We start from the raw sequence: 72,089 nt of genomic DNA on the forward strand, positions 1-72,089 counted from the left end.
AAATTTAAAAAGGGAAAAAGAAAGCAAGTAAGAAAGAAGAGAGCAAATAAGGAAAAAGAAAGCAAGTAAGAAAAAGAGAGGAAAAAGAAAAAAATAAGTTGTTTAGCTGAAAAACCGACATGCTTTTGAAAAGAGATGACTTCCAACTTTTCTTTGAAAAAAATTCATTGATCATAACTAGTTTTTGAAAAAAATGTGTCTACACCTGAAGGGTGAATACTGTGAAATTTCCCCGGACGACCGAAATGGACTCGGATGAATGCACAAATTGATAAAAGAACATATTTTGGAAACATTGGGTTGATTTAAAATAGAGGAAATGAATCCTGAGCCCTAGCATCACATGACCATAAAAATTTGACACTTGAGTGTCCGCATAGGTGCATGCATGACCAGTTTTGCATAAAATTTCCAAATCATCATTTTTGCATTTGTGTCATGGAAATAATGTGGGGCACCCCTTCTATCCTTGAACCAAACCAAACCCCGCCATGTATCATGCCCAGTCATTCTACAAATCTTGAGCCAAAATCCTAACTCACCATAAACCTTGACCCAGGGTGAGAATGTCAATCCTTACTCTCGGAGACAAAAAAAGAAGAAGAAAGGAAATTTCCAATCAAAGAGAAAGAAAAGAAGAAGAAAGGAAATTTCCAATCAAAGAGAAAGAAAAGAAGAGGAAAGGAAATTCCCAATCAAAGAGTGGGAGAAAGAAAAAAAGAAAAGAAAGAAAATTCCCAACCAAGAATGGGAGAAAGTAAAAAAGAAGAAAGCTCCTGGTCAAAGAAACCAGAAGAAATGTGCAGAGAGGTCCTTGGACCAGACAATATCTGAGCATATACAGAATTGTCACCAAATGAACAAAAAAGAAGGAAAGGAAACCATGACCTAAAGTGGTCTTCTCCCTCTGATTACCAACCAAAATCCTGTGCGTCGGGGACTTGTTCGCCTCGCGCAAAACCAAAACAGAAAAGGAAAAAGCCAACAAAAAAATCAAAAGCCAAAAACACACAAAAGCCGAAAAACCCATCAAGAAAACCCATTCCCAAGGGAAGTCCTATTGATCCATGATCATGCATGTAATTTTTGATTTGATAGGAAATAATTTGCAAAGTCAAGTCATGACATATCTATGGTTCGGAATTAGGATAAAACACTTACCTGTGCGAGATTGATACACTTTGAGTGGATTTCTTCTATTTTTTTTCGAACCCAGTGTTTCCTCTAAATGGTCATTTAGAAACGAAATGCTAATATCCAAAATCTGATTTATGGCTATGGGGGATTTCATCAGCAGACTCTCCTTCCCTGGTAGACGCATTGTTTGTCACTCAAAAAAGCATATGCTGCTCTAATCAGTTGGAATATTTGTCTCTTTGCTAAAGCATGTTTGCATTTTTAGTGGAGAAAACACCGAGACTTTTTCAAGTCTCACAAGTTATCCAGAACTACGTAGGTCTGAGTTCCTCATTGGAGGATACGTAGGAGCAAAAGCCTCGCTTTTGTCGACCACACTGCTTTCTGTTACCATGACCCAAGAGCTGGTAGCCCGCGGAGACACCTTACGATTATCCGCACCTCGAGTGTGATTGATAAGCGGAGGCCAATATGGTCATCTGCGCCCTTTCCGGAGATGTAGGCATCTTCTGGTGGAGACTTTTTCAAGTCTCACAAGTTATCCAGAACTACGTAGGTCTGAGTTCCTCATTGGAGGATACGTAGGAGCAAGAGCCTTGCTTTTGTCGGCCGCCCCATAATCTTTGTCATACTGACCCTGAGGTCATGTGACATGCACCCTTGTGTCATCCAGAGGCGGCGGGCCCGATGACACGCAGAGACAAAATTTGGTCATTTTGCACCCTTGTGTCATCCAGAGGCGGCGGGCCCGATGACACGCGGAGATACCTTACGGTTATCCGCACCCTTTTGTCATCCAGAGGCGGCGGGCCCGATGACACGCGGAGATACCTTACGGTTATCCGCACCCTTTTTGTCATCCAGAGGCGGCGGGCCCGATGACACGCAGAGACAAAATTTGGTCATTCTGCACCCTTGTGTCATCCAGAGGCGGCGGGCCCGATGACACGCGGAGATACCTTACGGTTATCCGCACCCTTTTGTCATCTAGAGGCGGCGGGCCCGATGACACGCAGAGACAAAATTTGGTCATTCTGCACCCTTGTGTCATCCAGAGGCGGCGGGCCCTATGACACGCGGAGATACCTTACGGTTATCCGCACCCTTTTGTCATCCAGAGGCGGCAGGCCCGATGACACGCAGAGACAAAATTTGGTCATTCTGCACCCTTGTGTCATCCAAAGGCGGCGGGTCCGATGACACGCGGAGATACCTTACGGTTATCCGCACCCTTTTGTCATCCAGAGGCGGCGGGCCCGATGACACGCAGAGACAAAATTTGGTCATTCTGCACCCTTGTGTCATCCAGAGGCGGCGGGCCCGATGACACGTGGAGATACCTTACGGTTATCCGCACCCTTTTGTCATCCAGAGGCGGCGGGCCCGATGACACGCAGAGACAAAATTTGGTCATTTTGCACCCTTGTGTCATCCAGAGGCGGCGGGCCCGATGACACGCGGGGATATCTTACGGTTATCCGCACCCTTTTGTCATCCAGAGGCGGCGGGCCCGATGACATGCAGAGACTGACATAGTCTTCTGCACCTTTTGTTCCTCCGGGAACAACAAGTCATTTACATGCGGAAATTTTATGGTCACCCGCGACTCTCGTCAACCGAGAGGAAGGAAATTAGTGTCATACCCTAATTTCGTCCGGGGACCTTTGCTTGATGACATGCGACCTTTCTTTGGTCCTTGTGAGGTGCTTGGCACCCATCATTAGGCAATTTGTGAAATTCTGGGAACAACAAGTCATTTGCATGTGGAGATTTTATGGTCACCCGCGACTCTCGTCAAATCGAGAGGAACGAAATTAGTGTCTTATCTTTACTTTCCTTTTATCTCTAATAAAAGACAAGTAAAGAGGGGCAACTGTCATACCCTAATTTCGTCCGGGGACCTTTGCTTGATGACATGCGACCTTTCTTTGGTCCTTGTGAGGTGCTTGGCACCCATCATTAGGCAATTTGTGAAATTCCAGGACATGCCGGAAAACCAAAAAAATATTGATGCACAATCCGTAAGTTTCCGTGACACACCGGAAATCAAATGGAAGCATCGTTGCATAATTAAGTGAGATTTCGTAACATTCCGTAAGTCAAAAAGGGGATGATTATGTAATCCGCAAGGTTCCGTAACATTACGGAAAGAAAACAAGTATCGTTACGAAATTCATAAGTTTCCGTAACTTTACGAAAAAAGAATCACCAAAAAAAAGTAGAGGGGGTGTAATTAGTAAAAATGGGGGTGCAAATAGCACCCAGGCCCACTTGGGCCCTCCAGAATATTCCTCTAGAAGGCTGTTGCTTCTGGAGGAAGCAACCTGGCTCGCCTGGGCGAGCTGGGCGGCAAGCACCTCCCCTATTTTGCTATAAATAGGGGAGGAAGTGAAGAAGAAAAGGGTTCAGCCCCTTTGGCACTTCTCTCTCATTCGAATTTGCTTGGAAAAATTGTTTCCGTGAAGAAAATCTAAGCCGAGGCGCTTCCGAAACGTTTCCGTAACGTTTTCCGTGAAGAATTTCGCAAAGGTTTCAACCGTTCTTCGACGTTCTTCATTCGTTCTTCATCGTTCTTCGATCTTCAACGGGTAAGTACCTCGAACCAAGCTTTTCGATTCATTCTATGTACCCGTAGTGGTCCACATTGTGTTTTGTGTATTTTTATTCCCGTTTCATTTACTTTTTATACCCCCCTGTTGACGTGCTTAAGCCATTTTACTTAAGTCATTTCTCGCTTAACTTAAAAATAAAATAAATTTCCACCGAACGTTTGAATTGTATTATCCGTTAACTTCGGTTAAAATAAATTCCGACCGTTCGGTCGTGCCGTAACCACGTTGGAAATCAAAAAAAGAGGTAAAAAAATAATATAATAATCAAAAAAACATCTTTTAGCAAAATAAAGCGGAAAATCAATCGGACGTTTTCTCTTTGGGATTTCTCATTCTTAATCGAATTGATTAATAACTAAAGTGAAACTAAGGCTAAAATCAACTCGCCTAGTCAAGCTCGTCCATAAAAATAGGCTTTTGAAGTATGTCATTTCAATTTCTCACTAAGTAAAATGGATCATTTTTAAGGTCCAACGCCTTAAAATGATCACCACTTAAGTAAAAAAGAATCACTTGATAAGAAAGAACTACGTAGGTCTGATTTCCTCATCGCAAATTGAGGAATACGTAGGAGCAAAGGGAAACACCCTTGTCGACCACAAAAAAGGAAAAATATAAAAAGGGTATAAAGGATATAAGGACATAAAAGGGAACGTAAAAATCAAAGTCATGTTTGCACATTCGATTAAAGGCTGCCGTCCCTTGGGACGGACGTGTGGGGTGCTAATACCTTCCCCGTACGTAAATACAACTCCCGAACCTTTCACTTAAAAGTTCGTAGATCGCGTCTTTTCCGGTTTTTTCCGACGTTTTCCTCAAATAAACGTTGGTGGCGACTCCGCGCGTATTCCTTTCGTGGAACACGCATCCCGCGAGTCTCGCGTCGCCCTCCCGCCGAAGGGTAGGTTGCGACAAACTCATTGACATGTTCAGAGATTGAACATCAATATCTTCTTCAGATAAGCGAGATTTGAAGCTTCGAATGGGCAAAAGCAGAGGCTTCTCCCCACTCTAGTCATCAAAACTAGAATACTTTTGCAATCGTGGAGCAGCAACAACAACCACAGCTTCGTTCCTATAGTGTTGGCTGCTCCAAGTTTGGACTTTCGTTTCATCAGACTCGACGAGGCTCTCACCCTCGTCCTCGAAAAAAGAAGGAACCTTGACACAAGAGTTTGTGCAGTGTCAAACCTGAAGGAACCACAAACACACCCACACACACACATATACCCAACTACAATAATAAATCATAAGCACCTTTCAAACCCAGCATTTTAAATTATTTACATAATCAACTGTTGATGTCTATATTTGTCTGTAATTGAATTTTACCTTTTGTATGTTCTTGTATGTGATCAGTGTAATTTGCTATATAAACAACTGTTGTTCATGCTGAGTGAACCTTAGATTCCCGTTTGAGACTGAATGCAATGACTCTTGCGGACAGTTTGCATTAGTCATTGTATTTAGTCTTGAATTGTTCGTTTGGACAGTTTAGGGAGACTGGTATTTTTATGTTAGATTCATTCGTGAAGGTTATTATTATTTTCATTAATTTGATTAAATTTCGGTTCAATGCATTTCATATTGTTCTCTGAGTGCATACTTGATTATCGAGAAATTCATTTCATCGATGTCATGTCATGTACTTGGAGACCAATGCGAAATGCTGCTGAAATTTAGTCAAATTTTTGTAAATAATGGTAACTCTGACGTTTGAAGCTAACATAAAAGACAGTTTTCCTAAATGGGATAGGGCCACACCTATAAATAAAAAAATGAGATTTTCATGCATGGAATTGCTTAGATGGATCGAAGTTGGATGAATGAAAGTCGCATGAGCCCAGAATATGAGGATGGCGTCGAACAGTTCTTGCAATTTGCTTCAGAAAGAGGTTGACCGAATGAAGAAGGAAAATATTATTGTCCTTGCATCAACTGTTTGAATGGAAGACGACAATTACTCGATGACATACGACACCATCTATTGTGTGATGGGATTAAGAAGAATTACACGACGTGGATATGGCATGGTGAAGTCACAGACATGCAGAGTGGGTCCCAATCTGATCCGTTTGATGCAGAAATGGGAGATCGGTTAGAGGACATGATTCGGGACCTTGGACAAGAGTCTTTCCAGCAAGCACACGCCCCTGTGTATGAAGGATTGCAGAGTGATTCTAAGAAGCCATTGTATGCAGGGTGCAAGAATTCCTTAACCCTGCTGTCTGCTGTGTTAAGTCTAGTTAATGTGAAGGCCAGGAATGGGTGGAGTGACAAAAGTTTCACCTCACTGCTTGAGGTAGTGCACAATCTGCTTCCAGAGGACAACACGTTGCCTAAAAGTTACTATAAGGCGAAAAAGATATTGTGTCCGATGGGTATGGAGTATCAGAAGATTCATGCTTGCCCCAATGATTACATACTGTACAGGCATGAATTCAAGGAAATGTCCAAATGCCCTATCTGTGGGACTTCATGGTACAAAGTGAAGGATGAAGAAGAAAGCAGTTCTGATGAAAACTCGAACAAGGGCCCCCCAGTGAAGGTTTTGTGGTATCTTCCAATCATTCCAAGGTTTAAGCGTCTTTTTTCTAATGAGGATGACGCAAAAGACCTTACATGGCATGCAAATGGAAGGATTTCTGATGGAATGGTTCGTCATCCGGCTGATTGCTCGCAGTGGAAGAAGATTGATGGTTTGTATCCGGATTTCAGGAAAGAGTCAAGAAATCTTAGACTTGGACTAGCCAGTGATGGAACGAATCCATATGGCACCTTAAGCACTCAACACAGTTCATGGCTAGTTCTGCTAGTAATTTACAATTTGCCTCCTTGGTTGTGCATGAAGCGAAAATACATGATGTTGTCTATGATGATATCAGGCCCAAGATAGCCAGGAAATGACATTGATGTTTATCTAAGTCCGTTGGTTGAAGATCTGAGAAAGTTGTGGGACGAGGGGGTTGTTGTGCTTCATGCGTTTCGCAAGGAGACCTTTGAAATGCATGCAATGCTTTTTTGTACCATTAATGACTTTCCAGCATATGGGAATCTCAGCGGTTATAGTGTTAAGGGTTGTCATGCATGCCCCATCTGTGAAGAAAACACAAGTTACATACAACTTAAACATGGGAGAAAAATTGTCTACAGTAGGCATCACCGCTTTCTAACACCCAATCATCCTTACAGATGACTGAAAAAAGCTTTTAGTGGAAGTCAAGAGCATGATATTGTGCCGATACCGTTGACTGGTGAGCAGGTATATCAGCGGGTTCAACACCTGAATACTATATCTGGGAAGACCCAAAAGAAGGATAAAAGTCAGAGTTGCATATGGAAGAAGAGATCCATTTTCTTTGATCTTTCGTACTGGTGTGATCTTGACGTTAGACATTGTATTGATTTTATGCATGTGGAGAAAAATTTTTGTGACAGTGTGATTAGGACGCTCCTTAACATTCAAGGCAAGACGAAGGATGGCTTGAATACCCATCAAGATCTAGCTGATATGGGTATACGATCACAATTGCATCCAAGGTCTGATGGGAAGAAAATTTACTTGCCCCCAGCCTGCCATACTTTGTCCAAGAAGGAGAAGATAAGTTTTTGTCAGTGTCTTCGTCGGGTGAAGGTTCCACAAGGATACTCTTCAAATATTAAGAGCCTTGTGCAGTTGAAGGAGCTTAAGCTTGTAGGGTTAAAGTCTCACGATTGTCACGTGCTCATGCAACCATTGTTAGCCGTGGCTATACGAGACATCTTGCCAAACAAAGTCAGGTTAGCGATAACTCGCCTGCGCTTTTTCTTCCATGCTATATGTAGCAAAGTCATTGATCCAGTCAAGTTTGATGAGTTGGAAAATGAGGCCGCAATTATACTGTGCCAGTTGGAGATGTATTTTCCCCCTGCTTTCTTTGACATCATGATTCACTTGATTGTGCATCTAGTCAGAGAAATCAAATGTTGTGGTCCTGTTTATCTACGGTGGATGTACCCGGTTGAGCTATACATGAAGATCTTAAAAGGGTATACAAAGAATCTATATCGTCCAGAAGCATCTATTGTTGAGAGGTACATTGCAGAAGAAGTCATTGAATTTGTTCAGAATATTTAGAGAAGGCTAAACCTGTTGGCCTTCTTGAGTCTTGGCATGATGACAGAGTGGGTGGTAAGGGTTCAAGAGGACTGCATGTGATCACTCCAAGTGTAGCAGATTTGTTACAAGCTCACTTATATGTCTTGAACAACAGTAATGAAGTTTTGCCATACATAGTTAAGCATGAAGCTTTAGTCAAACAGAATAATCCAAAAATGTCAAAGAATTGGGTGTTGAAAAAGCATAACAAGACTTTCTATGATTGGTTTAAAGATACAATCTTTGTAGATGAGAATGCTTCAGAAACATTAAGAAAGCTAGCAGATGGGCCTAAAAGAAATGTTATAACTTGGCAAGGATACGACATAAACAGGTATTCATTTTACACAAAAGCACAAGATGACAAACGTACAATGCAGAACAGCGGGGTCACCCTAAGGGCTGAATCTCAACACTGTGCAAGTGTCAATGACGCCAATCCCTGTGTAGCTTCCATCCCTTACTTTGGGTTCATTGATGAAATTTGGGAGCTTAACTATGTGAAATTTACGGTATGTGTTTTCAAATGTGAATGGTAGACCTAGAGAAACTTGGTTGCCACAATGACCCTTTCATCATGGCAGAACAAGCTAGACAAGTATTTTACGTGCAAGACCCTTGTGATGAAAGGTGGTGCGTGGTTCTGCAGGGCAAAACAATTAGTGTTAATGTAGAAGATGATGATTCATACATGGACACCTATGTTAGTCCTTTGACTTCTCAAATCACTCCTAACATTGTCGGAGAAGAAGAAGCTGACGACGTTCATGCTAATCGTAATGATCATGATGAAGGAGAATTGATTAACATCGTCTAATGTAATTTTCGGCAGAGACAGAGGTCACCAAAGCAAGTAAGTGACAACTACATTTTTCTCTAATTGAGGCATCGGTATTTTGTTTTAGATGGTATCCTTAGGACTTCATACAGCTCATGTTTGTCGCCAGTTTCATCATCCACCTCCCTTTTCTTCTCTGTCTTCTCACGTTTATTGTTGTTAAACCCATATTTATGCTTTCTTCCCTTCATGTCTTGTTTTATCACAACTTTAGCCGAATCTCCTATCTTCAGCACAGTTGAATCTCCTGTCTTATTCTCCAATGACACACTTTGATGGCCTGTATCTCTTTTCTTCGTATGTTCTAGTGCTTCAGCTTCAGTATGCATAAAGCAATCTGAATTTTCCAGTGATCACAAAAGGCTTCTGCATCAGCATTGACACTCTCCACCCTCTTTGGTTTATGCTTCTGTGCTGCATTCCGTGCTTCCTCCTTATAAATCTCAGATTTATTAGAGGTTGCACTAGAACGATCAGCACCAATCTGTGCTTCTTCCTCGTCTACCAGCTCAATATCTTTTCTTTCAACTTTTGTTTTGTAAATTATAGTGTAGTTTACAAAAGCAAAGGTGAAATGAAAGATATTGAGCTGGTAGAGGAGGAACAGGCACGGATTGGTGCTGATTCTTCTAGTGAGACCTCCAATAAATCTGAGAATTATAAGGAGGAAGCACGGAATGCATCACAGAAGCATAAACCAAAGAGGGTAGAGAGTGTCAATGCTGATGCAGAAGCCTTTGGTGATGACTGGAAAGTTCAGATTGTTGTATGCATTCTGAAGCTGAAGCACTAGAACATATGAAGAAAAAAGATACAGGCCATCAAAGTGTGTCATTGGAGAATAAGACAGGAGATTCAACTATGCTGAAGATAGGAAATTTGGCTAAAGTTGTGATAAAACAAGATATGAAGGGAATAAGGCATAAATATGGGTTTAACAACAATAAACGTGAGAAGGCAGAGAAGGTAAGGGTGGTGGATGATGAAACTGGCGACAAACATCAGCTGGATGAAGTCCTAAGAATGCCATGTACATGTGTATTTCTGAAGATATAGTATTTATATTCCATCAAGCATACATTGACTGTTGATAACATGTAATAGGCTTTTTATAACATGGTTTCCCCAAATCACAATTAAAAAGCACAACTAAATCACTTTCAGGGCACCCCTTTTGACCTTCCCAAAGTCATGGATGATGCTTTATTTCTTGCTTGGTCTTGGTTAAAAGCTAGTGAGAAAGGTTTCAATACTTTATTTAACCATTGGTCTACCAATCTTTCAGAGTCCTTTGGTTAATTTGTCTTGTCTCCTTCTGTGGTGAGGTTTTGTTAGGTTTTTTGTTTTTGGAAGGTGGCACCTTGGGTGTCTTGTATCTGATCTCCTCAGTACCTCTGGTACTGTTATGTTTTATTAATAATATTATACTTTTGCCTTTCAAAAAAAAACTTATGACTGATCCTCTTTTGATTAATCCTATTTTGTATGTTGTTGTATGTTATTGTATAAAAGATCATGGGTTCCCCACCTGCCTCTACTCCTCCTCCTCCTCCTCCTCCTCCTCCTCCTCCTTCTCCTCATTCTCCTCCTGCTCCTCCTCCTCCTTCGGATGCATCGGCTTCGCCGTCTGCCGTGAAGCGGACACGCAAAGCCTCACGTCTACGATCGTTGTCCACTAGACCACCTGGTGCTGAGAGACCAGTGGTGCATGTTGATCCTGCTACCGGGAAGGCCGACGGTCCCCATAGGAAGAAATGAAGAACATATTTGGGGATTGTGGCGTGTGATAAGGTGGACGTCACCTACGAGAACTGGAAGGAGGTCCCTACTGCTCAGAAGGACCTGATTTGGGAGGATATTCAGGTATTTTTCTTTTCTTATTTGATTTTGTTTAATTAATAGCCAAAAAATACATTATTGTAACAAATAAACTTTATTTGATGTTGTCAGGCAGAATTTGATATCCCAGAGGCTTCTGACAGTAGGACGAAAAGGAAGTTACTGCAGACCCTGGGGAGAGATGGAGGCAGTTTAAATCAGACCTCACAAGGAAATGGGCCCTTGCAGCCGATCAGGACGGTGTCGAGGACACTGTCTGTGAGAAATACGACATCAGTAAGGAAAAGTGGGCCTAGTTTTGCCAAACTCGCAGAGACCCTTCTTGGGAGGTATGTTCCTTGCCATTTAAGTTGTTTTTCAAAAAACATGATGTTGTTATACTTCATTCTACCAATTTCAAACATTATTGTTTAATTTTTTCAGGATGTGCGCAAGAAGGAACATGCCATCCAGAAGCAGAATACTGCCCCCCACGTTTTGTCTCGTGGGGGTTATGATTATTTGGAGCAGAAGCTCCTGGCTGAGAAGATGAAGAAGAAGCTTGAGGAAGCTGCACAATCAGGAAGCGTTGATGGCATCATCGACCCTCCATCCCCGGTCAGACGCCACATGAAGTGGAAGATGGCCCGCACGAAGAAAACAGGGGAGATGACGACTGAGGCCACAAAGGAAATCGCTGAGAAGATTGTAAGTCATTTTCAACTAACCATTACAATTATTTTTCAATATTTTGTGAATGCCATGTACCACTGTGTGTTTTCTGTGCAGGATTCCTTTGAGGAGCAGGCCACACAGGGATCCTTCGTCCCCCATGGACGTCAGGATGTTCTCGCCGCTGCTATTGGACGTCCAGAGCACCCTGGACGTGTCCGTACTGCTGGAGCCAGTGTCACCATCAAGCAATACTTTGGATCGGCTCCACGGACATCCCGCAGCACTTCGTCCCTGCCTCCTGACGAATTGCAGCAGCTGACCCAGCAAATCAGGGACCAGCTAGAGGATTCCATCACAAAGAAAGTGACGCAGTAGGTCATGGCATCCTTCAGTCACATGCAGTCCCAGCTTCAGTCGCAGATGCAATCTCAGGGACTTGCAGTGCCTCCTGAGCCTCTACTTGGTACCTTCGGTCCTCGAGTGAGCACAAAGGGGAGTTGTGTTGATCCCTCAAGAAATGATCCTGAGATGGGTGACTCTGACAGGTGCGGTTTGTACATAGAAGCAGATCCTGCCCGCCTGGTTGCCATGGGGAGAGTTTATGAGGGATCCGCTGTTGTTCATAACACTCCTTTGTTGCCTGGCCAAGTAAAGGTGAGTGTGGAGGAGGTTACAGATGCAGATGCTCCAGTTCCTGTACCCACTGATGAGGTTTCCTTAGCGGGGCAGGCACTTCACACCTTCCTTGCTTGGTCGACACATCTGGTCAAGTCTTTATCACAACAGGTACTTATTGTCCTTACTATATGTTTCTTCTTTTTAAATTAATTCATTAAGCGTGCCTCAAATTAGGCTATTTAACTTTGTTTCATGAACAGGTAGTTGTGTCTCCGGCAAAACCACCTCCAAAGCCCGATCCGGAGGTCGATGATCCGCTTTATCTGATGACATTGACCATCCCAGAGCTTTTCTTGAGGCCTTATCAGGTTAGATGGGATGCCACCGTGTTTGGGGTCTTTAATCCAGATTTCCCCCTCTACATAAAGCACGAAGACCTCTTTGAAATCGCACACGGTGGTCAATGTCTCAGCATATTAGTGTTACAGTTGTGGATTCTGTAAGTTATTTTATATTACTTTTAATTACCTAAGTTATTGCTTTCAATTCATAAATATTTAACTTTGACTCAACATAAACAGACATCTCACTGAAACATGTATACGAGTGGGGAATTCTGATATCTATGGATTCCTCGAGCCATAGTCCATTCAGAGGTCTGGGCAATCACAGTTTGAGTCTGAAAGTTACATAAAGAGTTGGATGCAGAATTCACAACGCGATGTCTATCTTGGAGCCTACCTAAATGGGTAAGTCACAAAGTAACTAAATTTAATTAATGTTTACTAATGTACTAACCCATTTTAGGTTCCACTGCTGTGGACACTGGCAGATGGTGGTCATCCTGCCCAAGGAACACCTAGTTGTCTGGTTTTGTTCATTGCATAACAGGCCAGACAACTACCTTAAGGGGATTATTAATAGGTTAGTGTTCTTTTCAATACATTTGCATTGTAATACCTCAACGTACAACACCAGTTTTTAATTGTTACTCATCTGGAACAGTGCTTTAAAAGGTCTTGATGATGCTCCACAACCTAAATCAAAGGCTTCTGCTAGGTGAATTGTCGTCAAGGTACGTCATTTACATAAAACTTCCACTTATATATATTTCTTTATGTGTCTGTACACTAGTTGTTTAATTAATATTCAAATTTCATTATGTATTTAGTGTAATAGACAAAAAATGAAGTACTGAGTGCAGCTACTATGTGATGCACTGGATGTCCACCATCATTTTAGGAACTTTTAGGAATAATTGGGAAGCGGTAAGTTTATTTCAAACAAAATTGATTTATTTATAATTTGTATTACATTATTAACTTATTATGATTTATTTCATCAAACAGTATTTTAACGATCCTAAACCATTGGAGCCAGAGAGATTAAAGGCATTGCGGATCCAGTGGGCACAGTTTTATCTCCAAGTTAGAGATCAGGCCTAGGATTTAGGGACATTATCTTTAGCTTTAGTTTACTTTGGTTTAACATTTTTGACATTTTCTATGTAATATTAACATTGAATTCATTTGATGATTGTTCTTTATGATAAATCAATTATTTGATGTTTATTATCATTAAAACTGCTTGAAAGCAGAATAAAATGTTTATTTGCTGTGAATTGGGCTTGAAATTGCATTTGACAGGTAAAATTTTGGGTTTACTGTAAAAACAGAAAGTATATATAAAAAAAATGCTTGAAAACAACATTGGTTATTAACAAAAACCAATGTTAATATGATAAACAACATCGGTTATTTACAAAAACCGATGTCGACATGAACCTTAACATCAGTTGTAATAGAAAACCGATGTTAACATTTGTATATTAACATCGGTTATTTGTGTATAACCGATGTCAGCGTTTGTATTTTAACATCGGTCATCTGTAGATAACCGATGTCAACGCCTGTATACTAACATCGGTTATTTATAAATAACCGATGTGAACATTTGTATATTAACATCGGTTATCTACACATAACCGATGTTATACACAAAGAACTACACCAAATAAGTGTATGCATCATCAACGTTGACATCGGTTTTCTAGAAAAACCGATGTTAATGGAATATATTAACATCGGTTATCGTAGGAAACCGATGTTAATATATTACATTAACATCGGTTTTTCTAGGAAACCGGTGTTAATATAACGTTCATCATGCGTACACTTTTTTTGCTGTTGTTCATTGTGTTTAACATCGGGTATTTAGAAAATCAATTTTGTCATACATATGTTAACATCGGTTTTACAAAATCGATGTTAACATTGATACATTCAACATCAGTTTTAGAACCGATGTAGAATGTTCTAAATAACCGATGTTGAAAGTGTATTTTCTAATAGTGATGACCTTGTTGTTAAGGGAGGTGCTAGCAGATTTAACAAGGGAGTTGAGGTTAGAGAGCTCAATAGGACGACCATGACGGTGAGGACATCGACAGTCTTCATGGTGACCTTGTGGAGGGAGTTGGAGACGACAATGGGGTGGATGCCATAGGAGAGGAGGAGGCACTACTCGAGGATAGCACCGACAATGATGACCAGAGTCATTTCATCCGTTGGGACAGTTCTTCAATTCGTGTTAGGTTTATAATTTTTGCAAAATTTAAAAGTCATCATTATGTTAAATTAATCATTTTAAAATCTAAATTCCTAACATTATCAATGATATACTGATAGAAAAAGGATCAAAACGGAACCATTCTTAAACTTAAAGAATCAAGATGAGACTTTTGAAACTTAAATTACCAAAAAAAAACCACACTAAATAAATAACAAAGTATAAGACACGATTCTAAGAAAAAAGAAAAATGTCTAATAAACATCCATTGTGTTATGAGACACTTAGGGAGAGAGAAGAAAAAGAGAAAAAAAATATAAGTTTGATAAGATTTATAATATGATAAGAAAGAAAGATGGAGAGATATTTAAAATAAGAGAGTATTTATATATTATTACTAAAAAAAATTATTCCCTTGTTACGAGAAAACGACAAATAAGTCATCACTATTTTAACCAATTACAACAATGTCATCCATGACAAACTATCTACATGCTACAAATCAACGAATTGAAAAATCAATAGGAAAGAATCTCGAACCATCTAATTGTCTATTTGTCAATTCCCATTGATCAAGTAGAGGGTCAGGTAAGCTATTTACTTAAAACAAATTGGCAACGGAACTCATTCCCCTTCTAAGTGAAACAAGACTTTCCATGTATCTAGCAGCTCTTAAAGAGCCATTGTTTCCCCAAACTTGAAGATCCTTTATTTTTTCCGTCGCAGGTTCATAATCGTACCACCCTAATCCCTCATTGCAGCTGCTCCAAGGAAATTGATTGCTCCCATAAAATCCCACAAACTTGTAAATTGCTTCTATTGGTTCAACGGTGTATTGCTTAACCCAAGACCCTTCATCCCAATAATTTTTCATTATCCACACGTCAAAGGACTTCTCTTGTCCCCTTAAAGGGTAAACAACCACACCAATTGTAGCAGATTCCTTCAAGGGTGCAAGTGTTGCAAATTCTTCTTTTGAGGAACCACGAATTATTGGCACCTTTATCTTCCTGAAGGAATCATTAACCATGTCAAATGCAAGAACAGCATCTTCTTTCACACCAGACTCATCAACATCATGGCCCCACCAGTGATAACAATTGTTGGCATAAGTATAAACCCGAGAAGAACCCCATATTTCAATTGGATGTGGGAGAGAAGCATCATCAAGTTTTCTCCAAGAATTTGAATTAAGGCTATACAACTCAGCTGTCCAATGCCCTTGTTTTCTCTCATCTGTTTCCTTCAACCAAATGTCCCTAATGACAACAACTTTGTAATCATTATTTTTGAGGTCAAAGCCAAACCCAGAATATTCAGTGAGAGAATAAGTGCCTTGTGAAGCACTCAAATGGGATTTAGGCAAAGCCTTGAACTGCCCCAATGAAGGGTTCATCAAGACATTAGGGTTGCCCTCTAGGAAGTATATGCCATTGCAAGGACCCGAGATTTCAGACCAGTACTTGTGCTCAGAGTTGTTATATTCACAAGGAAGGTTTGAAAGAGAAGAGGAAACATGGTTTTTTTTGGGATTATTGGTGTTGCAAGAAAGAAGAGAAATGTGAGTTTTTAGGGCAGAAACAAAGGGTCTACCAATGACCAAGAGTTTCTCCTCTTGGCTTTGGTAATGCTTGAGATTGTTGTAGGCAACATAGTAATTGGAAACAAAGTGAGAATCGGTTATGAGATCGAACCAGGACTTGCAAACGCTTTTGCATTTAACCAAGTCTATCGCAGGCAACCTTGAGAGGATGTTGGATACCAATTCTTGTGGCAAATGTGGCTCCATGCTTACCATCTCTCGTTTTGTTCCATGAACTCTTAACATTGTTATCATGGAACTGCAAATTTTCTTGCTTTTTTTGGTCAGGATGACAAAAGATAGAAGAAATGGCAAAAGAAAAGAAATGAAATGCATGGTTATGGTTGGTGTTTGTTGTGGTCTAGCTAGTATGATAATTGTAATAGCAGAATACTATTGGACCTTGAATGAATATCCACCCTTTATATAGGAGGGTGACAAAGGAGCTTTAGGGATATGATAGGTGTCAATATGACATTTTTATTGAACAATAGATCAATGAGAGTATTAGATACTGCTTCATGTTTCCATGTTGGAAAATGTTCATTAGTATCAACTTGTACTTGAACTAAATATTTTACAACCGCTCACCGTCTTTGACTTCTGTCAAATGGTTTGTTTTAAAAATTTCTTATTTAAATTCATCTAATAAGATTTAATATTTTTTTTTGAGTGTCAAAGACAAATGAATGACCTCAATTCACTAGATCAGATTTTAATCTCATTCACATGTTGACTTACGCTGGTCTAATAAAATTTTGTATAAAAAAATACAAATTTTTCTACTAATTAAATAAATTATTATTTTTCAAATATGAATGTAATAAAAACTTATATTATTACGTCAACTTGTGGGTAGCATTTGTTTTTACAGTGCTCATGTAGTTAGTTTTTGCGGTGTATAACATTACTGTTCCATTTTTAAATGTTATTTTTCAATTAAAATTAGTTTTTTTATAATTTATAATACAGATTTATAGTATTAAAGATTAACATTAACTAGTTAGATAAAATGTCAAGATGTATTCGGAGAATAATACCAAAAACACGAATAATCTACGTTTTATCCTTGATTATATACCGTGCTAAGAAAGAAAAATATTCTATAAATCAACGTGTTCAAGTCATCCAAACCTCGCCAGCTGAAAATAAGAAGACGCTAATTAGAGCTGAATGAAAAAGACTGCGTCAGCCATAGACTTATGACTGGACGATAAACTAAGACGATAGAGCTGAAAGAAAACGACTGAGTCAGCCGAAGGCTTATGACTGGACGATAAACTGTACGTCTTTTATTTTTATCAAAATAGGTAAAAAAAGAAAAAATAAAACTGCCAAATTGCTGTAATTTTTAAATCATGAATTTGATTCCCAAAGTATTAACTTATATCTCAAGTAGTACTTAAAAGTTAAAATAATAATATTATGCGAGAAATCTCTGTACTATGAATATTCATCAGTTTAGTTAAGTAATGCTAAAGGAGGCTTTCGTGGTTTAATCTTTGTAAATTGAAAAAGATAATTAAGAGGAGAAAGCTTACTTAAAGTAGTTAATTAGGTTTTTTTTTACGAAAATTAGCTATCATGTCTTCCTTTCCATGATTTACTTTTTACCCTTTTATTTAATCTTTTTGTCTTAAAGAGGGTAAAAAACAATTATTATTTAGATTTTATACCCTCATGTTTTTCAATTTTGTCACCATTTTTTTGCAAAATGGCGTTTGTTACAATTACAAACACAATGATAAAATGCATAAAAAAAATTAAGTGATAAAATTTGTTAGTTATTAATTTTTGTTAGTCAAAGACATTCAAATTAATGATTTCTTTCTCTCACTATTTCCTTTTAATTATCAAATTAAACTTATAACTCCATTAATAATAAGTCAGTGGTGTCACAAACTTTGTCGCCATACCCTCCTTTGAAATGATTGAGTGTGGCTTGTTTTGCGGTGAAACTCAAAATCTCTATTGTTTAACTTTAAATTTATTTGTGCTGAAGCTAAAGTTGACTGGTTCGAATAGTATTGAGTTTATTTTTTGGTGAAAATAATTCTTGATTACTTTATTTAATTATCTCTGGATTGACCCCGGATTAGCCAAACTCTTTTTACCTTTATAAACTGAAGGATTAAAATAAAATAAAAAAACTTATTTGTTAAACATCAAAATAATAATTAAGTTTGGCTTTAAATATGTAATTAAATATATGAATTGAAATCTTCCAAATTTTTACAATTTGTAATTATAGTGAAATTTCTATTGATTTATTATATATATGCAGTCAAATCTTCCAAATTAAGAATATATTCGAGATTATTTTTAAAGGATATTTGAGATTGTGATGCAATAAAATCTTTCAAATTAAGATATTATGATAGATTGGCATTGATTACTCAAACAATAATAGGTATCATTGTTTTTGAGGGGTAAATAGTAAAATTCACAAGTATAATGTGATGAAAAATTGATTTTTAAAAGATAAAAAATATATAAATTTAGTTCTTAAAAATATGAAAGTATGATAAATTTATTCTATCATTAAATTTATATGATTATTTTATTATTAAGATATAATATTTAATAATTAATTTAATATTAAATTATTTTTTAAGATTAATTTCACATTAAATTATAAAGTTTGGGATAAATTTCTTATCGAATTATTTGTATTCTAATAACATGGCATTCGACGAATGGCTTGCGGTCGTAAATAAATAAATTTGCCACACGTTAGTCACAATCACGTGTCTGCTCAATAAAAGAAGATTCTTTCACCAGAGAATAATCCATCAAATGCCGCGTTACCATCGCACATACACACGTGTATGCGTCTGCCCACGGGAGAAATTACCATCAGGGTAATTTTTTTTTTTTCAAATTATGAAATATAGATAAAATTTAAAAGTTTTGAAGGGTTTACTATAATTTTTAAGTAGAAAATCATAAATTATTTTATGATTTTTTTTCATTAAAACGGTAAAAAAGTTTATTACTTTAATTTTATTTTAAATATGATTTTGAAGTTTTAAGTATTTTAAATTTTTTTATTTTAAGTAGAAGTCGTAAATTATTTATGACTTTGAAATTATAAATAATTTATGACTTTTAATTCAAAAAATTAAAATACTTACCAAAGTTATATTAAAAGAATTGAAATTGTAAATTTTTTTATGATTTTAATGAAAGAAAATTATAAAATTTCTACTCAGAAATTGTAAAATATTTTATAATTTATTATTTTTAAAGTATTAATTTAAATTTTATTCTTATTTAATAATTTAGAAAAAAAATATTACTCCCTGATCATCGTTTGGCCTCTGCGCAAGACCATGGATGTGTGTTCATTTTTTTTTTCCTTTCTCTTTTCCACGTTCCAGTTTCCCGTCCCCTTCCTCTTCTCTTCTTTTTTTTTTTTTTTCCTTTCTCTCTCGCACATTCTAGTTCCCCTTTCTCTTTTCTTTTTTTCTTTCTCTCCTTTCTCTTTTTTTTTTTTTCTTTCTTTGTCTCTTCCTCTCCCGCGGACCCTTCTTCTTCCCCTTCCTCTATGTCGCACCTTATCTCTGGTCAGAGATCTTGTAAGTTCATGGGGAAGAACGAATCCTCCACCATGAAGATCTTCTCGTTTGCTCTAGCGGAAGATCTATGAAGATTCGGTTTTGGGCTTAGGAGTCTATGTGAAGACCCTCCGATAAATATGTCGTAAGAGGGAATACGGATCCACATGGTTTATCTAGAATTTTTTCCCAGAAAAAAGTATTTTTTTTATTAATATAAATCATTAAACATCATTTACCTATTTTAGTACTTAGAATAGTTAATTATAAAATTAGATATTAGATTTACCAATTAATGATCATTTAATTATTATTTAGCTATTAATTATATTTAACTAATTTCACTTAATTATCTTAATTTTTAAATTATTCTTAGTTTGGAACAGAAAATTTACCATCGATTAGCTTGCTCTTACTTTTAAGATATTTTAATCGATTACTGATTAGAACATGAATAAATTTTTTGTTGATTATTCCGTCAAAGATCTTTTATTTGTTAAAATGATTTTAATTAATACTAAATTAAATTTATATATATATTTTAAAAAAATTTATTGAAATAATTTTTCATTTGATAATTATATGATGCTTATGTGATAATGTGTTAAATAAAATATAAAATAAAAATGATCCCGATAATAGAAGTTAACTGATGATATTTAATTTAAAAATAAGTTAATAAACCACTAAAGCATTGGTTTTATTTATTTAATTTTATAAACACTATTTTATATACATAATAATAATTAGACAACAATTATTAATTTTTAAACTATAAAAATTTATAAATTAAAAAATATTTTATTTATAAATATTTTATTTTTATTTTACAAATTTTATTTAAATTTTAACAATATATAATTTATTTTTATAAACTAATATATACATTATTTACGTGATTTTTAAAATGATTTTAATATACAATTTATTTTTGCTCTAACTATATAAATCAATATAATTGATCAATTAATATGTTAATTTTACAAATTATGTAAATTTATTTTAATATATAAATTACTTTTATTCTAATTATATAAATTAATAAAATTTTGATATTTAATTTTTTCGAAAACTTACATGTTAATATTTGTTTTAACTACAAAAAATTATTTAATAAATAAGTGTTTTGATACGAATTATATAAATCAGGAAAATTACATACATTAATATGACAATTACTTATATAAATTATTTTATGTAATTTATAAAGATTATGTAAATTTATTTTTTATATATAAATAATATAAATTTATATATTAATTATAAAAAGTAATAAATTTTTAATTTTAATTTTTTAGATTATTTATATATTATTTTTAATTATTTTTTTATAAATTGCATAAAATATTTTTTGAAAATAGTTTTACAATAGATTGTATAATTTTTTAAAATCTATAACAATAAATACAAAGGATACTACTTTTGTTAACTATTTTTGGTCTCCCTTTTTATTAGACCATTATGTCCTTAATTAACAAAATATTAACAAACATGGATGTAATCAAACACATAAAGAGGAGAGGGCATATTCATCTTTTTCTCTCCATTTTTTTAACTCCTTCACAGTAGTTCTGCCATCAACTCCTAAATAGCTCCTGTACACATTTTTTTCTTCCTAGTTTACGAAGATGTAACTACTCCAACATTCACGTTTTTATGCTTGAAAGTAGTTTACATTTTTACAACTTCCACAAATTACATGTGCATTTTCACTTCTCCTCTTTCTTCACCAACCCTAAATGCACACCCCACATCCTACATCCCACACCCACTCCTATACAGGGCACTCACCCTCGTCCCTCTACAAGCTGTTACGCCATCCCACTGCACCATTGTTGCATTGTCCCTCTACTTGACACCGTTGTGTTGTCCCGTTGCTCACCGTTTCGTACCATCTCATTGTGACGCCGCACTGCTCGAACCACTTCGTTTAGGTACTTCCTCTAGTTTCTTCTACGGACCCTTCTTCTCTGGTTATGAACCATTGGTTATGAACCATTGATATTGGAACCCTTGAATTCTCTATGTTCTATGAATGTGTGCGCCTAATTCCTCTATGTGAGTCTTCTTTTTGTAGCAACACCATGTTTGGAGGTAGAATTTTGTGACTACTTTCAAGTGCGGTACTGAAATTGGTTCAAGATTGAGTTTTGGGTTTTTATTTTTTATTTTTTTCCTGTGTTTAAGTATTTGAATGCTAGGATTTCATTTTGTAATTTTTTCTTTGGTGGATAAATTCAATTCTATTGTTCGTGCTCTGGTTATAGTTTGGTTGTTATACGGTAACTATTTGGTACTTGGTGTAAAGTCATCCTATGATTTGTGTGTATTTCCTCCCATCTTGAATTGTGGTATAAATGCTTAATTAGTGGCCATTATGAAACTGGCAAAATATTATTACAGTCTGGGTTTCTATTCTAGTGTTCGTCTCTTTCGCCATAAACTTCTTCCTTTATATGACTGTAATCATATTTTAGAAGGATCAAACACTACAACACAAAAAGCTTTTTAGGACGCCAGAACAACGACGATTCTACCAAAATCGATGTAGAAAATTGGCCGGTGGCATTTTTGTAAATAAGTGGATGCATTAATGATGATTTTAAGTAAAATCATCATAAAGCCATTCAATACGATGACAGTTTTGGTGAAAACCATTGTAGTTTCAAGAAGTTTAAAGACGGTTTTGGAAAATTGTCTTCGTATTGAATCTAAAAATTAATTTGTTGAGTTTGGTTGCACTTGAGCTATCACACCTAGCTCTAAAATACTCTTGTGTATTGCCCTTAAACCTTTGTTGCTCTCGTCGTATTGAATTTCATAACTGTCATGGTGCTTTCATCGTTGTCGTCTTGTCATCACCATCTTGCCACTGTCAATGTCAAGTATGAATCCCTCTGGTGACGTAGAGAATCAAAGATTCGTCAAGGGAAGATCATGAGACGTGTCTCGCCATGCCCAATTATTGGTTGAAGTTCCCTTTCTCCGCCTTCGCCTGCTTCTATAAAACGACATTTAAGTTTCATTGATTAGTGTGTTTAGTAATAGTGTTGATATCCTGATAATTTGGCTTGGTTTAGTTGTCAAAGAAGGTGGTGGATATGAGCGAGTTGTGGAGCCTCGTGTGTCAAGGTGTACCTGATGCTACTGGGATATGTTCTACACTGTGGAAGGTTAGGTTTCTTTTTTTTTATTATTCCTTTTTTCCCTACATTTTAGTCATTTTTTTTATATTTTTAGGTGAATTAGATTTATTTAGGGAAAATGGAGCAAGGATTTTTGCACTAGGGATGTGGATTCCAAATATGCGAGTGGCTTATTCCCATTCCATTCCAACCAAATAGGTCGTGTGTTCATAAGTCTAAGTAAGGATATGATTTGATTGCTATTGGTTAGTCAAGAGTGTTTTCCTTTATTGATGGAAGTGAAATCATGGAATGTTGTTGCAATTTATGCTTTTTGATACTTGCAGCTTTTGCTTGGATATCTTCTACCAAATTGCGGGCTTTGGTCAACTGAATTAGCCAAGAAACTAGCAATCACAGTACAATGATAACGATGTTGAATCGCTCAAAATAAACTAGGATTCTAACAATTCTGTAGTATAGGAATAACCAAGGTCAACTCAGAGACACAATCCAATTAGGTTTCAACTTCAATTCACTTATAAATCAAAGTAAGGGATTTCATCGAGCAGTTTGCAAACAATTAAAATTCAAAAGCAGAATTAAAAAATTAATAGGATTATGAAACAAATTTAAGGAGCATCAATGCAATTCATCAAATCCAAACAATTTGAATTATCATAGTTTTCTAAAGATGATGATCCTATTATAAAGGTTCAGTCAATCTAATTAGAGGTAACTCAACCGAACAAACCCTTAATTACATTAAGATCACAAATCAAATTGAAGTATCATCCAATTAATCTGTAATGAGGATTCAAAATAAGAAATTAATCAATTACCTAATTCATTTCCAATCCTAGACACATTCATAACCATACATACAAAAATAGAATTAGAGAAGAGGATGCAGATTCATAACAAAATTTGAAATTGTTAACCAAAACTCAAATTCATCACCGCTTGAACTCGATCCTTGGATTGATTAGTTGCTTAACCTTCCATGATCATCACCAATGAAAGAACAACGAGAATTGAAAAAGAAAAGGGAAGAACAAAGTAGAAGAGATGAAGAAATATGAAGTGAGAGAGAGTGATTGACTATGAGACGAACATAAAGTTACAAACTGATCATGTACTACCAGGAATCAACAAAGTTACAATTATATCAACTTCTCACGAGACAAACATCTCCATCATCTTTTTCTTTTTTGTAAGTAAAGAAAATAGAAAACTACCGCTAATCAATAATCATTAAATTTTGTTCTCCAAATATAACATAAAGGATAATCTATTTCCATTCCTATATACAAGAAACCAACATTTAATTTAATTATCAAAACCAATAAAAGTAGTTAAATTAATTGATTTTAATACATAATTGACAAAATTATGTATTAGGAGTTATAAGATTGGGTTGGTGGTTGAAGGAAGAAGAAAAGAGAAAGATGTGGTGGGTTCAAATCTCTATCACTAATATTTTAACAAAATTAACAACTAATATTTTCTCATAAAAAAATTGTGCAATAAGTAATATACATTTGATATATCTTCTAAAGTTTAATTTAATTATACAAACACAATAGGTATGAAACTTAATTTTCATGTCATTATTTCAAAGGTATGAAACTTCAACCACTCTTCACATCTCCTTCTTTTGCTTTATTTTTCTAATCAATTCTTGAGTATTAATTAGTATCTACATGACAACCTCTTCATAATATTTTTTTAGTATATTAGCATTTGTACACACAAGAAACTAGAAATCAAAGATAGGTTAAAAATAATAATAAAGAAGAGATCAAAATTTTTCTTGAAGTTATCTTAATATTATTTTAATTTTTTGGTTAATTGCACCTATTGTTTTTCATATAAGATTTATTGTATTTTACTATTGATTTCTATTTGACAAAAATCACATACTTTTGTTTTCTTTCCGAATACTTCCTTGATAAAATCCAGAGTGAAACTTAATTTACTTTTTCATATTCTTTTTTTTTATATATATATTTTTCCACTGAGGTATAGCTAGGAGTTAATTAGTAGGTATAGTTTTTCATTTTTTTATCTTTTTATTCGCTTTTTTGGATTAGCATTTTTCTCTCTCATTTTTTGCATTGCAATTTGAGAGAATGAAAATTTCACTCCAACATGTCTCACTCATTTTAGAAACAACACCTATAAAGTTTGAAGAGCGTTTGTCAAAGTATTTTTGTGTCATAATTGCTAGTTTTCAAGTTTTCACATTCTCTCAGACTTTTAGGGAAGTCAACCAACTAGCTTATTCTTTAGTTAAATATGGTTTTGAAGAGAGAGAGTGTTTCTTATTTCATGTTGGTCTTGGTTTTGCTTTGAACACCTATTTGGGTGATTTAAATTGTATCCCTTTATTGGTTAATCTATCTTCTTATACAAAGAAGGCCCCTGCCAATGCGGAAAGTACTAAAGTGCCCCTGAGTTGCTGAGGTGTCGTCGTCTGGGGGATTTTGTTGCTGCCCAAAATGGTCCCTTTTCTATTTTTATAATTTTTTTAAAGTATATTTACTGGATTGGCGACATGTGGCACACGTGCACGGTTTTCCAACCCGGTGCGCTTGGGTAACCGAAGGGTTTGTCATTTTCGTCCCTCTCCATTCCTCTCCATGGTTCACACTCTCCACAGCTCTCCATTCTTTTCCATGATTGTGGCTGTGACCTTTGTGTTCCTCTCGGCTTCTTAGCATTCCATTTGGCTTCTCACCATTCCATTCATCTCCATGGTTTAGATCTTTCAAGTCACCTTTGTGTTCCTCTCAGTGCACGGTTTTCCAACCCGGTGCGCTTGGGTAACCGAAGGGTTTGTCATTTTCGTCCCTCTCCATTGCTCTCCATGGCTCCACAACTCTCCATTCTTTTCCATGACTGTGGCTGTGACCTTTGTGGTTCATACTCTCCACAACTCCTGACCTTTGTCGACATGTTTTCCCTTCTCTGCGCGATTTATGCCTTTGTCCAACCAAAAAGGTTTGATCTTTTGGTGGTTGTCCCCGTGTTCGATTATTTTGCATTTCTTTGTGCAACTAGAAAGGTTCGATCTTTCTGGGGGGATTGTTGCGTTCCATTATTTGTAGATAGATTTATGTATGATCTGCGTGTTTGTGTATTTTTTTTTCTTTTCTGACAGGAAAAAAGACCCAACCTTTGTGTGATTTTTGGGTGCTCCTGACCTTTGCCAACATGTCTTCACTTCTCTTTGCGATTTATGACTTTGTTCAGCTAGAAAGGTTTGATCTTTCTAAGGGTGACTGTTGTGTTCGATTATTTGTATATTATTGTATGTATATTCATGTATGATCTGTATGTTTGGGTGAACAGGAAAAAAGGTCCAACCTTTGTGCGGTTTTAGGGTGGTCCTGACCTTTGCCAACATGTCTTCGCTTCTCTGTGCGATTTATGACTTTGTTCAACCAAAAAGGTTCGATCTTTTTGTTGTTGTCTCCTACGTTCGATTATTTTTTATTGTTTCCCACATTTTCCTTTTCGTCTCTACATTTTCTTTCTCTGCTCTTTAGTTGTTTATTATTCATTAATGTCCGATGTGTATGTTTGGGTATTTTTGGTTTGTTTTGTTACGTTGTAGAAGAAAAATGGTCCAATCTTTGTTGGATTTGGATTTTGCATTTTCGTGTCATCGTCTTCTTTGTTATCATTATTTCCCCTGTTGAACTATGGTTGTTGTACAGGATTTATATGTATTCATGTCTGATCTATATGTTTGTGTATTTTAATTTTTTTTTATTATTTTGTTAGAGCAAATGTTTATTTGTTTGCCTGATTTTTGGATCGAGGGTTGCTATTATTTCCTGAACCTCATATTTCTGATGTTCATCTTTCGACGTTCATCAGTTGTTTATCGTTTATGCTTTTGTTCAAAAAAAAGTTCATAACTTTTTGCAAGTTCTTCTTCTCACGTTTGCTCTTTTGAGGTGGCTGCAATATCATGGACCTAGGAGGTGTTTGAAGGCACGGGGTAATATACATTTGTTTGGCTTCACCACTTTTTTCTTTTTACCTAAAAAACCGTTTGGTTGTGTTTCAAGGCACAGGCTGATACACATTTCTATTAGATACATCATTTAGTTTTTTGCTAGGTTTCTTTTGGGTTACAGACTTCCAGGTTTGGTTTTGACAGGGTGGATGTCCATGGATTTAAACTCACAGAACTAAGTTTCCTTTCATGCACTATGAGGTACTTACTGAGCCAGCATGATTCATCTGGGTATCTCTAAGTGAATGGGGAAATGAGAAGTTGCCATCAATATGTGTTTTTATTTGTCAGCATGCATCTTTATTGTTGTCAATGACATATTTATTTGACTCAGTATTGTCCTTTTTTAAATAATTTTTGAAAATTTGTTGATGGAATTCTTATCCAAAACATCATCAGAGTGTTTGGGTCCACTGTGTGTAGTGATATCACAATCACGAAAATATTCTAAATCCCCCTTACTACTACCACCAACCAAACTTCCATGCACTTCATTGCCAATATCAGCAACGTCGTTGTTGATGCCCACCCGAATTGATCTGACTGAACCATGTTGGTCATCTTCCATGTCCTTAATTCGTGACCTCCCACTATGATCCATAACCTTCCCATCTCCTAGCCTGATGGCATCATTTTTGTGAGTGGTAGAGCTCTTCCTGACAGGTTCCATCTACATCACATTCAATTTTTCAACATTCATCTATTGTCTGTCAAATTACATCATTACATCATTATCATTAGTTCTTCCATACATTTTAGTCACCGTTTGGCCAATATGATCATATGAAGCAGTGACTGGCTCAACATTTTTTTGTTGGATATGTTCCTTACCAGACAAGTAAGAATCCTCCTCAGCAAAACATTGATCCTCCTCCTCATGTTTCGCTAGACTGCTTTCCTGTGGATCTGGAAGATTTCCATGCCCAGTCCCTTTTTCATTGTCACTAGGGTAATCTTTTTTGTGATCCAAAAACCGGGCCTCATCCTCAATAGGTTGTCTCATGTACCCACCATCTTCATCATCAACATATTCATCAGAGTCCCAATATTGATTTTGATGATCAACAGATTCACGCAATCCATCCCCAATGTATTACTTTCTTTAATTTATGCAACAGGCTGATGCTGTAGGTCTTTTTCCCATACTGTTTGTCAACAACAATTAACCCAATGTTGCCAGGGGTTTGTATTGTTTTTCCTATTAAAATTATGTCTTTTATATGGTTGTTGGGCTTCTTTAAGTTAACCAACTGCTATATTTGATGCGATTATATGTGTTGTGCTAGATAAAAATGGATCCCCATCTTAGTATGCAGATGAAGGAAATCTTGTGATCCACAATTCAAGCCTAATTGATGACATTTCAGACCACAATAATGGTGACATGGATGGGCCACAAACAACCATGGATATAGGTAATTATACAATATCTATATTGAACTTCTTACATTTTTAAATTGCTTAATTACATACATTCAACTAATTAATTTATATGAATTTGCCATTTATAGATTACTCATTCAAAACCAACTGCTATATTTGATGCGATTATATGTGTTGTGCTAGATAAAAATGGATCCCCATCTCAGTCTACAGATGAAGGAAGTCTTGTGATCCACAATTCAAACCTAATTGATGACATCTCATACCACAATAATGCTGACATGGATGGGCCATAAACAACCATGGATATAGGTATATTGAACTTCTTACATTTTTAAATTGCTTAATTACATACATTCAACTAATTTAATTTATATGAATTTGCCATTTATAGATTACTCATTCAACAACCCAACAATAGATGACGCTGATGATTATGATGAATGTTTTCCAGACAAACGTCTTGCCATTTCCACCATATCCATATAGGAAGTTAACTCCCCCTTATTGAAACAACATGGATAATGGTATCAATAATAGCCTTTTGCTCATCTGTATTTACATATCGATACATTATGAATTTGTAATATGGATTGTTGTGATTGAGCATCGTTTAAATTAAAACTATAATAATTTGGATATACCTATCAATGAATGGTAGGATCTGTTACATCCTAGGCAATCCATGTCAATATGAAAATACAAGTTTTTGCTCTCAACTTTAAAATATATTGCTCTGTGTTTTATGTCTAAAATTATTAATTAATTATTTATATATGTTGCTTACATTGATATTGATGAAGGCAATTTTGTGGTTCACAACTCAAACCTAATTCATGACATCTTAGATAACAATAATCATGACATCGGTGGGACGCAATGATATGCGACATCAACTTTGGTAATGGCAAAATTTATAGGTTCTACTTGCAATGACATTGGAGGTTCATATGATCTAATGTTTGCATTCCCTACATCTTATTGGAAGCATCCTCCCTATACTTATTTCTAGACACCGAGTTTTCATAGACATATATTTATGGTACAGGCATTCAATCACCCCATTGGATTTATGAAGGAATCTTTATGTTACTTTATAGAACCGAGTTTTGATTGAGGCGCTATCAGATGCTCAATTTATTGTTTCTTCAGGTTTATGAATATAGGTAATTGTACAATATTTATATTAAACTTACATTTTTTTATTCCTTTATTATTACATGCATTTAGCTAATTTACTTTATATAAATTTGTCTTATATAGATTACACAATCAACTACCCAACAATAGATGAAGGTGATGATTATGATGAACAGAACATTCTAGGCACACCATGTCAATTGGTAATTACATTTTCTTTAAAGTACACGTTTCTTTTCATTGTGTCGCTGTAATTTGTTACCACCCGTAATATTCTATGAATGGTCATTCCATTTTCTTTTCATTCTGCTCCCATTTATGGGTATCCTTTCCCTTCTTTAACAAATGTTTTGCATGCCTGAACATTGACAACTTGCTATATAGATTATTAATTTTTGTTTTCAGTTGTTTATGGGTTACAGAGATATCTATTTGCATCTGCACACGGTCCCTGCCTATAGATTAACTACTCAGAATCGAGTTTTTGTTACACCATTCACAATTTGCTGTATAGATTTTATTTTCAACAAATTTTTGTTATTGTTGTGCTTTTGTTTACCCTTCTTATTAAGTTTTTGTGTGTGTGTTTAATTTTTTTGTTTGTTTCTCTTGCGTTTTGCTAACATTTGTGGTTAAGTCTTTCCGTTCCTCAAGTATTTAAATTGATCGACCTTTATTTTGCAATTTTGATTTACATTTTTAATTGGTTTCTGGATAGTTTACCCTCCAAAAAATATCCCTGGCCTATGACATTCATTGAAAGACATTGATTGATAGACAACCCCCACCACTATCCAATATTAAATCCCGCCATTTATTTCTGACTGCATTTTAAGTATAATGTACACATAACAGTACACGATAATTATTGTACATCTCAGATCACAATCCACTTAATTATTATCCTACATAATTGACGACTTTTGATTCCCAATGCTACCATCCATCCTGTCTAATCATAAAACAAGACTGACAAAATATCATCGTTAACATACATAAGTATACGGTAATATACAGAATGAATATACACAATTTAGGGAAGCGTAAAAGACAAATACTAAACAAACATGAATAACTATTCATTGTAACTATTCACCACTAAACTTAAGACCAGACTTTGAAGGGTCACAACTTATTTGGTGTCTTTCCAACAGTCACTGCTATATATTTATATTTACTATATTCATTGTAACTCCTTCCATTTGTGTGAGACCTTAAACTTCCACACAACAACATGAGTACATCGGCATCTACCTCTATTCCTATAAGTTTCTTTCACTTTACCAGACTTCATTTTAACCTCATAACTATCTGTTCCAGTATGACCCTTGATATATTTCTTCGTTTCCTCTATCATTAATCTTTCACATTACTATTATTGGATAATTCTTCCTTACGTGTATATCATCCACTTTTCCCAAACTTACACATATCCTCTTTACACCACAGACATGACTGCACCCAATGTTTTCTGATTTACCGATTTTTTGGGGTGCATGTTTCTGTGCAGTTTTTTATAAATTCCTCCATATTTGTTCTCTTACTAATTACGTTATATATTGTGCTACAGGGCCCCTCCCATTGGATGCCAAAAAACCAGTTTTTAGCGGCATTTCATGTTGACAAGGCCGGCATTCACCATTCCAACTATTTTTCCATTTTCCTTTTTCCAGATACAAAAACAAACTTATTTCTATTGTTAACATGTTTCCTTGCAGAACATTATTGAGGTCCCTTTGTCTTACCATAGACAATGGGGGCCATATCACCCAACTTATGTTTTATTTGACTATAATGGAAGCAAACATTTTGTTAGGGTGCGGAAATATGACACCCGATATTTTTTTGTTGATGGTTTGAAAGAGTTTAGGAAAGCCCACGACATTAACGACAGTGTCATTATCCGGTTTTTTGCTCTCGACAAAAATACCTCTTTCGAGGTTGAAGTCATGGGACCTATCCGTGGGCAATCACGTGGAAGGTCAGTGGTTACAACTAGAAGGCACGTCTTTACAACTAATGTCACACAAGACATGGTGCAACACAACTTGCCTTTGGTAGGAGTTTCTAACCCACTCAATTATGTTGTTGTTTTTCTTTGCCAAATTTTCTTAAACACAGTCAAACTAATCTATTAGTCAAATAACTGTCCTTTATATTTGTTATATTCAGATAACATTGCCTGCTGATTTAAAAAAAAAAAATTGTCCTTTAATTGTTGTTATAATTTGGCTATAGGTTCTTCCAACAGCAGCTTCAAATTTTTTGTTTGGCTCAAAAAAAATATTCTTGTCCAGCGTGGTTACGGTAGACGTAACCAGTGGCAGATCACCATTCATGATGGTCTGCCATCCCTTGTGAAACCATGGTTCCAGTACCTCTCTGAAAATAACTTAATGCCTGGAGATGAAGTTGTATTCTTCTTCAGGTTTGACGAACATACGTGGGAAGTCCTATTTAGGAAAGAAGTAATAGGGATGACACCCTTTCCAGTTGAAGACCATCCCACATAAAATTATATTTTTTTGTTTTAATTTGATTTATATTTTGCTTAATTTTGTTAATCAAATACCTTAGGGTATGAAACAATTTCTTTCCCTTTATGCTGAAGTTATGAACATATGTTGATGGCTTACGATTTATATGTCTTACTTTTATGGTACCAATATTCACTACTATGATTGTTGAGTGCATCTAACTATAGTGTATGCAAAAAACTTTACTTTCTTCTTTCCTTTTCCCTCTTGTGATGCCTACTGTTGTGGGTTATAAACCCAATCTTGCTACTGAAATAGGTTATTCACGGGAAATGATCACCTGAAATTCAACCAGTTTATGTGCCCGCCGACAATTTGTCCATCCAATTTTAAACATGTTTTTCAAACATCTCATAGACCAAACAACTACAAGGAACAATTTCAACAAATTACCCATGATTCCAGATTTTCAGGCCTAATTACTGTGTAACATTTGTCCCACTTAATTAGTATAATTTATGACCAAATTGTTTAACTAAACTTCTCTTTCATACCATTTGTTATTCATTCCACCAAATTTTTTTTATCATTTTTTTTACTTCCTTTTTATCATTTTCTGACCTTTTACAAGTTTATCAAATAATCTCAGTTATTGTGGCAATGCATTTGGGTGTCAAACATTTTTCCTTTTTTAAAAGTGATTTAACAAAACATTATACCGGTACAAAGTACAAAGTACATGTTATTGCATTGGTTATCTATCTCTCTGTATATATATATAAAATCGACTTTCATGTGTCGGTTGGATACAAAAATGATTTTTTTTTACATCTCACTTTTACTTTCTCTCTCTTAGTCAATCACTCTCTCACTTCGAGATAGAAAAATATGTGGTTTTTTTTCCTGGAGTACACCGCTTCTCTCTCCATAATACCGAATATACACTACTTTGGGAAAAATCTTCCAAAGTACACCTGTTTTTTTTTTGCCTTTGGAAGTCGGGTTTGGCCACCCCGACTTCCGTTCTTCAGCTTTTTTTTTCTTTCTTTTATTTATTTATTATTTATTATAAATTAAAATTGAATATTATATTATATACAATTATTTTTAATAGATTTAAAATTATTTATTCAATAAATTAATTTTAGAAAAATTATTTTATAATTTTTTTTATTAAAAAATGATATTATTAAATTTAATTATTTTTGTTATATTATTTAATTTATTTAAGATATTTTTGGTTAAATATATGTTTTAAAATCTGAATTTTGTATAATAATATATTATTTTAGTAAAAATTGTAAATTTTAAATTTAATTATTTTACTAAATATAATTACTTTATTTATGTCATTAGATTTAATTAAAAATGGTAAAATTAAAGCTTTTAATAATTTATCTATAGAAGAATATTACACTGCATTATCAATGAAATATTTAAACAATGACAATTGGCTAAGGAAAAACTTAAGATGAGGATATATTTAGACAATTGTTTCTACTATGACCATGTTGCTAGCAAAGTCCACATTTTTTTCTACTTGGTCGTTCATTTTCGTCTTTGTCCATCTCAATAGGAATGTGAGTTGAAACGGGAAGACCCTTTGTAGTCCTCTTTCTCCTTGGATCAGGACCCCACTGATCTCCTTCATATTCTTGCCACATTGATTTGTGTGGCAATAAACCAAAAGAGTTGTCGTAAATGTGCAAAATGTGTTGTAAAGTGAATAATATCGGCACATAGATCATGGGATCAACATTGACAAATTTACAGGCAACCATGATCTGAGAACACTGTAAGTGTTTAGCCTGATATTCACCACAATCACACTTTTGGGATTGTAACATTACTCTAAACCTTCTAGGTGGTCTTGGTGTTTCAAGTGGGGATTGAATCTCTATTATAATAAAAGTGTGATTGTGTCTGTCGAATTCATTTACAATGTGTGTATTAGATTCTTGTTGACTGCTATTCATTGCGTCGAAGACGACTTCAGAATACAGTGAGCCAGAGTTGATCATTGCCAGAGTTTGTCGACCTCTATTAGCAAAAAGTTGTGTGGTCTTGAAATACGTCTCCTCAACTAACGATGACACCGACAAATGTCTTGTGTTTTTGAACATGGAATTAACAGACTCCGACAAATTGGTAGTCATATGTCCCCAATGTTTCCCCTCATCGAAGCATTGTACCCTTTTTTGTTTGGGTAATTGATCAAGCCCTTCAGCTGCACTTGGCTTATTCGCACGGATATCCCCAAGATGTCGCTAGTGCATCTTCTTTGTGTATGTGTAACTTGTAAATATTCAATGAATGTATTATGTTATAAAATTTGATTCAAAGAAAATTTTAACGAATAAATAAAATAGATTCTCACCAGCCAACATGAGTGGTTTCTTTAAATGTTTGTAGTTTGAGTTATTGCGAACAAAGTTTTGTGTAATGTGGCGCAGGCAAAAGAAATGGGATGTGTCCTGGACCCATAAGTTACTTGGGTTGTTGTAGGCATTTATAATTGAGGGGTGTCGGTCTGAAATGAGAGAAATGTTAATTTGCGGAGTAACATGTCTTCTCAAATTCTTTAGAAAAAACCCCCAAGCTGAAGTTGTCTCCCTTTCTACAATGGCGTAGGCAATCGGGAAGATATGGTTAGCTCCATCTTGTGCGGTAGCTATCAACAGTGTGACAGTATACTTCTCGTAAAGCCATGTACCATCTACTTGTACTATGGGTTTGCAATATGGAAAACCATTAATGCATGGACCAAATGACCAAAAGATACGTTTAAACAATCTTTTGCCCGGTACTATTTCTCCCCCTCATACAAGGATTCTGTTTGAGCAGCGACCACAGTCCCGGGAACACAAGATTGCAAAGCTCCGAAAAGTTTTGGCACTTTGGCACATGATTCTTCCCAATTTCCATGAATCATCTCCAATGCTCTTTGCTTTGCTAACCATGTCTTCTTGTAGGATAGGGTATAATTCATGAACGTTTTGATCTCTGCAATCAACGTCTTGATGGAGACGGTTGGGTTTGTTTTGACAATTGGTTGGATGATCTGTGCTATAATGTGTTTGACGAGTTGGCGATGATCTTATCTGAGCATCGGCATGAGACAAGTGTGATGACCTCTGATACTCTTGATAATCCATTTGTTATGCCTCTTTGAATTGCATGCGCCCAAGCTCCATGTACAACCACTTTCATGTAACTTGCAGACGAAGTTTAGCCTTCTCTGGTCAGAGTAAATTATTTTGCAATCAAAATGATTTCTGATGTTGTATTCTTTGATTGCTCGAATACATTGTGCTTTGTCATCGAAGGTCATGCCAACCTCGAGTATACCGATTGGTGGTTGTACATTGTGTTGCTGATGAACAAAATGGTGTTGATCAATGTAGTGTGGTAAGTGGTCAAAGTTCAAGTCTACTGGACACCTAGGTTGCTGATATTGCAACGGAGGTGACGGAGGTGTCGTTGGTCTGCCAACACCCTCGTCATCGGTTTGGTCATCACTTTGGTGATTGATGTGATCAAAGAACTGTTGATCCTCAGCCTCACTAAAATCATCCATGTTTTCATCATGAAATCATATAATGGGATCTTCGTTAGCAATGAGATGTTCATCTCAGTTTGATGTTTGCATTTGTGGTAGTTGTGAAGGTGGCGTAAAGGGGGATGAAGGATGGTTTTGTTGGTTAAAGGAGGTTTGTTGGCCCCGAAGAAAAGAATTGTTCTCGGATAATATTTGTGTGTATGAAGTATAAATGTCAAAGGGGTCTTGTGATTCAAGGTTGTTGTATGAAGATATTGGATTATTGAGGTTTATGTTGTTGTACGGTAACTATTGTGGAGGCGGTAGTTGTAGTTGTTGACATGAGGGTTGTGGAGACAATGGTTGTGATTGAAGAATAAGGTCAGTAACAGCATAGAATTCGACAGAATTCAATTGTGGATTCTGGAGAATTGTTTCCATCGCGCCTCTGATATCATCATTTTCGAATAGTTGAGCTGAAATAAAACGGGTCTGACCGAGATGAAATGAAATAGGGACACGAAATAACAATTGAGCAACGTGTTCAGTTGCTTAAGCAGGGAGACGATTGTTAATTTTTTGAATAAATTGTGTAAACGTAATAGAATGACTGACGTAAAAAAAATATTGGGTTCGCAGACGTGTACATCGATCCTTGAACTGGATTGTCTACAATGTGACCATTGTGGTAAATGATGGTCACAATTTCTTTAGGTGGAGCCATGGTGGTGCTTATGGGATATGAGTGGAAATGGTGTGAGAGTTACAAATCGAGTTTTGTTTTGTGAGAAAGTTGTTGTGATATGTTATTGTCAAATGGTGATATTATATATAGGTTGAGAAAGTTTAATATCAGAGTTAGATTGGAATGTTAGGTGGGAGATTTAGATTGGAAGGTTAGGTTGGGAGAGTTAGTTACTAGGGTTAGGAGGGAGTGTTAGATTGAAAGGTTAGGTGGGATAGTTAGATTGGAAGGTTAGGTGGGAGAGTTAGTTACGAGGGTTAGATGGGAGGGTTAGGTGGGAGTGTTTGATTGGAAGGTTAAGTAAGAGAGTTAGATCGAAAGGTTAGGTGGGAGGGTTAGGCAGCGAAGTTAGTTACGACGGTTAGGTGGGAGGGTTAGGTAGGACATTAAGTGTCTGTGAGTAAATTAGTGTACACATGTGAGTGAACAGTGTGCAACCCCACACATTAATATACATGACAAACTGTTCGTTTAATCATGATTGTTGACCGCAGTGTTTCGCATCGCATGCCAAGGTCACATGGATTGTTTTGAAACATGTTAATGGGATAAACATACACATGTGAGTGAACAATGTGCAATACCACACTTTAATGGGGTGTTAGTGCATATGAGGGTTAGGTCTGACATTGCTCCGCATATCTGAAATCATGCATATGTAGACTATTATTACTGAAGTAAATTGAAAATAACAACTTCAAAGCATGCAACAACTACAACTAGATAATAAAGACGGAGAAAAACTTCAACGCAATACAACAACAAAATATGTTAAATTATTCATTCTAATTTCAGGGTATTCTCCAGCTTCTGCTCCATGTTGGCCCAACTTAGGTCATTAACTTGAGTAGGTGATAATGAATTATGAACATCAACTTTAAGTTCCATACATATTACACTTGTCATATTGAGAAATGTATGAAACATGCACAAGACACCTTCTTCGTCAATAATTTGAATTGCCCTATATTGAACTTCACCATTGAATTGATATACAGGACAACGATACCAAAGGACATTAATTATAGGCGTAACACCATTATCTGTAATTGATGACTGTATTGCAGTGATTATATTTGGCAGCGTCATTGTTGGATTCAAGAGTAATGACTTTGTCTTGTCACCTCTGAAAATTGCATTTGCACTTGAACTTTGAATGATTTCACCATTGATATAAACGTACACACAAATGGGCTCTGACCTCATTGCTAGCCCTCTCTGTTTTCTCTCACAATTTGATTAGACGCAACTGTGCAAAGTATTGGGTGACATGGTAGGTTTATATATGCAATCAATCACGGGTCCATGGTTCACGTGAATTAGAATCTCGATGCGTCACAGTACCACATTTGTGTTAACGTGCTTTGGAATCTCGAGGCCTTACAACGAGACAAATTATAAATGTGATTTGGAATCTCGAGGCATTACAATTACATTAAGTGTAATGTTGAGGCCATGCGAAATGTTGAGAACGGAGCTAATGCGGTTAATGTACGCATGCGGGTGAATAGTGTGCACGAAAATGTCATTGGTTCACGTGCATCAGAATCTCGATGCGTGACAGTACCACAGTTGTTGTTAACGTGCTTTGGAATCTCAATGCCTTACAACGAGACAAATTATAAATGTGCTTTGGAATCTTGAGGCATTACAGTTACCTTAAGTGTAATGTTAAGGACATGCGAATTATTGAGAACCAAGTTCATGCGGTTAACGTATGCATGCGGGTGAACAGTGTGCACGAAAATTTCATTGATTCACGTGAATTAAAATCTCGATGCATCACAGTACCACAGTCATGTTAACGTGCTTCGGAATCTCGAGGCCTTACAACGAGACAAATTATAAATGTACTTTGGAATCTCGAGGCATTATAATTACCTTAAGTGTATTTGTGCTTGCAAAACTGAACACAGTTTAAATGATAAATAGATGAGAGGTGCATGTCAATACCATATTTGCATCACCCAACTTCAAATTTTATATCATTTGTATTCGGTTTACCATTTGACATCATTCTCATGGATGATAAACCTCTATTGCATCATCAACACGTTCATCGTTCACGTACTATGATCAATGAGTTAATCACTTCCTATTACCATACAATACCTGAACCAGAACCACAAATTATACCATTATTATCGTGTACCGGGTTCCAACATATTTCCCTAATCAAACAGTGTAAAATTGATCCTGCATTGATCACTGCATTGGTTGAACGATGGAGGCCTAAAACACATACCTTTCACTTGCCATGGGGAGAGTGCACCATCACACTCGAAGATGTTGCACTTCATCTAGGCATTAGAGTCGATGGTTGTGTTGTGGCTGGACCTAGCTTCTTACATTGGGATGAGTTATGCCACGAGTTACTAGGGGAAGTCCCTCCTGAAAATGCACGTAAAGGAGTCGTACTGAAACAGACATGGTTGCTAAGCATGTTGCACGCACCATTGCCCGAAGAACCAACAACACACCAACTACAATGTAGGTGTAGAGCTTACATAATGTACATGATTGGCGGTGCTTTAATTCCTGATAAATCTGGAAATAGAGTTCATTTAATGTATTTGAACCTATTATGTGAACACAAAAAAATATAGTTGGAGTTCGGCTTGTTTAGCAAACCTGTATAGAGAACTATGTCGAGCATCATCGGAGGTTGGTAAATCTATGGGTGGTTGTGTCATACTATTGCATTCATGGGCTTGGTACCGCATACCTTTTATTGCACCAAGAGTCCTACGACCCGAAACAACTTTTCCACTGGCTCAAAGGTTATTTACATATAGTGAAATGTAAATTTTTTTATTTCAATGACGTGTATTATAACATTACAATGAATACTGATTTTGTATGTTTTACATTTCAGATGGAGTGGTGGTAGATTAGAATATAGGGCCACACCTCATGGTGACTTGGTCGGATATAGGTCTCGTATAGATCATATGGAGAACCATGAGGTATAATACCATCATGATCTGCACCTTAAATATGTACATACATACTAACATGTTGCCTTGTTGGCATATATTTTAGTTTTCTTGGGTCCCATATAGAGGATTTGAAGAAAACCTACCCAGATGTGCATATAGAGACATGGAGATTTGGTTTGCATCTACTGCAATTATTTGTTTCTCGATTGTCGAATGGCATCAAACAAATCGGGTGAAGCTACAGTGTGGATTACAACAAGATATCCCTGTTGATCCCGTGAATCTTGATCTACTTCACCAAATTGACATGCGAAGCAATCATTACACTGATTGGATGGAATACCATGCGGAGTGGATTAATATCTGGAAAAACAAACACATCGATGTTTTAGCAGGGCAATGGGTTGAAGGAATAGTGACACATACACCAGCGTATATGGAATGGTATAGGAAAAACACTACTTTGTTCTTGTCTGTTGCACAACAACTACATGATCCACGCACAACAATTACCCATAATGTTGCAGGGTCAGGTGTTGAACAAACACATTTTGAAATTCCACATTCTCAGTCAATGTATTTTACTCCTTCACCTGTTCATCAAACTTTTGGCCACACTGGCGAGTCAGTCACCGCAACCACTCATGAATGGATGATTGATTTATTTGGCGTCGATTTCAATACACCAAATTCAGCGGCATCATATTCAGCTACTTTACAACAGTTCGATGCACCACATTCGTTTGGAGAACAAGGTCAAAGTTCTTCAGCTACAACAACCAACATTGAAAATACTAACATAGAACAACAACATCATCATGATGTGAGAGAACCAGTCATACTGGAAAGAAGAAATCCGCCACGTAATCGGCGTCCACCACCTTGTGGGACTGGTCATCGTCTTGGTCATTGAACTATAAAATCTTGTAATAATGGGATCAAATATTTAAGTACCCCTGTAACGACATCATCAAATATGATTTGGACCCTTGCAACTATGCTTAAGTATCCAAGTTTTGTATTTTTTTTCAAATTATGTCGAACACATTAATGATATTCATGACACACTTTTTCTATGTTTTGAACGTCAAAGAATCCAAAAAAAATATATCGTGCACCAGTTCCATGGGATATTACCTCAAAATACAAGCACAAAATCAAAAAAACTATGATTTAAACCCTTGCAACTATGCTTAAGTGCCCATGTTCTGCATTTTTTTCAAATTATGTCAAACACATTAATGATATTCATGACACACTTTTTCTATGTTTTGAACGTCATAAAATGCAAAAAATATTATATCGTGCACCAGTTCCATGGGATATCAACTCAAAATACAAGCACAAAATCAAAAAAACTATGAGTTGGACACTTTTTTCATGGTAATAACATCAAAAAATCCAAAAAAAAAATGTTCGTAACACACTAGAATTTTCACAAATCAGTTTTTTTTTACTATGAAATTATAATGGACTTCTGCTGGATCAATTATGAGGGATAAATCACAGTCGAAATTGACAACATTGGCAATTTGCACACGTCTGTAAAAAAATAAATGTCGCACCAGTAAAACTGGCATGACATGGACAACTCAATTTTTTTTTTACTCTGATAATTGCAATGGATTTCTGCTCCATCAATTATCATAGTTGAAATTGACAACACTCAGAAATTTGCACACGTCTCTAAAAAATTAATGTCGCACCAGTAAAAATGACATGACGTGGACAACTCAGTTTTTTTTTCACTCTGCAATTTGCACATTATGGACCCTTGTAAATATGCTTAAGTGTTCATTTATCTGTTCATCTAAATGCCCAGTTAACTAGTGACTCACTCAACTATAACCAAATTCTATAAATACCACTACAACTAAAGACATTCGTAACAATTTCAAATTTTCATCTCAATCCCTACCACAATGTGTCACCTAACTGCATATGTTTGTGTTTACTACGACGACCAAATTTGCAATACTAATGAGGGCACCACCTTCGTTAGTAACAACACAAAAACTTTCATGGTCAACAAGGTCATAAACTTTACACAATTGCTTGAACTTGTTCACCAAAAACTAAACATTGACCCATAACAACATATCCAACATCTCCACTTTTGGTGCCCTATATTTGAGTCAGGACAACGTTATATGTACATATCTTTTATTCTACGAGATGATGTTGATGTTTGACAAATGTTTAACATTTTTTACAACAACCCATCACTACCATTTGTGGAGTTATTTGCCATAATCTGTCACAATAATAACCCACCAGGCAACCAACATGGCTCAACCTCTAATCTTGAGGACTTATCAGATGAATACGAGACTTGTTGGGTCAAAAACCATGACAGTGATATTGACTCCTCTTCCAGGCCCGAAGGATGTAACCTGTCTCCATCCCACGAACCTATATTCAAACGGGATTGGTAATGTACGGATCATTCATGTCTAAGTTATTTCTTCTTTGAGATTTTCATGTAATGTCTTATGTTCGTCTTCAGTTATCACTTTACGTATTGAAATAATTTTTCCTTTAAATTTAAATTAGCAATTTTTAGTTTACCCACTTTTACTGCAGTAGTTGACATGGTAACATAACTGTCAAAATTCAAAATACTTTGTCATTTACACTACACTGTTTCTAAAAATTAAATGTCTCATCGACAAAACTGACATGAAATGGACAACTCGTAATCTCTTTGTTCACTCTGAAAATAATCATGGACGTTTGTTGCTTTAATTACAAGGGAAAAATCACAGTCCAAATTGACAATACTCTGCAATTTGCACACGTCTCTAAAAATTAAATGTCTCACCTACAAAACTGACATGAAATGGACAACTCATAATCTCTTTGTTCACTCTAAAAATTATCATGAACGTTTGCTGCTTTAATTACATGGGAAAAATCATAGTCCAATTTGACAACACTCTGCATTATGAGCTGTCCATTTCATGTCAGTTTTGCAGGTGAGACATTTAATTTATAGAGACGTGTGCAAAAATGACATGAGATGGACAACTCATAATCTCTTTGTTCACTCTGAAATTATAATGGACGTCTGTTACATCACTTACTAGGGAAAAGGAAACATTGGATTCCAATACACATCAACGTGACAGAATACTCATACAACTATAAATAACACAACACAAACAATACAAACACGCAATCTCACACAACATAATTTCACAAACCAAATTCAATCTTATTACTATGTCATTTTTGGGAGAAACAAGCAGTCAGACCATTGCTAACTCTAGATTAGCTTTCATCTTTCCAAATGGATCATTCACTCACAACCAAACTGATGTTTCTTTTCAAAGTCTCACTCCAACACCTATGCGAGTTCCTAACGACTGTTCTTTTGATACACTCAAGCGTAGAATGCACAACACCCTTCAACTAACCAACGATCAATTACTGGATGAAATCTACTACCGACAACCATTCATAGATGCAGGCCATCAATATTTTTTTCAATCTCTACAATTGAAAAATGATGATGATGTTTACACACAATGTTAATGTGCAATGAGCAATACTCGTGTGTTGGCCCTATAGAATTATTATGTACCATTATTAGAACACCGGATGCTATACTCAACCTACTTCAATCAATCATCATTTCTACTCATGATGCAATTATGTATTACAACGGGAAGTGGAACATACCACATCAAGGTGAGTTTTTGGGTTACTCCTTTACTGGAACTCATCCAATAAGATTTGACATTCCTTTGGGATGTGGCATGGAGAAACTCAAGGATTTAATCAAGCAAGTTGCACCTATAGGGGTTCCCTCTAATGGAATTCACATATCACAATTGGTTAGACGATTGTTCTTTTGACAATCAGGTCATTCTAAGTATTCCAAAAATTTGATTGAATATGAGATAACAGAATTGAAAAATGATGAAGACGTGCTAAAGGTGTTATCACAATCCAACTATTGAAAACGATTCTGCACAATAGAAATTTTGGCTATTTTTAGCAAACCAGTAATCCAAATAGAAGAAGACATGTATTCTGCACAACATATTTCAGATCCTCATTAGTTTTGTTATGTTTGCATTGTAATTGTAAGTTTTAATATGTTTCATTATTGTTGAGTATCATTGTGTAATTTGAGTATTTTGTCTACTTTATAAGACAGATGTGTCATATATTTTTTCGCGGTGTTTTTTTTTTTTACTTTATTTTAGTACTACTAACTAATTTTATTATTTTTTAATTACAAGAACATAAAAAAATTAACAAAACATAAATTTAACTACACAATTACATATAACATAAATAAAAAATTATACTCAAATTTTATCCAATTTTTATATTTTTCTTTATATATATATTTTTGTTAATAAAAAAATTAATTTAATCAATATTAAAAAAATAATTTAGTAATTAAATAATTTTAAAAGTAATTAAAAATATTTTTATATGATATAATATTTAATTTAAAAAAAAAGAACACGAAGGAAAGTCGGGGTGGCCAAACTCGACTCCCATAAAGGAAGCAACAAAATTTTGATGAGATAACAGAATTGAAAAATGTTGAAGACGTGCTAAAGGTATTAGCACAATGCAATTATTGGAAACGATTCTGCACAATAGAAATTTTGACTATTTTTAGCAAACCAGTCATCCAAATAAAAGAAGACATGTATCCTACACAACATATTCCATATCATTATTAGTTTTGTCATATTTGTGTTGTAATTGTAATTTTTAATATGTTGCATTATTGTGGACTATCATCCTAGTTACTACAGTTTGAAATATTTTGTCTACTTTGTAAGACAAATATATCAATTATTTTTTCACATGTTTTCTTTAATTTATGTTAACATTACTAACTAATTTTATTATTTTTTAATTTTAAGAACATAATAAAAAAATCAACAAAACATAAATTTAACTATAAAATTACATATAACATAAATACAAATTTATACTATAATTTTATCCAATTTTTATATTTTTCTTCATATTTATATTTCTCTTTAACAAAATTATAAAATATTTTTCCTAAAATTAATTTATTAAATAAATAATTTTAAAATCTATTAAAAATAATTTTATATAATATAATATTTACCTTTAATTAAATTTTAATTTATAATAAATAATAAATAAATAAAAGAAAAAAAAGTTGAAGAATGGAAGTTCGGGGTGGCCAAACCCGACTTCCAAAGACAAACAAGAAACAGGTGTACTTTGGAAAAATTTTTCCAAACTAATGTATATTCGGTATTATGGAGAGAGAAGCGGTGTACTCCAGGAAAAAAACCAATATATGCAAGTAGTAAATATAATTACCCACTTATATGGGGCAGGTATGAGTACTTAATAGTACTTGCCCAAACCCTATCCACTTTCATTTCTACTCTCACTTTCTGTTTTTTTTTTTTAAACCGTGCATAAAAATCCCAGGCTAGATTATTAATAAAGTATTGAGTACTTAATAGTACTTGCCCAAACCCTATCCACTTTCATTTCTACTCTCACTTTCACTTTCTGTTTTTTTTTTTAAACCGTGCATAAGAATCTAGTTAACCGTTGATATTATGTATACATGTATAAAAATTATAGATATGTTAAAATATAAACTGTTGGGCTTAGGCCCCTTCTAATATCAAAATATAAAATGTTAATTTTCCTATTAAATACTGAAATTTATAATTTCATTTCTACACAGTAAATTTATCCTTTTCTTTTGTTTTGATAAAAAGTTTCTCCTTTTAAAAAAGTCAAATTCAATATGTTTCTTTTTATTTAAAGAAATTAACTAATATATGGTAATTATTCTCTTACTGTCAATTAAACTTTCCTTAAATTATAATATTCATTCTAAATCTTGTACAGCAATCTACGCTAGTAAAAGTAGCAAAAAAGGAATGACCCCGACCTTATTGCCCTACAAAAATTATAGCCGTTACAATGCCAGCACCCCGAAGCCATTCAAAATAATTCGACCGTTGGGAAAATATTCAAAATAATCAATTGGCACTGTGTGAAAATGAGTTCTCTCTCCCCCTTTACCCGCTAACCCTTTTGCAGAATCCAAAGCAATGGAGAACAAAAGAATGGTGACGAATGAAGAACAGAGGCGCAGTCCCAGAAACCAGAAGATCCTCCCATTAGCAGATTACAATGGCCAAAACTTGGCAACCCTTTTCAGCCCAAGGTTCAAATCTGCGGCTGCTATGGCTGGTTGGGATGAAGAGGCACTGTTGTTGGCCAGCCTCTTCGTTGAAGACACGCCGGATAGAGATCCCAAGCACAAGAAGCGCTACGTTTGGCACTCCAAAACCCCACCAAACTCATCAAGGTAGTGTCCTCTTTTTCTTTAATTTTTTAGACGAAATTTAGATTCCTTAAGTGCTTTGCCATTGTTCCATAATCAGAATTCGAGTTTCATCTCCGTAACCTATGCTGCCCTTCGATGCAAGTTTTTATTAGACGGAATACCAAGATGAAACTATAACTCTGATTACAGAATACTACCAAGTCCACCTAAAGAACTGAATCTAAGTTTCGTACATTTTTTCCTAGTAAAGATTGGTTCTTCTTCTTTTTTTTTTCCATTGGTGACTTGATTGATTATCATGCTATATAATATTGTTGATAATAATGCTCTTTGTTTTAGGAAACGTAGAGCTCTGAGGAGTCCACAAGCACCAATCCCTGTAGTTCTTGATCTTGATGCAGAAGAAACTCCCAGAAAAGGTCATTTTACTATCTTGAATGTCTCAATTTTATGTTTATTTGCTTTCATGTGCTCTCTTTTCAATCATGTTATGTTCTTTTCGAATGACAGATAGTGGGAGAAAGAATAAAGAAATGAAAGTTTGTGTTGATAATGAGGGAAAGAAAGCTTGTGTTGAGAATGAGGGAAGCAGAGTGGGAGGAGATGGGAATGAATCAAAAGAGAAGAACTCGGCTGACGCTTCTTCTAGTTCTGTTCTTCCCTGCATTGATAAACTAAGGGATGAGCTTTCCTGTGCTGTAAGAGCCTTGTGATTTTTCGGGCTGATTTCGATTTGGTTTCATATTTTGTTTAGATATGAATATGATGTTTTGTTTTCTTACTTCAGATTTGTTTGGAGATATGCTTTGAGCCAAGTACCACTCCTTGTGGTCACAGGTAAATATCAAATCAAAAGTCAAACACCCCACCAGACTGAATTTCTTATTTGAATCATTGAAATTGTGCTAGAAATTTCCTTTATGGTACCCGATTTAATTTTTAATATACCAACTCCTAGATTTATGATCTAGAATGTACAATTTTTCAGCTTTTGCAGAAAATTGTGCTAGAAATTTTCCTTTTAGGGGGTAGCCAATTTAATTTTTAATACATCAACTCCTAAATTCTAATCTAGAATCTACAAATTATCAGCTTCTGTAGAAAATTAACCAAGAAATTTTCCTTTAGGGGTACCCAAGTAATCTTTAACACATCAACTCCCAGATTTTCTGATATAGAATATGCAATTTTTCAGCATTTGTATAAAATTATACTAGAAATTTTTGTTGGGGGTACCCAATTTAAGTTTTAATGCATGAATTTCCAGATTTCTGATTCCTATTCTTCAAAATTGAGTACCCAAGTAATCTTTAACACATCAACTCCCAGATTTTCTGATATAGAATATGCAATTTTTCAGCATTTGTATAAAATTATACTAGAAATTTTTGTTGGGGGTACCCAATTTAAGTTTTAATGCATGAATTTCCAGATTTCTGATTCCTATTCTTCAAAATTGCAGCTTCTGTAGAAAATGTCTAAGATCTGCTGCAGACAAGTGTGGCAAAAAGTGCCCAAAATGCAGGCAGCTAATAAGGTGTTAGTCTATTAATATTTTGTTGATTATGCAAAATCACATGTTCGTAAATCTTAATTAATGATTTCTGTTCCACAAGCATTCTATTTTGTGCTACCTTATTCCTATAAACCTTCATGGTATATTGCAGCAATGGCCGACCATGCACTGTGAACACAGTTCTCTGGAACACAATCCAGCTTCTGTTTCCACAAGAAGTTGAAGCAAGAAAAGAAGCCAGTGCCTTGAATAGTCTCCAACAAGCTCAAAATCTGAGTCCAGAATCAGCATTTTTTGCTAATCTAAGGAATGACAGACGACAGCCTTTTAGGGGGGCATCAACAACAACATCATCAACACAGCAGGATGAGGATGCTGCATTGGCTAGAATGTTGCAGAGACAAATTGATGAACAAAGAAGCCCGGGAACAACTCGAACTCGGTTTGCAAGATTGAGGGCAAGAAGAGGAGGGGTTTCTACTAGCCAACATGAGGATGCAGCTTTGGCTCTAAGGATGAGGAGAGAAGAGTTCATGCAAACTTATAGAGGGAGCAGCCAGTCTAGCAGGCTACCCTCATCATTATTAGCTAGAGAAAAATTGAGGGCTATGGTATCTAGAGCCATGAACAGAAGAGAAGATCTTAGACAAGGGTGAATGTTGTTAACAACTAAACTTTTTTTTTCTGAATGTCATTTTATGGTTATATTCGTGTCTCATAATTTGTGAGGTGTGCATTGTTTTGATTTTCAAGGTACAAATTGAATTATTCAAAACTGAACTGGCATTCTGAATTATGATGTTTCTACTAAGCTATTCTTTAATCTTAGTTTACAAAACTATAGTGTTAAACTGTAAATCAATTAACACCGTGTAATGTAAAGACTTGATGAACTTTTAAGATGAAGAATTTTGGTGGAATAAAGTTGTTGTGAAAATGAATTGGTCATGGTAAGAACCACGAAATGGATTTTAGGGTGAAGACGCTAGTCGCTCATCAAAATCTCATCATATTTCCAAGCCCTTCAGCCATCCCAGGGGGGCATACTTCATTTAAGTGTGTCAGGTGAGATGAAAAAATGTTAATTGACTATCATAAGGCCAAGAATACATTATAAAACCATTATCATTGTCGTAAAATGAGAAAATAAAAGCAGAAGAAAATAAAAATAAATAAATAAATAAATTTGGTACTTGTAAAAGAGTCATATACTCTGAATTGCTACGAATAATATATGAATGGTTGAGCTGATCATAAAGGTATTCCAAGATAGAGACATGCATGCTGTGCACATCTATCCCAGTGGTGGAAAAGCTCCAAACATGCCACATCCACCGATGAGGAACTCTTGTCAGCAAAGATGGACTTTTCCATAAGGTTTAGTTTGAAAACTATTTACAGGACATGCGTGATTTTATTTTTTTACATTGGTTATATCTTTTGCTTTATATATTTATTTATTTTTGAAAATATATACTTCCATTCAAGAAGGAAAAACGGTCAAAGGCCTTACATCATCAGAAACTCTAGACATAATTGGTGAGGGAACTCTTCGAACCAATATTTTTCTATACACTCAAAAGCAAAATGAGCTAAACAAAACCAGCTGCTCTATTGACTAATCTTGGGGAAAAGCTTAAATAAATAAAGAAGGGTTTGATTATCTTCTCAAATTATATTAAATAATTTAATTTGATCTCTAAATTTTTAAAAGATTTAATTTAGTTCTTAAGTTCATAAAAAAGAATCAATTTAGTTATCAAATTTTTAAAAGATTTAATTTGCTCTTTAAGTTCTTAAAAACAAATTATTTTGGTCTCCAAAATTTTAAGAATTTGAGGATCAAATTAAACCATTTAAAATAATTTTGGAACCAAATTGATTCATTTTTAAAAACTTAAGGATCAAATTGAATCTTTTAAAAATGTGGGGATCAAATTAATTCATTTTTAAGAATTTGTGGACCAAATTCAACCTTTTAGAAATTTAAAAACTAAATTGAATTATTTAGAATAACTTGGGGATCAAATTGATAATTAAACCAGTAAGGTGAGATCCTCCTAGTCTAGAGCAATCCTTGAGAATGTCATCCAAATAGTTGCCCGAACTATCCCCTTTAGACTGCCAATGTTGAACCAAAGTTTGGCAATCAGATTCGAAGATGGCAGAGGAGAAAGCCAAAGTTGTCTATTTCCCACCTGAAAGCAATAGTCTCTACAGTGAGAGGATCATGACAATGGGGGAGCAGAAGAGAGGCAGCTGCTAGGATTTCTCCACTTTGATCACGAAAAAGCACACCAAGACCAGTAGAAGCATCAAAATTAGCTTTAATAAAGCCTTTAGGAAGATGAATCCAGCTCTTGGGCTTGAAACCAGGCCGATGTAGCACACTTTCTGAAGGTAACTGGATGGAAGATGCCTTAGATAAGGTCTCTTGCACCTGCTGGAACTTTTTGTTGTGGAAGACCCACTGATTCCTTTTAAACCAAATAACCCACAACAACTCACAAATCTTTACCATGAACTCCCCATTCTCCAAACAGGATGCAAATCAGGCAATGAAAGAGGATTGGTGATGTATGTTAATTAACCCCCCTAAGCTTGAGGCAAACCACGTGCGTCTAACCTCTTCACAATATAAAAGAGCCTGACCAGTATTTTCTTCCTGCAGACCACATCTAGGAAAGATAGTATCTATCTGCAAGCCTCTTTCTTTTCAGATTTAGCATAACAGGGAGAATGTCCATGCAAGCCCTCCACGCAAAATGGGTGCACTTCGGGATGGATTTAATTTGCCAAAGCTTCTTCCAAAAATTCTCTAGTATCACACTAGAGAAAGCTTCCTCGTGATTGTCCTTTTTCAGGGCTTGATAATAACCGGACTTCATTGTGTACTGCCGTAAGACAATGTGCCTCCAAACTAACCTATCAAGTCTTGAAGAGAGACCTAAGGGGATAGAGAGGATCTACTGACAAGTTTGGGGAGAGAAAATGGAGTTCAGTTTACTTACATCCTAACGGTGAGTGGCTAGATCAATCAAATTTGCTACATGAAGTTGACTTTCCTCATTACTATGGTGATAGCTATCTAGACCTACCTCGATCTGTCTCATCCAACTCTCACTAATTTTTAATCACCAAATTAGGCTTGACAAGTGTACCCGTTCTCGCAGGGACTGATCTAGACCTACCTCGATTTTAATGGGAAAAAACGAGTTGACGGTAGTCGGATTTGGATTCGAATTTTCTCCGATTGAGAAAGTTGGATTCTGGGATGGGATCGGGTATGTTGGTCCATGCCCCCACCCTAGCCGCACTGCTATTATGATTTAATAAATATTTTAAATTACTATTATAACCTATTTTAATGAATTAATGTTTGTTTTATGCATGAAATTATTGTTTTTCTTATAATTGAGTACAGTTTTTACTTAATTTCATGTTGAGCTAAAAAAATAAATGAGAGCAAGCAATTTTTACTTAATTTGCTACAAAGTACTTAGAATTTCAACCTTGATAAACAAGCTGTTATGATCACAATTTCTTTAAGCTATCCAAAAATAAAAGAGATCAAACAATTTTCTTGAAATTTCAATTTAGCATGTTGTAATAGATTTAGTCCAAATACAAAAAAAATGTCTTATTTTCTCCATTTTTTATGAATAAAAAAAAACAAGATAGGATCCGGGCAAGGCGGGGCGGGGCGGGGCGGGGAAACCTAATCCTCAAGCGAGATGGGTCTAATATTTGGACCTTGACAGGGATCGGGGGCGGGGGCAGGGGCGAGGAGGACTTGGGGAGTTGGGGCGGGGGTGGGGAGATAAACCCCCCTTGCCCCGCCCCATTGCCATGCCTACACTAAATGGATCTATCTGTAATAGTTACTTCAGAAGAAAGCATACTTGTCCAAGTGAGGCTAGGTCTAAAAGCCTTTTTTTGCATCGAGAAGAGATGTTTGTCTGATCCAACTCTCACTAATTTTCAATCACCAATACACCAAATGGATCTATCCGCAATAGTTGCTTGAGAAGAAAGGATACTTGTCCAGGTGAAGCAAGGTCTAAAAGTTGTTTTTTTTGCATCGAGAGGAGATAAGGGAAAGTAGCTGGCTTTCAAGACCCTAGAGGCTAGGCATTCTTCATTGGTCATTAATCACCAAAATTGCTTTACCAATATAGCATTGTTAAAATGTTTGAGTCTTTTGAACCCGAAACCAACAGAGGCTTTAGAAACTTTTAGTTTCTCCCAAAGAGTCCAGTGCATTTTCCTCTTATCCAGGTTGTGTTAGAGATAGAGGGGGCAACATGAACAACATGAAGACTAAAGCTTGAAGCTTGGAGAAAAGCTTGAAGATGTTTTGTCTTTTACATGCCCAACTCCTTTGAGTAGCATTTGTATTGGTTGTTATATTGAATGTTGCATCTTAGTCCATATCATATCTTTTGTGCATCATGCATCATCATAAGTAAGTGAGAAGAAAAATTTCTAAGTTAGAAAAGTTTCTTCTGAAGGCAAAACTCTCTGTTTTAATCGATTACAACCTTATCGTAATCGATTACACAAGTTGTCTGAAGCTTGCAGAGTTATGTCTCGTATCTGTTTAACCGATTACACATTTGTTTTTGAGACAATGACTGATTTATTCAGGAGTTTTTGTTTTAATCGATTACCATGTGATCTAATCGATTACTTCTCTTTCTATTAGTAGTTCAAAAGTGAACAAGAACACTTTAATCGATTACTTTGAGTATCAAATAAAAGGATCATTAAGTACCTTAAGGGTACAACCAATGTAGGTTTGTGGTATCATAAAGGTACCTCCTTAAATCTAACAGGCTTTTCAGATTCTGACTTTTCAGGTTGCAAAGTAGATAGAAAAAGCACAAGTGGGAGATGTCACCTATAAGGAAGCTCTCTACTGTCTTGGAATTGCAAGAAACAAGCTTGTGTAGTACTTTCCATTGTAGAAGCTGAGTATATAGTAGTTGGAAGTTACTATGCTCAAAGTCTCTAGATGAAGCAACAACTTGAAGACTTTGGAGTAAAACCTCGATCACATTCCTCTAAAATGTTTCAGCACAAGTGCGATCAATCTAACTAAAAATCATGTTGTCGCAACCTACCTCACGACGGGATGGCAAAAGCAAAATAAATAAGTAAATGCGCGTTCGTCTCCTAGGGAGGAAACAAGTGGAGTTGCCACCAACGTTTATTCGAGAGTTGCAAATATTGAAAAGAAGGGTTCGGGAGTTGTTTACGCATAGGGAAGGTATTAGCACCCCACGCGCCTATCATAAGGGACGACAACCTTTAATCGAGTGTGCACAACGTGACTTCAAGATTATTTATTTTCCCTTTTTATGTTTTTTTATTTTTTGGGGTCAACAAGGGGGTTGCCCTTGCTCCTACGTATCCTTAAGTGCGATGAGGAATTCAGACCTACATAGGTCTTTAAATTTGAATATTTTGTGTGTTAAATTTATTTTATGTTTTTGAAAGATTTATCTTAATTGCAAACAAAGAGTCGTTTAAGGCGTTGGACCTTGAAACAATATTTTAAATTTTGAAAGGTAGAGAGAATCGTTAAGGCATTAGACCTTGAAATGATCTCAAGTGATATTTGATGAAATGAAGTTTAGTTATGAGTTGGTTTTATCTTGGTTTTGTTTATTAACTTTCAATCTCTTTAAAGACAACTTTACAACACTAGTGGTCGGTTAAGATTGAACTTTACAAAGAAAAAACAAGATTGCCGATAATAGATGGAGAAGATGAATGTGCACATAATAACAAAGAGGACCCCTAAGGGTACATAGATCACATTCAATCCTTAAAAAAAAAAAATAACCAACAGTCGCACGAAGAACACAGAACAAGAAAACGATGTAGGGAATGACCACGGTCGCGATTCGATAGCGCTTCGACATCGTTCCCTCTTCTTTCTCTCTTCTCTCAATTCTCTCCACTTCTGAACCTTGGAACCCCTTAAAACACCCCTAGGATGCCTATTTATAGGCAAAAGGCCACTTTGGGGCGGTTGCAGCTCACCCAGGCGAGCTAATTTCTTAACCATGAAGTTATTTGATGGCCCAAGTGAGCCAGATGCTAGCCTGGGGGAGCTAGGGTCAAGAAAAACCCAAAAAAAAAACCCTTTTGCCCCTTCCTTGGTATCCTTTCGTATTTTTTTTATCAAAACATTGAGTGATTCCTTACTTTGCACTCTAACTGGCGTTTAATATCGTAATTCGGTTAACAAGAATCAAAACATCAGTGAATGATAGTCCCTATAGGGAATTAGGGTTTGACAATTGCCCCTCTTTACTTATCTTTTATTGAAAATAAAAGGTAGGTAAAGATAAGGACCCTAATTTCATACGAGTGATCTTGCTATTCAAAACCGGACGCCAGAGACAACAAAAGAAGTTAAACCGAAAAAACAAAAGGACATTGAAGTCCTAAAAAACATCAAACAAAAGACATTGAAGTCTTTGAAATGTAAAAGACAGAAGACATTGAAGTCTTTGAAATATAAAAGACAGAAGACATTGAAGTCTTGTAAATGTAAAGACTGAAGACATTGAAGCCTTGTAATGTAAAGACAGAAGACATTGAAGTCTTTGAAATGTAAAAGACAGAAGACATTGAAGTCTTGTAAATGTAAAGATTAAAGACATTGAAGTCTTTTAAATGTAAAGACTGAAGACATTGAAGTCTTGTAAATGTAAAGACTGAAGACATTGAAGTCTTGTAATGTAAAGACAGAAGACATTGAAGTCTTTGAAATGTAAAAGACATAAGACATTGAAGTCTTTGAAATGTAAAAGACAAAAGATATTGAAGTCTTGTAAATGTAAAGAATGAAGACATTGAAGTCTTGTAAATGTAAAAACTAAAGACATCGAAGTCTTTGAAATGTAAAAGACAGAAGAAATTGAAATCTTTGAAATGTAAAATACAAAAGACATTGAAGTCTTGTAAATGTAAAGACTGAAGACATTGAAGTCTTGTAAATGTAAAGACTAAAGACATTGAATTCTTGTAAATGTAAAGACAGAAGACATTGAAGTCTTGTAATGTAGAGACAGAAGACATTGAAGTCTTTGAAATGCAAAATGCAAAAGACATTGAAGTCTTGTAAATGTAAAGACTGAAGACATTAAAGTCTTGTAAATGTAAAAACTGAAGACAATGAAGTCTTTGAAATGTAAAAGACAGAAGACATTGAAGACTTTGAAATGTAAAAGATAGAAGACATTGTAGTCTTTGAAAGAATGAAAGCAAAAGACATTGTAGTCTTTTGAAATATAAAGCAAAGGACGTTGAGTCCTATGAACCATGCAATTGGGTTTTGGCAATTGGTATATAATGAGAAATCTATGGACTTATAGCCTGATGTGAAACATGGGTTTTGCAATGCATGGACATGCAAACTTCGCCCTAAAATGAACTAAATGCAGGTTTTGTACACAACAATGCAATGCAATGAAAAATTTTGTAATGTTCACGACATTCTTTCCTCTTTCGGTGATCTTAATTTTGTTTTCTTTTTTTTTCTCTTTCTTTTGTGTGACAAAAACACAGATTTACTGTCTTTTTCTAAAAGACGTGATAACTCATGCAACCTCATTCTATCTTTTGTAAATCTCTTCAGGGACTCCCTTAGAGTGTATGTTTTGATTTAATCACTTGATAATTTTGGATGGCGGTGTTGGATCGAGTGGCCTCAGAATAATTAAGAAGGGGGGGTTGAATTAATTATTCCTAAACCTTTACTAATTAAAAAATTACTCTTCTTAAGGCTTTTACTAAATTGTTAAGAGAATGAGGAGTGGAAGAGAAACTTAACAGAAAGTAAAAGCGAAAATTAAATGCACAGCGGAAAGTAAAAGAGTGGGGAAGAAGGAAACAAACACACACGAGTTTTTATACTGGTTCGGCAACAACCCGTGCCTACATCCAGTCCCCAAGCGACCTGCGGTCCTTGAGATTTCTTTTCAATCTTGTAAAAATCCTTTTACAAGCAAAGATCCATAAGGGATGTACCCTCCCTTGTTCTCTTTGAACCTAGTGGATGTACCCTCCACTAGAATTGATCCACAAGAGATGTACCCTCTCTTGTTCTCAGTCAAACCCAAGTAGATGTACCCTCTACTTGTACCACAAAGGATGTATCCTCCAATGTGTTAAGATAAAGATCTCAGGCGGTTAAACCTTTGATACTTTGTGAGTGGGGATACAAAAGAATTCTCAGGCGGTTAGTCCTTCGAATACTTTTGTATAAGGGAAAGGGAAGAATCAAAATAATTCTCAGACTATGTCGTTTTGAATTCTTTGACAAGGGAGAAGGGAGACACAAAAGAATTCAGGCGGTTAGTCCTTCGTTCTTTTGGAAAAGGGAGAAGAGAGACACAAAAAGAATTCAGGCGGTCAGTCCTTGGCGAATTCTTTTTGGCAAAGGGAGAAAGGAATGAAAAAGATGAATATCACAAGTTTTTGAACAAAGAACTTTTCTTGGAAGAGAAAGTTTTGAACAAAAACTTTTAGAAAGATAAAGAGAAGATGAAACAGAAAAATTGTTGAAAGAGATGAAAGAAAATATTAAAAGATGATTGAAATAAATGATTGAGATAATTGATAGAAAGATTGCTTAAAAAGATTGATTGAAAATACAAAACAAAGTCTTGCTTTTATAGACTCTTCATGTCTGGTCAAGAGAACCATTTTGAAGAGTTATAACTTTTAGAAAAACTTAAAACCAATTTGAAAAAGTCAAAAACCATTTGAAGAGTTACATCTTTTGATTTATTCAGAAACAACCACTGGTAATCGATTACCCAATCAGTGTAATCGATTACACAAAGCTTTTATGTGAAAGGATGTGACTCTTCACATTTGAATTTGAATTTCAACATTCAAAGGCACTGGTAATCGATTACCAAAACATTGTAATCGATTACAGCTTTTTGAAATTAATTGGAACGTTGTAAATTCAATTTGAAAACTTTTTCGAAACATTTTTGCTACTGGTAATCGATTACAACAATCTGGTATTCGATTACTAGAGAGTAAAAAACTCTTTGGTAAACATGTTTTGAGAAAAATCATGTGCTACTCAATTTTTGAGAAAAACTTTTCATACTTATCTTGATTAAGCCTTCTCTTGATTCTTGAATCTTGAGTCTTGAATCTTGATCTTGATTCTTGAGATCTTGAACCTTGAATCTTGATTCTTGACTCTAAACTTTCTTCTTGAGTCTTGAATTCTTCTTGATTCTTATCTTGAACTCTTGAATTGTTCTTAATTCACTTGAGTTGTTCTTTGATTGATCTTTGATTCACTTGAGTTATTCTTTGATTGATCTTTGAGCTTTTTGTCATCACCTTTGTCATCATCTTTTGTTATCATCAAAACACCTTTGATTCACCATGAAGCTTTGCTTCTACAGACGGCAGTGGAGCCATTTGACATTTAATCAATCAATTGAAATGTTGATCCTAGGGTTTGTGCCTTTCTTTTTTGTTTAAAGACTTTGATTATTCTGCACAGCAAGAAAATATATGGCTTTGGGATCAATCGTGTGCCCCATTGAAGGATGACAATGGATTGTCACACTTTGGTATATGACCAAGTGAAACTTTCCTGATAGAGTGATGCCAAGGGTCTATCGATCCTGTTGAAACTTGATGACATGGGCGGATCCCGAAAGAATTTATACAACAAAGGCCACCCTTGGATTCAAAAGGAATCCTAAGGAGTCTGCATGAGCGACTAAAATTAGATGTACCCTACTATCACAATTGTCTTTGGGCATTTTCCACAAGCTCCTGATCGAATGAGTTTTCTTCTCATATGTGGAAGTGCGAAACTTCAAGGTTTCTCTTCTCTTTTTTATATTATTTTTTAACAATCACAAGCGTGTGCGGGTTCCATTCCAGAATCCCAACTTAAAAGAAAAAAAATAGTCATTCCTTGATCCACATGGGTTTTATTGGGCTTGTAACGTGGTCAGGGGTAAGAGGGCTATGAAAGAAAGGATCAGAGAGGCTCAAAGAGTGTTTAAGGGTTATATTGAGTAAGAACCTCGAGAGCGTTGCTTGTACTTTTATTCATTTCAATTTTTGGGTTGGGCTTTACTCCTTTTGTCTTATACATTAATCCTTATTGCACTTTTGTTCCTTCCTTGTAAAATCTGGAGATCTTTTGTCTCCTTTTTTCTTCACTCGCCTTTGGCGGATTTTATTTTCTTTTTCTTTTCATTGTTGCCCAACTTCATGCATGTGTTGTTTGCATTGCTCTTCCTGGTGATTCCTACTTGGGGTTTCTATTTTGTTTTTGTTGTTTTTAGTTTTTAGAAAAGAAATATGCTTTGGCTCGGAGGGGGTAGCAAGGGATAGGTTAGTGTTTGGGATGTTGAAACACGGCCATGTGTCATTTCAAATCTTGACTAAATACTTTTATAGTTCGGATTTTGGGACCAAACCCCTGATAAATATGCTCCTGATTGTTTTTTCCCTTTTTTTTATTACCCAAATTTTTGCCTAGGCCGCCCTTTCGGGTTTTCAACCTATCAAGTGAGAACTTCTGATCTGCCCCTAGGTTCGCTTGAGGCTCATGCATGGTGCCTCTCATTGCCCCAGTGTAGGGCTCTGAGGTATCTATTGTTTTCTTTTGTCATGACCTTGTAGCAAGGAAAAAAATGAAAGAAATCGTGCAGGTTTTCGAAAATGAATTTTCAAGGATGAGAAATATTTAAAATATTTTCAATTGATAGATTAAGTCGAATGACTCTGGTTCTTGACAACTTACTTTTCTCTCAAAAGACAACTTTTAAGAATGATAAAATGAGGTTGCATGAATGTTTGTACTTCTTGTTTTTTATTTGAAACACAGTCTATCAAACGTTTTTTTTTTACTTTACTCGTCGTTTACGACACCCCCACCAAATGTGTAGAACGAACAATTTCTGATTGAACAGACTAGGAGATCAACTCAAGAGTGCAAGTCACTTGGGAAAACAAACCAACGACGTACATTCACATTCTATTGAATGTTAAATAAATACGCAAAGATGTAATTGTGAGAGAATGAGAGGCAAGGACATCAAATTTATCCATATTATTAGCATTGTGACTGTTGTTTACAGTAATGGCATAAACTCGAAAATCCTAGTGAGTCATTGGAGACATCTAACAACAACCTTCAAATTGCCCCATGCATAGTGTCGTTTGACAACATTAGAATTCACAAGCGATTGTCCTCCTCGAATTTTAGCCAGCCCGCATCAATTAGACTTTGCACCTAATGTTTTAGGGTCACACAATGCTTAATGGAATGCCCCGGAACTCCTCCATGATAAGCACATGTTGCATTCAAGTTGTATCCTCGGGAAAATGGAGGTTGAGAAATCTTAGTTGGGATTATGGCTACCATTACATTATTGTGTAGATATAGGAGTAAGTTAGCATACGACACCGAAATCGGGGTGAATTCTACAGGCTTCTTTTTTGGAAAATTCCTTCCCCGGTTGGTGTTTTGGTTCGTATTAAGGGTGGTGTTTGGCCTCGGATGTGCAACAGGCGGGTTTTGTGGCTGATTTAGGGGTGGCCCTTGTGGATGATTGGGTGTTCTTGGTTGGTAGGGTGGTGGGTAATGAGAAGGGCTGATGTTGGCTGAGTATTGATATTGTTGAGCTAATGAGAAATTTGGCCCTGTAGGACCGACAATCACATCATGGGTTCCTCCCTCCTTCTTATTCTCTCCATTTGCCCTAGGCTTTCTATTCATCAAAGCAACATAATCAAATTTTCCTCTTCTCAGTCCCACTTCGATCCTTTCACTAGCAAACACTAAATCTGCAAAGCTTATAGGCATGTAAGCCACCATTTTCTCATAGTAGAACACCGGTAACGTGTCCACTATTATTGTTATCATCTCCCTCTCCATCATTGGGGGCGCTACTTGAGTTGCTAGATCCCTCCACCTTTGGGCGTATTCTTTGAAAGATTCATGCTCCCTCTTACACTTGTTCTGTAGCTGTATTCTATCCGGAGTCATATCAAAATTGTACTGATACTGCCTAATGAAGGAAACCATTATGTCCTTCTAGGAACGGACCCGTGAAGGTTCCAAACAAGTATACCAGGTGATGGCTGCCCCAATAAGACTTTCCTAGAAGAAATGCATCAATAATTTTTCATCTTTCGCATATGCCCCTATTTTCCTGTAGTACATCCTCAGGTGATTCTTGGGGCAAGTAGTCCCCTTATACTTTATCGAAATCCGACACCTTGAACTTCGGAGGAATAACCATGTCGGGCACTAGGCACAACTCTGCCATGTCAGCAAAGGCATAATTTCTGCCTCCTTCAATGACCCTCATCCTTTCCTCTATATGATCAAATTTCTCCCTTTCCACCATAGCAGGAGGCCCTCCTCCCATTGCAAAATGTAAGGGTTGGGATTGTGGGCGATATTAAGCCCCCCCCCCCCCCCCAAAGTGTTTGGCAGGGGTACGCCACAAAATGCCTACCCCTCAGTGGCATATACGAGGTGAGGCTCAAAGTCAGCTAGAGTTTGGTCTCAGGGTACTTCATATGTCTCTCCCATGGGTTAAGGGACCTGTGCATGACCAAATTGGGGTTGTTGTCTCTTAATGGGTATGGGAGCGGAGTTATCGACATTCTCATTGGGAGTGTGTGCAACATTGGGTGGTGCATAGTTGGGAGGCAAGCCATATGGTGGGAAGGAATGCTTGCTCTGGACCTGCACAAAATGGGGGCTTCCCGTACTTCCCAATGCTTCGCCTCCCTAACCTACCATATTCGAGACTGGATGATTTACTTGATTGAGGCCAGATGGGTGAGTCGGGTCCACCTCATGGCGGTACTTGCAACAACGATTGTAGTCGTGTTGACCTCCATCATTTTTCTCATACTCATCAAGCCTTCCATCATTGTGGTCATTTGCTCTTTCATGGCCCCCATGTCGACCTTCATCTGTTCCTGTACCTCCTTTATTTCACTCATCATTCTAGCTTTGGCATGCGTTTGAAAAGGGCGTCTTAAAGCACATTCTTTCCTTTTGATTACAATGATTACAGTTCTGATTTCAAGGATAGAATGCAATGAGCAATGCAACCAATGTGAAAAGAAAAAAAAAGCATGGATGTATGTGAATGATACAACATTGAAGTATTGCAAATTTTACACAGGACATTCAGTAGAACATAAGGTCGAATCAATTCATATTTTCATTAAAACAACATTGTTCATTACATCTTGTTAGAGTCAAAGTGCAACTGGAAATAAAACATGGACATCAACAATCCCTAATTTTGTAAATTACTTAGCTCAATCATGTGTTGGCAGTAGCCAAAGAAGCTATGTAAACTCAATCCATCTTTTGCCCCAACTTTTGCAAGCTGGTTACTTCCATACTTGACCTTGACTTGATGAAAACCTTTTCTTAAAAGCATATGCTTGGTTCAACCCCATAATCCAAGGAATAGAAATTTTGATTGTCAATACTTTGACAACCTATCATAGAGATGAATGATCAGGGCATACTTATGCTATGCATGACAAACATATTTATCAAACTGACACAAGACTCCCGAAAGACCACCTTCTCTTATAAATAATGCATTGGGTACCATGTTCATGCGATTTTCAATCATTTTTTAAGAGAAATGAGTGTATAATCCCAACATGGTTTATTTATAGCTATCATTATGGTACCCAACACATGTAACTAAGATTGTGGTGTAAACTTTCATGCTTCATTGTGACTTTCTTTTTGTTCTTTTTTTTAAAAAAAATTTGGAAAATGCAAGGAATGAGCAACTATGTGTTAGGATCATGCATGAGTAAACATAACATGCAGACGATGAAAATAGAATGTATGCAATTGGCAGAACAAAAGCATGCTAAATGAAGATGCATGATAATGCAATGACTTATGCAAATGCAACGCATGAATATGATAAATGCATAAATGATATGTCCATTATGATGCCATGAAGAGATGCATGATGCGATCAAGGAACAAGCTAGAGTGAGTTTACTTTGTGCCCCTTGTCATACCCTAATTTCGTCCGGGGACCATCCGTTTGTTGGGATGTGACCCTCATTTGACCACTTCGAGGTACTTGACATCCATCGTTAGGCAATCCATGAAGTTCTATGACATGCCGGAAGTCAAAAGAAAGCATTGTTGCACAATCCGTGAAGTTCCGTGACATGCCGGAAGTCAAAAGAAAGCATTGTTGCACAATCCGTGAAGTTCCGTAACATTCCAGAAGCCAAAAAATGGATGATTACGTAATCCGTAAGGTTTCGTGACATTACGAAAAGAAAACAAGTATCGTTACGTAATTCGTAAAGTTCCGTAACGTTACGGAAAAAGAATCAGCAAAAAAGGCAGGGGGTGTATTTAGTAAATAGGGGGTACAAATAGTAATCAGGCCCACTTGGGCCTTCTAGGAAATTCCACCAGAAGGCGGTGCCTTTTGGAGGAAGCAACATAGCTCGCCTGGGCGAGCTAGGTGGCAAGCTCCTCCCTCTTTCCCCCTATAAATAGGGGGAGGAGGGCAGAACAAAAATGTTCAACCCTCCTAGTATCTGAGAATCACTTAAAATTAGTGAGAAAAATTGTTTCCGTGAAGAAAATCCAAGCCGAGGGGCTTCCGAGACGTTTCCGTGGGTGATTTCGCGAAGATTTTTCGTCGTTCTTCATCGTTCTTCGTCGCTCTTCGGTCTTCAACTGGTAAGTTCCTGAAATCGAACTTTTCAATTCATTCTATGTACCCTTAGTGGTCTCCACTTGTTTCGCGTGCTTTTATTTTTATTTCATTTACTTTCCGTACCCCCTTTTGACGTGCTTTAGTTATTTATTTAAGTCATTTTCTTGCCTAATCAAAAACTAAAATAAATTTTCACCGATCATTCGTATTGTAGCATCTTTTAATTTCTGTTAAAATAAAATCCGACCGTTCGATCATGCCGTAACCACGTTTTAAACCAAAAAAAGAGGAAAAATAATAATATAATAATAAAAAAAATATCTTTTAGTAAAATAATCAAAAAAATCAATCGGTCATTTTTTTCTTTGGGATTTTCCTTTCTTAATTGAATTGACTAATAACCAAAGTGAAACTAAGGCTAAAATCAATTCATGAATCAAACTTTTGTCATCACCTAAAAAGTCATTTTTAAGGTCCAATGCCTTGAAATGGTCTTTTCCGCTTTTATTGGTTAAACGTGGATTTCTAAAAGCCTAAAATCAACACGTAGCTTTGTTACCTCTTTCAAAAAACCAAGAGATCATTAATGGTCCAATGCCTTAATATTTTCTCTCTTTTCAAAAGAATCAAAAGATCGTTTAATGGTCCAACGCCTTAAATGGCCCTTCCGTTCAATAAAAATATATCATGCAAAAAAGGGATAAAAACAATTTAACCAACGTTTAGTTCTCGAAGAACTATGTAGGTTTGATTTCCCTATCACAATTGAGGAATACATAGGAGCAAGGGAAACACCCTTGTCGACCACAAAAAGATAAAAAAATATAAAAAGGCATAAAAAGACATAAGCGTAAAAAGGGGAAGATAAAACAAATTGAAGTCATATTTGCACACTTGATTAAAGGCTGTCGTCCCTTGTGACGGACGCGAAGGGTGCTAATACCTTCCCTGTGCGTAAATACAACTCTCGAACCTTTCACTTAAAGTTTGTAGACCACGCCTTTTCCGGTTTTTCTGACGTTTTCTTCAAATAAATGTTGGTGGCGACTCCACGCATTTTCCTTCCTTGGAAGACGCACCCATGAGTCTCGCATCGCCCTCCCTTCGAAGGGTAGGTTGCGACACCCCTGATTCAGGAACCTAATGGAAAGGATCCAAAAGTCCACTTCTAGTGACAACTCCCAAGGGTACTTTCATGTAACCTTACCAGTCTCTAGAGATATCATCCTCTTAGATAATACATTGTGGCGATAGGGACTATCAGCGACAATGCATCACCATGAGAGGAAAACTCTAGATGAGACTTCACTGTTATCAAGCGAGTCGGAGATCCAGCATGACAACAGATCTACCTCCACTCCCTATGGCTCACACAGACCCGGGTATCGGGCCCAACATCTAAAGGTGTGTGAAAAAAGTGTAGGTGTCACGTGTGAACAGAGCAACCTAAGTATAGCACATGTCATCTATCCTATGATTCAATGGCACAAATTATTTCAAACCACGAAAGTAGTAGATACACATATACACACCAAGAGGCAACAACATGGCAAATGTTATATACCAATACGGACAAAACAAAGGATAAAAGAGAAAAGGGAACATAAATAGAGAAAAAGTCACAATAAAAAATGCACACTAGTCAAATGGCTTAACTCTTTAACAAGTCCCCAGTGGAGTCGCCATCTATCGCAACCTACCTCATGACGAGACGACGAAAGCAAAATAAATAAGTAAAAGTGTGTTTGTCTCCTAGGGAGAAAATGAGTGGAGTCACCACCAACGTTTATTCGAGGAAAACTTTAGAAAAACCAAAAAGAGGTATGCAAATATTGAAAAGAAGGGTTCGGGAGTTGTTTACACATAGGGAAGGTATTAGCACTCCACGCACCCGTCACAAGGGATAACAACCTTTAATCGAGTGTGCACAACGTGACTTCAAGATTATTTATTTTCCCTTTTTATGTTGTTTTTTTTACTTTTTGGAATCGACAAGGGGTTGCCCTTGCTCCGATAGATCCTCAGGCGCGATGAGGAATTCAAACCTACGTAGTTCTTTAAGTCTAAATATTTGTGTGTTAAATTGATTTTATGTTTTTGAAAGATTTATTTTAATTGCGAACAAAGAGTCATTTAAGGTGGTGGACCTTGAAACGATGTTTTAAATTTTGAAAGGTGGAAAGAATCGTTAAGGCGTTGGACCTTAAAACGATCTCAAGTGATATTTGATGAAATGAAGTTTAGTTATGAGTTGGTTTTATCTTGGTTTTATTTATTAACTTTCAATCTCTTTAAAGACAACTTTACAACACTAGTGGTCGGTTAAGATTGAACTTTACAAAGAAAAAACGAGACCGCCGATAATAGATGGAGAAGATGAATGTGCACATATTAACAAGGGGGGCCCCTAAGGGTACATAGATCACATTCAATCCTTAAAAACAAAACTAACCAACGATTGCACAATGAACATAGAACAAGAAAACGATGTAGGGAATGACCACGATTGCGATTCGATAGCACCTCGGCTTCGTTCCCTCTTCTTTCTTCTTCTTCTTCTTTCTCTCTTCTCTCAATTCTCTCCACTTCTGAACCTTGGAACCCCTTAAAAAAAACCCCTAGGATGCCTATTTATAGGCAAAAGGCCACTTTGGGGCGGTTATAGCTCGCCCAGGCGAGCTGAACCTTAGCCCTGAAGCAACTAGCTCACCCAGGCAAGCTAATTTCTTAACCATGAAGTTATTTGATGGCCCAGGCGAGCCAGATGCTAGCCTGGGCGAGCTAGGGTCCAGAAAAATCCAACAAAAAGACCCTTTTCCCCCTTCCTTGGTATCCTTTCATATTTTTTATCAAAACACTGAGTGATTCCTTGCTTTGAACTGTAACTGGCACTTAATATCGTAATCCGGTTAACAAGAATCAAAACATCAGTGAATGATAATCCCCGGACGGAATTTGGGTCTGACACCTGTCAAGCATTGTAGGACTAAACACATAGAAATAAGGCATTGTTTTCTTAGAGATCATGTGTTAGGTAATTGTTGCATTGAGTTCATAGATAGTGAGCATCAACTAGTTGACATATTCACTAAACCACTTGCTAGGGATAGGTTCTTCTTCATTAGAAATGAACTAGGCATATTAGATGGATCTAGCATAGAATGACATTTTGTTTAATGCATATTGTTTGTTGAATATTGCTATCCATATCACTTGATTTCTCTTTATGTATCTTAGTTTGTTGATTTGTGTGCTTACTCATTTGTTTTTCAGAAAATCACATGCTTTCCTTGGTTATTTCATGATTTCTCTTTGTTTTAATCAATTACTTTTTGTTTTAATTGATTACTGTGTGTTTGTTGTGTGATCAAATTTTCAAAACTTTGTGTTTTAACCGATTACCATTGCTTGGTATGTGTTTTCAGTTTTGAAAATCTTATGTTTTAATCGATTACCCTGTGTTTTAATCGATTACCATTTTTCATGTTTGTGGTGTTTTTGTTTAAAACTATTTGTTTTAATCAATTGCCTATCTTCTTAATCGATTACATGCATGTAAGTGTGAATTTCATGTGGATTTCATTTTGTTTTAATTGATTACTTAGCGTTTTAATCAATTACCATGGACTCAGGAGGAGTTTTTCTGGCATATTAAATCGATTACGCCGGTGTTTTAATCGACTACTTATAGCAGCTTTTGGTTTTAAGTGAAAACGAGGGCCAATTTAATCGATTACTATGTCATTTTAATCGATTAATTACATGTCTGTTGTGTGTAATCCATTACATTTATTCGTCTTGACCTCATCAAAACCTCCATTACTCTAGTATTTACTCCCGCCACCTACCTCAGCCAACCAGAATGTCACTTTCTCTCTATAAAAGGTAACCCTAACCTCTTCTCAGTGACACCAACACCTCCTCTAATCACCCATTTCTGAAGCCCTAACTTTCTTCAACCTTTGAACCCTTTGTTTCTCTTCTGAAGATGGCTAGCAACCCCTCCAGAACTTAGAAGAAGGCCAAGTCCTCTAAGAGGATGCAAGGAGAGTGCTTTCAGGCTGCTCTCAACAGGCTTGATACATGGTTCACAGAGAAGTGTAGAAGCAAGCTTCATGATGAATCAAGATTGAATCAAAGAGTTTTGATGATTACAAAGATGATGACAAAAAGCTCAGAAGTCAAGAACACTTCATGATAACAAAGATGATGATCTCAAGAATCAAAGAATGAGTTTAAGATTGAATCAATAACACTTCAAGGTTCAAGAGAAAATTTGATTTCAGGAACCAAGTTTCAAGATTCAAGTTCCAAGAATCAAGATCAAGATTCAAGACTAAAGATTCAAGAATCAAGAGAAGACTCAATCAAGATAAGTATTAAAAAGTTTTTTCAAAAACTGAGTAGCACATGAATTTTTCTCAAAAACCTTTTACCAAAGAGTTTTTACTCTCTAGTAATCAATTACCAGATTATTGTAATCGATTACCAGTAGCAAAATGTTTTTCAAAAAGCTTTCAACTGAATTTACAACGTTCCAATTGATTTCAAAATGTTGTAATCGATTACAATGATTTGGTAATCGATTACCAGTGTGTTTGAACGTTGGAATTCAAATTAAATTGTAAAGAGTCACATCCTTTTACAAAAAAGCTTTGTGTAATCGATTACACTGATTTGGTAATCAATTACCAATGATAGTTTCTGAACAAAATCAAAAGATGTAACTCTTCCAATAGTTTTCAAGTTTTTTCTAAAAGTTATAACTTTTCCAAATGGTTTTTAAGTTTTTCTAAAGGTTATAACTCTTCTAATGGTCTATCTCTTAACTAGACTTGAAGATTCTATAAAAGAAAGGCTTTGATTTGCATTTTATTCATTCATTTCTTTAGACAACAAACTTTTGCCAATTGATTTTTGAATCTCTTTGAACTCCTTCTTCTTCTTCCTTTGCCAAAAGCTTTCTAAAGTTTTCTGGTTTTCCAAACCTTGAAAACAAAACTTATGCTATTCATCTTTTTCATTCCCTTCTCCCTTTGCCAAAAAGAATTCGCCAAGGACTAACCGCCTGAATTCTTTTTGTGTCTCTCTTCTCCCTTTTCCAAAAGAACGAAGGACTAACCGCTTGAATTCTTTTGATTCTTCCCTTTCCCGTATACAAAAGATTTCAAAGGACTAACCGCTTGAGAATTCTTTTGTATCCCCATTCACAATGTTTCAAAGGTTTAACTGCCTGAGAACTTTGTCTTAACACATTGGAGGGTACATCCTTTGTGGTACAAGTAGAGGGTACGTCTACTTGGGTTGTTGACTGAGAACAAGAGAGGGTACATCTCTTGTGGATCAGTTCTAGTAGAGGGTACATCCACTAGTTTGTTCAAAGAGAACAAGGGAGGGTACATCCCTTGTGGATCTTTGCTTGTAAAAGGATTTTTACAAGGTTGAAAAGAAATCTCAAGGACCGCAAGTCGCTTGGGGACTAGATGTAGGCACGAGTTGTTGCCGAATCAGTATAAAAACTCTTGTGTGTTTGTCTCCTTCTTCCTTACTCTTTTAATTTTCGTTGTGCACTTTAATTCTTGCTTTTACTTTTGGTTAAGTTTCTTTTCTATTCTTCATTTACTTAACAACATAGTAAAAGCCTTAGAAGAGTAAATTTTTAATTAGTAAAGGTTTAGGAATAATTAATTCAACCCCCCCTTCTTAATTATTCTGAGGCCACTTGATCCAACAAGAAGAATAAGAAGAACGAGTTCAAGATGATATACGCAGTGAAGAATGTGAGAAAACCCAAGTTTCTGGACTTGGAGTGGTTTTCTTAGCAAGGGTTTAACTTCCCTAATCTGCTTGAAGCACAGGGTCTATCCAAGCTTATGCAGATGAAATGAACTTCCTTTCCGGGGCTGGTGAAAGTCTTCTATACTTGTGCTCGCGCCAATATTGAAGGTAATCTATTTTCTATTGCTAATGGTGTAGAAATGGTTATCAATGCTACAGTTTGGAAAGAAGTAGCAAGAATGGACATGGGTGGAGTCCGCAAGTTTGAAGAATCTGCTGATGGTTACAACAAGATGCAGACTTACAGAAGTACGTTGCTTGACCCAACAAGGAATCTGAGGAATCGTGTAGGTGTAGGTGATTTAACTGCTGAAGACATAATGCTCATGTACCTCATGTTGGATCGAGTGGCCTCAGAATAATTAAGAAGGGGGGTTGAATTAATTATTCCTAATCCTTTACTAATTAAAAAATTACTCTTTTAAGGCTTTTACTAAATTGTTAAGAGAATGATGAGTAGAAGAGAAACTTAACAGAAAGTAAAAGTGGAAATTAAATGCACAGCGGAAAGTAAAAGAGTAGGGAAGAAGGAAACAAACACACAAGAGTTTTGATACTGGTTCGGCAACAACCCGTGCCTACATCCAGTCCCCAAGCGACCTGCGGTCCTTGAGATTTCTTTCAACCTTGTAAAAATCCTTTTACAAGCAAAGATCCACAAGGGATGTACCCTCCCTTGTTCTTTTTGAACCTAGTGGATGTACCCTCCACTAGAACTGATCCACAAGAGATGTACCCTCTCTTGTTCTCAGTCAAACCCAAGTAGATGTACCCTCTACTTGTACCACAAAGGATGTACCCTCCAATGTGTTGAGACAAAGATCTCAGGCTGTTAAACCTTTGATACTTTGTGAATGGGGATACAAAAGAATTCTCAGGCGGTTAGTCCTTTGAACACTTTTGTATAAGGGAATGGGAAGAATCAAAAGAATTCTCAGACTGTGTCGTTTTGAATTCTTTGACAAGGGAGAAGGGAGACACAAAAGAATTCAGGCGATTAGTCCTTTGTTCTTTTGGAAAAGGGAGAAGAGAGACACAAAAACAATTCAATCGGTTAGTCCTTGGCGAATTCTTTTTGGCAAAGGGAGAAGAGAATGAAAAGATGAATAGCACAAGTTTTCAAGGTTTAGAAAACCAGAAAACTTTAGAAAGCTTTTGGTACAAAGAAGAAGAAGAAGTTCAAAGAGATTCAAGGCTTGTAAAGGATTGTATAAGATTGATTGAAAAAGTGTATTGAAAAGCAAATCAAAGCCTTGCTTTTATAGACTCTTCATGTCTGGCCAAGAGAACCATTTAGAAGAGTTATAACTTTTAGAAAAACTTAAGACCAATTTGAAAAAGTAAAAAAAAAACATTTGAAGAGTTACATCTTTTGATTTATTCAGAAACAATCACTGGTAATCGATTACCAAATTAGTGTAATCGATTACACAAAGCTTTTGTGTGAAAGGATGTGACTCTTCACATTTGAATTTGAATTTTCAACGTTCAAAGGCACTGGTAATCGATTACCAAAACATTGTAATCGATTACAGCTTTTTGAAAATAATTGGAACGTTGTAAATTCAATTTGGAAACTTTTTCAAAACAATTTTGCTACTGGTAATCGATTACCAATCGATTACAACAATCTGGTAATCGATTACCAATCGATTACAACAATCTGGTAATCGATTACGAGAGAGTAAAAACTCTTTGGTAAAAGGTTTTGTCAAAAACTCATGTGCTATTCAAAGTTTTGAAAAACTTTTTAATACTTATCTTGATTGAGTCTTCTCTTCATTCTTGAATCTTGAGTCTTGAATCTTGATCTTGATTCTTGAGATCTTTGAACCTTGAATCTTGATTCTTGTCTCTAGACTTTCTTCTTGAGACTTGAACTCTTCTTGATTCTTATCTTGAACTCTTGAATTGTTCTTGGTTCACTTTAGTTGTTCTTTGATTGATCTTTGAGCTTTTTGTCATCACCTTTGTCATCACCTTTTGTTATCATCATTGTTATCATCAAAACACCTTTGAATCACCTTTGATTCACCATAAAGCTTTGCTTCTACACCTCATAACCTACATTCTCAAATCGAGGTCTAGCAACCACGCACAGGTAACTGACGATGATTTATAGATCATGTATGGTCTAAAATCAGGTATTCAAATGAATTGGGTACTTTTGGTTGAAGACATCATATTGAAGAGCCATCAGTTAGTGGATTATGAGTTTCCGTATGTTATGCTAGCCTCTAGATTCATTTATTATTTTAATATCGATGTTTCTAAGGAGATCATAGACTTTACCAAAGCATCTAATGAGATAACCTAAAGCATCTCAAGAATCTTGGGATGAGGTTTGTTGAACACGAATGGATCATGGCTGGAGAACCACCAGAAACAGCAAACATGGACCAGATGGAAGAAGAAGTGGAAGATGAAGCTCAACAAGAGCCTGTGCACCAATGGAGTCATTTTGAGCCTTTTACGATTCATAAGATGGATGCCATGCTTCACCTCCATCAAGAGCACTCAATCGATGTTCACAGCACCTTAGAAAACATCACCACTAGGCTAGAGAACATAGAAACTAAGCTAACCCTTAGTAACCTTCTTAACCCTGATGAGGATGAAGCGTAGTTATGTTCTTGTGCTTGGTTTTGTTGTCCGTTGATCTTTTTTGTTATGTCTTGTTCTGTTTGTCTTTGTCTTATAATGATAATTAAGTTTTTTATGATCTATGATTAATGAATTGTAGTGGTTCATGATTAATGAAATGCTAAGGTTTTTATTTCCCTTCAGTTTGTATGTTCTGTGTTGTGTATAAGTTCAAAATTTTTGGCCTTGTTAATGCCAAAAGGGGGATGAACTGCATATTTGCATAAGGGGAGATATGAACTGTTGCATATGCATTGCATATTTTCTTGCATTGTATTACATAAGCATTTGGGAGATGAACTAGCATATTGCATTACATTAGCATCAGTAAAATTATATAGTAAGATATATGATGATGATGATGATATGAATTGATCCTTTCTTAAGTGTTAAGAATTTTCAGGATTGATTAAGAAAATCAAGTCTCTAATCTCAAGACTCAAATCCTCCAAATGCACTCAATGTCATATTCAAGTTTGGCATCATCAAAGCCAAAAAAGGGGAGTTTGTTAGAAATAGGGGGAGCAACATGAACAACATGAAGACTAAAGCTTGAAGCTTAGAGAAAAGCTTGAAGCTTAGAGAAAAGCTTGAAGATGTTTGTCTTTTACATGCTCAACTCCCTTGAGTAACATTTGTATTGGTTGTTATATTGAATGTTACATCTTAGTCCATATCATATCTTTTGTGCATCATGCATCATCATGAGTAAGTGAGAAGAAAAATTTCTAAGTTAGAAAAGTTTCTTCAGAAAGCAAAACTCTCTGTTTTAATCGATTATAACATTATCGTAATCAATTACATAAGTTGTCTGAAGCTTGCAAAGTTATGTCTCGTATTATTTTAATTGATTCTCATAATCGATTACACAGTTGTTTTTGAGACAATGACTAATTTATTCATTCAGGAGTCTCTGTTTTAATTGATTACTTCTCTTTCTATAAGTAGTTCAAAAGTGAACAAGAACACTTTAATCGATTACTTTAAGTATTTAATCGATTAGATTGTTCTTGAGTTATTTTCAGGTTTTGGGAAGAACACTTTAATCAATTAAAAAGATAATCTAATCAATTAATTCATTGAATTAATCGATTACCTTGTAGATTTAATCGATTACAGGCGATTATAATTGTTTTCTCTATAAATAACCATCTTGTGTTCTCTTCTAAATATATCTCAAAATCTCGAAAATAACACAATAAGCCTCTGAATGAGCTCAAACACATGTTGTTATTAGTTAAAGAAAGAAGAGAAAAAAAGTGCTTAGAAGAAGTAACTCACACCTTCAAATCTTTTGATTGTGAAGATCTTTTTGTGATAAGTGAGTTGCGTCACTTTCTTGAGTTCAAGAAGAACAAATCTTCAGTCAAGCAAGGTTTTACGGAAAAGATTGATCAGGTTGTGTCTATCTTTACTTTTGGTTTTCATGTATTATTTTTTACACATCCTTTTGTTTGTACATGAATCACTTAGGGCATACTAGAATAGGTGTTTCTAGTTTGGACTAAGAATAGGGTTCTCTTAGGATTTTATTCACAAAGGACCCTAGTGATGGGTGCCTAAATCTCTTTTTTCCGTGGTGGGACTTGTGGATTGGTTGTGATTGCTTGTGAGGATTCTTTATGCATAGTGAAAATCTAATTCTAGTTTTGGATTAGATAACTGGATTAGCTTCTCTAGTGATAGAGAGTGAACCGGTATAAAAAGGTTGTGTATCTCTTCTCTTGATTTGATGTTTATCTCTCATTCAAGTATTAATCAGTTTTCAAAAAGGTTTAAGATATATCTTTGTGAAAGAAAGAACTCTAATAAAGGATATTGTGCAAAGGGTGGATTGATTGAATTGGATTTATGAAAAGTGTTGTGATACGATCCTACAAAAGAAGTTCTTTTGTAACTCTGGTTTTAAAAGTTCGTTTTGTTTTGAAAGCCAATTCACCCCCCTCCCCCCCCCCCCCCCTCTTGGTTTGTTGAGTACCATTATCTTTTTCAAGTTTTCCCCCCAACAGAACTTGGTAGTCATGTGCTCAATACCAAAGAGAGTTTGAACACACTCATCACATAGGTGGGGATTGCCTAAACCATTGATTTGATGAAAGTTTCACGACCTGTCCTATA

General features: G+C 35.9%; 2 protein-coding genes and 2 long non-coding RNA genes across 9 annotated transcripts; 3 read left to right on the forward strand and 1 right to left on the reverse strand.

The window, feature by feature from the left end:
* Window positions 1-14,776: 14,776 nt before the first annotated feature.
* LOC114399857 (F-box/kelch-repeat protein At3g23880-like) lies at window positions 14,777-16,508 on the reverse strand. The gene has a single exon (XM_028362074.1). It carries the CDS (start codon window positions 16,320-16,322, stop codon window positions 15,006-15,008), a length of 1,317 nt encoding a protein of 438 aa, XP_028217875.1. The 5' UTR covers window positions 16,323-16,508; the 3' UTR covers window positions 14,777-15,005.
* Window positions 16,509-21,146: 4,638 nt separating this feature from the next.
* On the forward strand, window positions 21,147-24,519 carry LOC114399547. 3 transcript variants are annotated; one of them, XR_003663757.1, is made up of 3 exons: window positions 21,147-21,477; window positions 22,624-22,908; window positions 23,016-24,519. It is a non-coding gene; the product is annotated as an uncharacterized LOC114399547 (long non-coding RNA). The 3 variants fall into 3 exon arrangements; XR_003663758.1 differs by lacking the exon at window positions 23,016-24,519 and having other exon boundaries at window positions 22,624-22,716; window positions 22,784-23,003; XR_003663756.1 differs by lacking the exon at window positions 23,016-24,519 and having other exon boundaries at window positions 22,624-23,003.
* Window positions 24,520-24,606: 87 nt separating this feature from the next.
* On the forward strand, window positions 24,607-31,854 carry LOC114399546. Of its 3 annotated transcripts, none has more exons than XR_003663753.1 (9): window positions 24,607-25,931; window positions 26,023-26,122; window positions 27,982-28,110; window positions 28,262-28,390; window positions 28,473-28,605; window positions 29,127-29,244; window positions 29,342-29,421; window positions 30,789-31,275; window positions 31,457-31,854. It is a non-coding gene; the product is annotated as an uncharacterized LOC114399546 (long non-coding RNA). The 3 variants fall into 3 exon arrangements; XR_003663754.1 differs by having other exon boundaries at window positions 28,005-28,110; XR_003663755.1 differs by having other exon boundaries at window positions 28,012-28,110.
* A 13,032-nt stretch (window positions 31,855-44,886) lies between these two features.
* On the forward strand, window positions 44,887-47,582 carry LOC114399433. 2 transcript variants are annotated; one of them, XM_028361620.1, is made up of 6 exons: window positions 44,887-45,254; window positions 45,582-45,652; window positions 45,744-45,931; window positions 46,021-46,070; window positions 46,696-46,770; window positions 46,901-47,582. In XM_028361620.1, the coding sequence occupies exons 1-6, from the start codon at window positions 44,995-44,997 to the stop codon at window positions 47,403-47,405; spliced, it is 1,149 nt and encodes a 382-aa protein (XP_028217421.1). In that variant the 5' UTR covers window positions 44,887-44,994; the 3' UTR covers window positions 47,406-47,582. The 2 variants fall into 2 exon arrangements, with proteins under 2 accessions (XP_028217421.1, XP_028217420.1); XM_028361619.1 differs by having other exon boundaries at window positions 44,890-45,254; window positions 45,573-45,652.
* The last annotated feature ends 24,507 nt before the right edge of the window (window positions 47,583-72,089 follow it).

The sequence above is a fragment of the Glycine soja genome, chromosome 19, assembly GCF_004193775.1.
Source record: "Glycine soja cultivar W05 chromosome 19, ASM419377v2, whole genome shotgun sequence".
NCBI classification, from domain to species: Eukaryota; Viridiplantae; Streptophyta; class Magnoliopsida; order Fabales; family Fabaceae; genus Glycine; species Glycine soja.

Bases quoted from the DNA above. Each gene is read 5' to 3' on its own strand.
- LOC114399857 (XM_028362074.1), bottom strand. From the start codon at position 16,322: ATGCATTTCATTTCTTTTCTTTTGCCATTTCTTCTATCTTTTGTCATC.
- LOC114399433 (XM_028361619.1), top strand. From the start codon at position 44,995: ATGGAGAACAAAAGAATGGTGACGAATGAAGAACAGAGGCGCAGTCCC. The intron at 45,255-45,572 runs GTAGTGTCCTCT...TCTTTGTTTTAG, and splicing joins ACCCCACCAAACTCATCAAG to GAAACGTAGAGCTCTGAGGA. The intron at 45,653-45,743 runs GTCATTTTACTA...TTCGAATGACAG, and splicing joins AGAAGAAACTCCCAGAAAAG to ATAGTGGGAGAAAGAATAAA.